The sequence below is a fragment of the Ursus maritimus genome, unplaced genomic scaffold, assembly GCF_017311325.1.
Source record: "Ursus maritimus isolate PB19 unplaced genomic scaffold, ASM1731132v1 scaffold_9, whole genome shotgun sequence".
NCBI lineage: Eukaryota > Metazoa > Chordata > Mammalia > Carnivora > Ursidae > Ursus > Ursus maritimus.
In genome coordinates, this window is record NW_024427107.1 from 26,870,896 (window position 1) to 26,933,395 (window position 62,500).

The 62,500-nt window shown below is 36.2% G+C and overlaps 1 long non-coding RNA gene across 2 annotated transcripts; it reads right to left on the bottom strand.

The window, feature by feature from the left end:
- Positions 1-13,928: 13,928 nt before the first annotated feature.
- On the bottom strand, positions 13,929-37,850 carry LOC103661358. 2 transcript variants are annotated; one of them, XR_568046.2, is made up of 3 exons: positions 37,592-37,850; positions 31,736-31,846; positions 13,929-15,950 (listed from the first exon to the last, which is right to left on the bottom strand). It is a non-coding gene; the product is annotated as an uncharacterized LOC103661358 (long non-coding RNA). The 2 variants fall into 2 exon arrangements; XR_568045.2 differs by having other exon boundaries at positions 13,929-16,618.
- Between the last annotated feature and the right edge of the window lie 24,650 nt (positions 37,851-62,500).

Sequence of the window (62,500 nt, forward strand, 5' to 3'; positions counted from 1 at the left end):
ATTTATGGATTTGGTCTGTTGCTTTCTGTGACACTTACGGTGATGAAAAATGACTGTTTCTAATTTGCACATGGAAAGCTGTGTGTGGTACCTGAATACTAGGACTATGACAATTAGTGTATTCATTTTCTAGGCCTGCCACAACAAATTAGCGCTAACTTGATAACTCAAAACAACAGAAATTTATTCTCTCCCAGTTCCGGAGGCCAGAAGTCCAAAATCAAGGTGTCAGCAGTGTCAGTTCCCTCTGGAAGTGCTGAAGGAGAATTTGTTTCTTCCCTCCCTCCTAGCTTCTGGTAACTGTTAGCAATCTTTGACATTCCTTGGTAGGCAGGTGCCTTGATCCAGTCTCTGCCTTCAGCTTCGCACGACCTTCTATTCTATCTCCAATTTTCTCCTCGTCTTTCATGGACACTTGCCATTTCATTTAAGAGCCACTCAGTTGGTCCAGGATAATCTCATTTTGAAATCCTTAATTTAATTACATCTGCAAAGTTTTTTTATTTTTGTTTTTTTTTTTTTTTTTTCCAAATAAGGCCACGTTCACAGGTACCAGGTGTTAGGACTTGAACATATCTTTTTTAAGAAGTCACCACTCAACCCCCTACAATTAGCATTAATATAGTGCCCAAAAATCTGATGCCAGCATAATCCTGTTACCAATCAGCTTGCTCGCATATCCATACTTAACAGATGGAAAAAAACAGTCAAATCTAAAATTTTTTTCAAGAATTTTTTCTTCCTGACTTCCAGTGCTTTCTTTTACCTTCAAAGAGTCCTCATTTTATAATAAGAAATAACTAAAAACATATTTACATACATGAGATTTTTTTAAAAATAGACAAAAATATCCTAATCATTCATATAGAACCTTACACATTTTGTTCTGTGCTATCGCCCAATTGTATGTAGTTTATCAAAGTTTGTAGAGACTTTTAGAACTCTAAATGAACTGTATCTCAGGTTTATTTCAATAATAAACTTTAGAACTAATCATTCAGGCTAGATCATCTACTTTTATTTATTTCTGTTTGGTTTATCTTTATATATATATATATATATATATATATATATATATATATATATTGGGGATCCTAATGTCAGTGCTCATATTATACCCAATTATATTATACTAAGTTCCTAGGAGACCCCAAAAAGGATTTCTGTAAACATAGTAATGAACAGGAAAATAAAAGGAAAGACTATCAAATATTCTTTGGTTCTAGCTGTGCTTTTAAATAAGGTTATATCGGTAGGTAAATATCCCAGCACGGTCGTCATATAAGAAAGGGTTACGATGTGATTTTGAGTTTTAAAGATCCATTCCTATATTTTTCCTTTTTTCCATTTTTTTCTGATACTACTTTTCAGCACTGTCACCATAATACAGAGCAAGAAAAGTATTAAATTCACTGTAGGAAACAAGCCTTCATTTTTTTTTTTTTTAAATAATGGGCTTATAACTATGCAGGACAAACCCTTCCTGACAGTGACAACTTTAAAGCATCTCTCTCTCCATCTTCAGCTGAAGGAAGTAAAAGCCATTGTTATTGATGTATGTGAAATTCTGGGAAAGAAGCAGAACTGGGGAAAACATGTATGCTCCCTAATCCCAGTTAGGGGACCAATTTGCAGTTTACCAATTTCCATACAGATGGTTGTATTCATTTCTCTGCTTTGATTATTTGCCCAGTTGCAAACCACCTTCCCTCCCCAAACACACACGTTGCTTGGATTTAGCTGATGATGAGGTCTGAATATTGCTGGAATGAAGAATAGAAGAGTGTTTGAATGTCATTATATTTGTCAGTGGGCTAGTCAGGAGGACTAAGTTAGCAATGATTCCTCCTCCTTGTCATCAAAAAACCCACTCTGAATACATTACCATGTGGCAGATTGGGATACAAAATTAGAGAAGAGAATATTATTAGTGACTGAAAAAAATCTATTCCAAAAGAAGCAGCCACATGTTTTCATCTGTTTTAAAATATTTTCTGATAGTACTGTGGTTACTATTTGCACTTAAGGGTTCTAGAAAATCTAGAAAATCCAGTGCAGGATGAGTTAGATTAAAGAAAAAGTAAAATAGTGGGTAAGGGAGAAAGAAGATCTAAATTCCAAACAGAATTCTCTCAGACTAAGTTTACGATGAGTCTCTCAGACTAAGTTTACGATGAGTCTCTCACAGTACATGCAGAATCCTACAGTTACACTTAACGAGCTTTTCAAAACACATAAGACACTTGCTCAGATTAAAAGTGAATTTCCTGGGATTTCTGTGGAGTGGATCTAGGGTTATTCTGTCATGACTCCAAAGTTTGGTCCCTGCAAAAATGTGGGCATGAGACGCTTGCTCCAGAGTGATTGTCTAATATATGTAATAGCTAATGGGCCAAAACCAGCCTCTCTTTCATAATATAATAAAAAAATAAAAACCTCAAAGCAGTCTTCTACATACTAAAATTTGTTTGAGTCAGTCCTTACATTATTCCGTTCTAAAAAAAAATTATTTTTTTTTCTTAAGGAAAAGTTCCCCTAACTTCTTTTCCACGCCCATTAAATCAAGTTTCTGCTTTTTTTTTCTTTTTTATTCATCCAATAAACTATTGCTTACAATTATAATGAAACAACATGGTTCTTTACTTGTCTTTTTCCGCTAGTGACTCAGAAGTTACTTTAGGATCAAGATTAGGTCCTGATGTATCACTTCAAATCCAGCACTTTGCTCTGAATATGGTATGTATGTTAAAATTAGATAGAAGATGATAGATAGATGATAGATAGATAGATAGATAGATAGATAGATAGATAGATAGATGATAGATAGATGATAGATAGATAGATAGATAGATAGATAGATAGATAATATGGTAGACGGAGGATGAGAGAGAGAGAGGAAGGTTTTGAAAGCCATTTTTTAAAAAGATAGTTGAAAAGCTAGAGAACATGCAGAAGAAAAGGACAGGGGGTCTTGAGTCCATATCCTAACAGTAAAACTGTGCAAGGGTGCTACAGAGTAAAATAATGAGTTTCCTATTGGATATTTTCAAACAGAAGCTTAATGACTCTCTATCTAAAAAGCTAGAGTCTGTAAATGTCTTGTTTGGGAAGAGGATGGAAGACTTTCAAGATCTTTTTAACTTTCTGGGGTGCTTGGATGACTCAGTTGAGCATCAGATTTTGGCTCAGGTCATAATCTCAGGGTCTTGAGATCAAGCCCCCCCAAGAGACCCATGCTCAGTGCAGAGTCTGGTGTCCCTCTCCCACTGGTCCCTCTCCCTCCCCTTGCTTTCACTGTCTCTCTCTCTAAATTAAATAATTCAAATCTTTTTAAAATAAAAAGTTTCTTCTAACTCTCTGAACTATGGACTCTGTATTCGTATGTCAATTATCTTGTCTATCCAAACTTTTGTTTGTTAACTTTCACTCTGAAGTAGGTGATTCAAAACAACTCATTTATTTGTTGATTTTAAGTTTTCTGTAATAAAAATTATAAGCTCTTGGAAAATTTTCAATAGTTTTGTGTGTCCAAAATATTAAAGGTAGAGATGAGGAATTCTGTTTTCATCGTGTTTAACACTTGAATTATGAAAATTAGGAAATTAGAGATGACTTCAAGGTAGTAGAAAAATAAGAGTTGTAGTGTGAAGCATTATCATGAAAAGATTGGGATTTGACATTTACCTATATAAACTAAATTGGAAGACAATGTCCCTTAAGACTTTTTTGGGGGAAGAAGTGATCAGCAATTCTTTTGTGTGGCAACCTTACTCAAGGCTCCTTATATTCAAATTCTTCCAGGATACAGGTAAGTGGAGGTGTCTTTAAGATTCACACATATAGGGCTGCCTGGGTGGCGCTGTTGGTTAAGGGGCCAACTCTTGGTTTTGGCTCATACTGTGATGTCAGTGTCTTGGGATCAAGCCCTGCCCTTGGACTCTGCACTGAATGCAGAGTCTGCTCGAGATTCTCTCTCCCTCTCCCATAATATAGTTACTTTACAATTATTTTATTTTCCATTATTTAAATGTTACATGATATTAATATAATATCATGTTGTGTTGGGTTTTAATGAGAAGCAAACTGAAACAACTGAAAAATACTTTCCTATATCCACAGACTTCTGGCCAACTGGTAAATCCCAGGTAAATTAGGGAGATCACTAATTTAATGAATCCATTTTGCAAAATTAGCAAATTCATCAACTTTTTATACTAAATCTAATTTACATGGAATGTCTTCATAAACTGTTTCAGAACTTTGGGGGGAAAATGGCATCAATCTGTGTCCCCTCAAAAAAAAAATGTGATCACATATTTCTTATGAACCCAGTGAGGGATAAAGGTTTAAATCAGTCTCTCCTTTGTGTCATTTTCCCAAAAGTAGCAGGTCTTATGTTTGATATGCTTTGAGCGGTCAGCACCCATTAATGGCTGCCTCCCATAATAAGCTTAGTCCCCCAAATCCCTGTGGTGTCTCAGAGTTAGTTCTATGAGGAGAAAGACATGAGAGTCAACAATAGTTGGGAAATCCTCTTCATGACTTAGAGTCTGCATTCTCTCCTAACTAGAGATAGGCCCCCAACGGAGACCCGCATGCTTCCCAAGGTAGAGCAAATTGGGACTTTTCCTGATGCTTAGATTCACAACGTCTTTGTCTGATGGAGTCACTTCTTCAGTGTGGCTAATTATATATATACTGTTTTCCATTCTTTTAAGACGAACAGCTAATCGCCTCTGAAAAGAGTACGTGTACAGACTAATTGATTTAAAATGCTGATATCCATCTATCTGTGCTACCCCACCAGGAAGGTAAAATCCAATGAATCGGGTTTTATGCATTTGTATAAAGGTCAGATGGTAAAAACAATGCTGAGAAATTATTAGGACAAATCTAGTTTTGTCAGGGCTGCATTTAATTGGGTAGCATTAATGGTATTATGTTTTTAAGCAAGGGCTAATGTGCAATTTTATTTTTAAAATTACCTAGAGACATATTGTTTCTGGACTATTAACTTTTTTTTCTCAGTATTTAGATCACAACTCCGAAAGGCTTAGCTATATTTTGACAGGTACTGACAAAGGGTGCCATGGAATTGTGACTCGATTGTCACCTTCAGAGTGTTCGAGCTGAAAAACTCAGGATGAGTGCTAGGTACTAATTAGAACTGTTATATTAGGAAAGCAAATACAATGGTGTCTAACATTAAACAAAGCACAGTTCTCATCAAAAATGGTTTCTTTTGTGTGGGGGTTAGTCTATAAAACCATTTTGCCTGTTAATGAAGCACAAACAATTATTGGCAGAGTAACTAGTTTCATGCAATTACAAAAATCACATAAAAGCCCTATTGTTTGTTGTCTTATGATATTTTAATGCTAATTTTGCACTTGATAATTTGGGATTTCATTTGTACCACAGTGCACAATTAGGTTTTTATATCTGTGGAGGTGAAGGCTAGTAATGGGAGAAATAACTCCTCCTGTAAAAAGTAAAAGAAATAGTCGTTTCCAGAATGAGACGATCAGACAGCCCGAACACATGGAGAAAGGCGATGAGGCGAATTTCCATCAAGTGAAAAGGCAACGTTTATGTAGCTGAGAGACGAGGGTAACCTAGACTCTTTCCTATAGAATTTGGAGGAGAGACAGAAAGAGACAGAGAGGGAAGGATGGCGGGAGAGAGGGGGAGGAGAAGATTGGGAAGAATAAAAGAGAACACTGAAAGAGTGGAAGATAAGGGCTGGGAAGGAGAGGAGGGTGAAGACATGGCTGTGATCCTGGCAGAGCCGCACGCACGGCATGGTAAACCAGTTACAGCTCTTCAACTAGCGGGGTTCTGTGGGATGGGTTTACAAGCAAAAGTCCATGGAGACAATTAGGTGCCAAAACTATTTAAGCAAAGAAATGCCACTATCAAAAAGTCAGTATGACCACTGGCTGAAATTTCAGCAAAACCTTGGAATAATGGCTTCATTGATGACCAACGTTTTGCTTCAGCATCAGGCGAAATGGCAGATTTGTGCCTCGCGAAACCAGGCTTTCATTTTCGCCTCAACACGTGCAAGAGAGCTCACTCCTCAGGCTTCCCCTTTAGATCACAATTTAATATTTTACTCCAGGAATGCAGAAAGTAACGTGACGAAACAGTTTTTCCCTAGGGGGAAAAATTGCTATGATGTATTTAATTTGTTTGTATTTTATTTTTTAAATGAATTTTTAAGAAACCATAAGCCATTTGGAATGACTTCAACCGGTGCTTACCTCCTGCAGTGTTTATGAGAACTCTGTTTTTTCTGGTTGCTGCTACTTCCTAGACAGTGCAACATCCAGCAGGTACGAGCTTCGATTTAATGCTGCCTTAGACATTGTCGAACAGAGCACACTGTTTGAAAGGTCAGAATTCATTTTTCTGTTAGGATTCTGGGTTTTGTTTTTATTTACTGCAATTTAAAGCATGCTAAATGTTTGTAGCTCTCCTTCCTACTAAAGAAAATATTGCAAATATCCTTAAAAGGAGTATGCTTACACTGTGAGAATAAGAGCTCCAAAATCCCAAGCATTTCACTTTCCACATAACTGGCTGAGTTTAACCTTCTTTCTTCCGGTTTTTTGCATCTCCGTTTTTTCACTCTTCTTTTTTTTTTTTTTGGTCTACTTTTTCAAGCATGCCTCAGAACATTAGCATTTTCCAGGGGCGAATTTTCCTATTGCTAATTTTACAGTTAATTTATATCCTTGTTCCTCATTGACTATGATTTTGCCTGTATATAGAAAATACATCCTATCATATGGAAATATTAACATACACTTGCAGCTATGTAGCATTTTAGAAATATTACACACTTTTAGGTAAATATCTGTTTCGTGGTTATCACAAATTGAAGGCGTTACTGTATATTCCTGAATCTCTAACCTTCCTTGCCCACTACTACTGTCTCGTTGAAGGAAGGAAGGAAGGAAGGAAGGAAGGAAGGAAGGAAGGAAGGAAGGAAGGAAAGGAGAGAGGGAAGGAGGGAGGGAGGGAGGGAGGAAGGAAGGAAGAGAAGAAGGAGAAGGAGGGAGGGAAAGGAAGTCTGGGAGTGTCTAAGTTGTTTCTACTACCTAAAGCAAAGAAAATCCTCAGGGTTTTTCTTTTAAATTTTGTTATCACTGTTTTTTACCTTTGTGCGAACATGATAATACATTTTCCTTAATGATGTGGAAGTCAATGACAAATATTTAGTGCATTAATCATGTACATTTTCAATGTAAAGAATTTTGAAACTCTCTAGACAAATAATGAAATCCGTTTTATGCACACATATTCGAGGCAAACGTTAGAATACATGTGTTTATTTAAATACACAACAACACTGCCTTCTGTTAATGTAAAAGGTCGTTTTTATATTACACAGTAATTGGTGACTAGCTATAGCATAATAATCTTAAGTTTATGTCCATGACTTACTTCTTCTGGTGTTTTACGGACCTGCAAAAAATAGATTTTAAAAATTTACCTCATGTCTATTCATTTTCGGGTTCAAGTCTATATCCCAAGCCTTGGTTCATAGATGTGAAGAAAACTTGCAGAGTATAAAATAATCATTCAGCAGCTCAGCAGTGTTACTAATGAGTCCAAAACAGGACTGAGTATGAGGGGTTAATAGTTTGGGAAATCAATAGACATTTTGGAGAATGCATACTTTAATGGGCATTCCCTACATTAATCACTCTTAAAAAGGATTAGATATACTAAGCATTTCAGCATCATTTTTTCTTGTCAATTTAAAGTAGGCGGTGCATTGTTTCCATAACATTTTCTAAGCCGTTAGACAGAGGTGGTCTAAGGAGTCCCCTGAAAGAATTCCTATTTATTAGTCATAAACCATAAAGTGATTGGTCTGTCTCACATTTTAGAAATGATAACATATCTGAAAGCAAAAATGCCACTTAATAAAAGGAATGCCTCCCATGCTTGTTTTCCCTCCAACTTTGGTCTCCTGCTCTTAACGTGGTTGTCAAATGTCCTCGACGGAAGCCACTGCCAGCCTGGCCAGGAAAGGGGGAGCCAGGAGTGCCTCAGGATCTCCGGAGTCCTGTGGCTAATCCTTCCCTTGCCCTGCTGCCCTGCCTGCCTGAATAGGGAGGGGGTCAGGAAACTTCTTTCAAACAATACCTCAGTCACTAAGTTTCCAGGGAAGGAAATGCCATGTATAAGCTACCATCTCTCCTTCCTTCTGGGGTCCCTCCACCTCTTTTTCCTTGCCAAGCGGCAGGGACACCTCCAATCTTGACCGGCCCAGATTCTGGGAAGAAATCTCCCTCTCCTTCACGGATGCCTTTTGGCTGCTCTCTGGATGCCTCCGTCCCACAGCTGGAATGACTAGCCCTACTGGTTTATTTATGATGCAATCAGCTGCTGTAAGAAGGTGAACAGTAACTGCTCTTCCATTGCATAAAAAAGCCTTTTTAGCCCAATGCTATAAACATTTAAAAGTCTCTCTTTTACCCTTTTAGAAAAAGCACAGCAGGAGGCAGATAGAGGTCACCGGGAGTCTCTAATTCATCTACATTTATAGTAGGTGTTGCAAGCTCTATTAGCAGAAAATGTATGACAGTCAGACCTAAGTTTAATGTTTTACTTAAAATATCTGCCTCTCCAGCTAATGCCAGAAGCTGTGCCCATGATTGGTGGCATGTAGACACTTACTAGCAAAAGCTTCCCCTTTGGCAGAAACTATCAGTTGGAAAACTGCTGTTCCGATAATATATTTGAGTATCATCCCAGAAAATCCTGCTTAAGAGAGATTTTTTTTCCCCCTGCGCAAGCCAGCGCTAACAGTACACAATGCTTCCTGCCAACACAGACATTGACGTGCACTAAAATATTGAATGGGAACCAGACGTATGTATATTATCTTGCAGTTCGCTGGTGGAAATTATTTTGAACCGGGAAAATAACTCTCTTCTCACTGTACCAGGGAGAGTGTCCTAAAAGAGCGTCAGCACCAGTCCACCAACCTAGCACCCCGAAAAAGCTTGTAGAGTGCTGCCCACTGACTGACTTCATCCTGTAATTATAATGGCTTCCTTAGTGGGCCCATTTCTTCTTTGCACACTGCCGTCTTGTGAGTACTAAATACATCATCAGTGAGGCTCGTTCTCATGTATCACACTAATACATCATTGGAATGACAACTGCTTCTGATGATCTATTAATGCAATACATCAGAGTGAGGTGTTTGAATGGGGTATTACTCAGAAGCCAGTGCCGTCTTCATAAAGCCAGGTCCAAAATCCAATTCCATTTAATTACACAGAACTCAGAGCACGCTAGCCGCAGACGAGTAATACCCAAATTCTAGCATCATCAAAGAAATTATTTGCATTCTCATTAAATTATCAACAAACTCTTTCCTTTCCTGGAAACAGAGCTGTCTGGTAAGTGGGTGATTCAGACTCCATGAGCTCACCATCCCCTACGACACGCGAGAGTCATTTTGCAATGGCCCATGAATGAAACAGATACTCTTTTCCCTATCCTCAGCACTTCACATTCTACGGTCGTTAAAAAGAGCATCAGATTTCCGCATCTAAACACAATTTCTTTGGTAAACATACACACTGCACTGAACACTCTTTGTAGTCACTAGACACCATCTAAACATTTGTACTTCTGAACATATTAGAAAAAAGAAGAGACGAGAAAAAAGCAGCTGAATTTGCTTTAGAGTCAGTTACACCGCACTCTATGTATGTGTCATTTGTCACAAAGCTATCATAAAGCACGCCCAATCCCTCTGTTCTTCATTTCTGTATAGAACACATCTATTGGTGTTTGGATAGCTTACCGTGAAACTTAAATCGTGTCATCTATTGCTCGTTGGTTGGTGTTATGAAGATTTTGAATTGTCTTTGAATAATCAAAGTTCAAACATCATAGCCAACCTTAATTAACATGAACTCTTTTTAGAAATTCACGTTTTTACCTGCATTTTTTAAATCCCTCGAGTGTTTTCCATTGTGCTTCACAACAAGGATCCAGCACAGTCTAAATGAGCCAGGTATCAAGATTTTGCAGCATTAACCTATGAGTGCTAGGTTATTTTGCTCTCGGTTAAAGTGAAGCCCACACGAAAGTGTGTCACAGATTGGTACCATAGTTTATGACACAATCGAAGCCCAATCGTACAACACCCGCCTTCCTTTGTAACAGATTTTTCAAATAGACTATTTTGTTTAAAAAGCTTTTATCTATCGTTAATGTCTTTGGAGAATTCATCTTGGGGTTTATGCTGAAGATAAATGCAGGCGTGTGAAGGTTTATGAAAAATGCCTCTGCGAGTGACATGCCGCCTGATATGAGCTACCACAGTCCGTTTCACATGTGGGCCGACCCACTACTTGCCTTGCATTCATTATGGTTTCTCGCCATGTATTTTTTCTTCCTGTTATTGAGATCTTTTGATATTATATGCTCTTAACTACAAAATGCTGGCAGTAAATCTGCAAAGAACGATCTATATCTACATATCTCTCTCTATATATATAATATCACATTTTATATTATATATAATGCTATCTACATAAAGTTAGAGTCACTTCGATATCAACTGCATTCCTGAATACCGATTGCACACCTCAAATATGCATTTCATTTTAACTCAGGACAAGAATAACAACAAATCGTCCTTAAAAACTACCTCAAAAAGAAAAGCTGCCTCGAACAGATGCTTCTTACTTTTGGAGCCAGAAAGTGTATGTGGGGGGGAGGGGAGGGTGACAGAAGGTACAAGAACAATGGTAAATAATGCATGTCTTCTGGAAATATAGATCAATCTAGTTTGAATCTGTGATAAAGCTTCCTGTCACCTAAAAAATGAATGCAGAAGGTTTTAAACATGTGACTCCTTTATTGAGTTTACAATTCCTCCAAAGTTACAGTTCTGCTTTCCATTTCTTTTTCTCTCCTTTCCTTTCAGTAAAGTTTTCTTAGTCTCACAATTTCCCTGATATATGTTTCTCATAATAGTACCCACAATTAACTTCCAGCTTTTGCTACGTAAGGAATTACCTCGAGAGTTGAAGGCACACAGTATGTGAATAATACATAGCTGTTAAAAAGAAGCATGCTCACGATTAGTTCAGTTATAGATCTTCTTGTTTTTCTTTCCTTTCAATGGTGCCCCACGCCACTTGCTAATATTTTCCACCTTTGCAGGTTTTGGGTTGTCTACCGTACAACTACTAATCTGTACCCACTTAGGCACACATGAAAAGCCCTGGGTTAATGCAGGGAAAGTGCCTTCTGTGCTCTGAGGCGACGTTGCAAGTAAGTTCACGGTGACAGAGATACCCCTGTGCAGTTTCAGGATGTCGCGAGCAAGGGGAAAGATGGCCGGACTCCATCACTCTGGATGGATGCACTCAGGGGCTGAATGAATTTGAAATATAACCAAGTCTGAATGGAAGAGTGGTCAGAAAGCCAAGAGCAATTACTTCAGCTTGCAAAATGTTTAAACGATTTACTTCACAGGACAAATGCAGAGTCTTTCTGTGCTGGGAACTCTTAAAACTACATTTGGACAAAATTTGGTGAGGCTCCTTCCACAAGCTGTTGGAAAAGGGGAAGGGAAATGGCTTGAGATGCCAGCAGCATTTAGTCAGATCTTTCTGAAACCCAAACCCCTATCCTGTCACCTTTGTTTCAGAAAGTCTGACTCGTTGGCGTTTTCCATCACCTTGGGTAGAAAGCTCAGGTAAGTGGCTTAATTTATAGATTGAGGGGACAAACTTATTTAAAAATTCTCAGTATGTTATCATGAATCATGTAGGCCTATTAAACTAATTGCTAAGTAAATTTAAGCAGTATTACAGTAGAATTCAGTAGAATTTATCATCAATCTGGAGAGATCTTTGGTGGTCTCATGCTGCCCCCCACAGATATGTCTCAGAACATTCATTATGCCATAATTACAAAGTCTCTTTGAAGAGGCTAAAAATCCCTAGACTCCTCTCATCAATTATTTTCACCTGTTAATTCATTTTGTGTGAGGTAATAACCTCGGCATAATAACAAATGTGCAAGTACTCCGATTTTGCAATTAAAAGCAGCAGGGCTTCTATTTTGATCATACAGACTGTGACATCCATCATAGAAAACAATTTGGGCCTAGCAGGATGACAGATGCCGTACTGATGGCTCTACTAACTAACTGCCTGTCCTAGGGAAAAAAAAAAAAATGGTCGGGCCTCAGCCTGCAGCTGCAAGCTATCTGATAGCTTCTGACCAGTCAGCGGGAGAAAGCCTGCAGTGACTAAATTACTGAAAGGTAATTTTACTTCACAAAATGAGGATTTCTGAGCCATAAACGTATGCATTCCAGTGGCTGCTGTAATTTGGAAACAAATAGCCCTTTTCATTTGAAAATGACTGGAATCACTGCCAGTGTTCAGGACGTTTTGTTTCTCAGGCTTTTACATGAAAAAATACAATGTAATACTCATTATTTCTGCCCCCTTTCACATCTTATTAGACACAGAAGGCAAGGTGGTTATCTCTGCTCTCTTAGGCTAATCCACACAAGGAATTTCCCCCCCAACCTCCGGACAGGTGCCTAAATAATGGAAGAGAGCTCCTTTTTGTCGTTTGCTCTGCACCAAGTCCCAGGGAGCTCTGTCTGAGAACGGGATCCCACTACCCCAGCTCATCAGAAAGACACCCACACCTAATGCAGGTGGAAGCCGCTTACCCGCACATCCTAGCTGCGGAAAAGGGAATTGGATACTAATAGATGCAGACGAAAGGTTTCTGCCTTATTTTTTCAATTCGTCGTATTTCAAAAGATTTCATAAAACACAATGTGCCTTCTCTTTTCACTTCAAAATTAAAGTATTTGGCATCTTACCCTACGCTTCATTAGAATGACTGTCTTTTGAAACATATGCTCTCATACTATTGCCAATTTCGAAGAGAAAAAATCGTACAAATGTGCAAATAAGTTTTGGCTAATTGAAAACATAAATATTTTCATTATTACCTTCAAAAGGAAAAGATCTAAATAGAAATTGAGAGGCTGTGTGCATCTGTTTCTCTTGCAAAACTGAATTCAGGGAATAGATTATGGACCACAGGCCACTCAGTATAATAAAAGCAGATACGAAATGCAAACAAAAACCATATTATCGGAAATTGTTATGTTTTTAGGATTATGTGTTCAGATTTCTTGAGTGAAGCAGGACAACAAAGGATGAGGCAAAGACGAAAGGTTAAGCACAGTATGAACTTTCTCAGCTGTTGGGCACTTTAAGAAGATAGCGCCGATTATGATGTTAACAGACAATAATGCCTACATTTTACACTTTGCTCCCACATTCCTTGCAGACAAACAGCAAAGAACACAGTGTTTCTCGGGGAAAATCTACAGTTTCTTAGTCCATCGTGTCGATCTCATAAACCCTGTCGTCAAGAAGGACAAACAGATGATTGAGGCAGGGATGTTCTCCTGGAGAAACACAGAGCAGGAAGGGAAGGGCTTCTTTTTTCAGCGCTCCAATCAGGTTCCTTCCTAAACCTTTGAAGGTAATCCAGGGTTGGACATGGGTCTCCTTTGACTTTTAGTAGGGTGATCCTTTCACATTTGCTACTAATAAATCCTTTACACTTGTGCAGAATACCTCTGCATAAGGGCAAAAGCCTCTGTGAGCAGCCTGGTAAGTTTCATACACAAGTTCTTTTCATCAGGTAGCACAGTGAAAAATCAAATGAAAGAGACGCATTAGAACAACGAAATTGCAATTACCCATCCGAGATCTCCTTTAATGGGATGCCAGGAGGACTTGCCCTTTATGCACGCGCTCTGACTGTAACTAATGCTCAGTAGCCATCAACAAATTATGACTCGTGACACTTTTGCTGCCGCAGTATTAAGCCCAAAGTCCAATGGAGAAAATATATGGTTTTTATTACAAAATTGTTCTTGTTTACAATTCTAATATCCTCTTCATTATCTACTTTTCCAGACATTTTAGGCAGTTCTGAAGACCTGGGGCAGCACTAGTCCTGTCATAAAGAGAAATTAATGTTGTTAAAGTTGGCCTAGCTGCCCTCTGGGACAGCAGAAGATGTGGAAATACAAGGCTCTGTTTTTAAAATGAAAATGATTAAAGGCACAGACACCTTGCTCTTGGAGCAGCCACTAAAACTTTTAATAAAATACGTGGGCACATACACACAAAAGCTGCTTTTCTTTCTCTTTCTTTAAGTCATCATCTTCCCTCTCTCTCTCTCAAATCCAACTTTGTTCTGTAGAAACAGCTTGCTTTAAAGACTAATAAGCGTAGGAATGACCTCATCATTATAAAGAACACATTTGTTTCATTGGGCAGTAGCTTACTCAGTAATGACCAGGCGCAGAGAGACCAGGAGAGCTTTCTCCAGATAGTCAGGAAGCTAATTAGGAGCACTCTTCAATGGGTCATCTTTACGACGACGACCGACAGGCTCAATCTGGCCTCTCGAAAACACATTCAGAACAGCCTGGAATTCACCACTGCCGGAGGTGTGCGCCCCTGCATGCCTCTTCCCAGATTTCAAGAAGGGGGTCTCCTCGGCAGGGGGGGGGGGAGGTGGAGGGAAGCAAGGAAGAAACAGCAAGCCAGTGGAGGTTATGAGAAATCATTTTAGAGGGAGCCTACGAAAAGTATCTTGAACAAAATGGCTCATATATCAGGAGAAAAATGGCAGGAAATAACTCAAAGGAAGAGAGCATAACCTTTGCCATCCAAGGGCCAAAGAACGGCAGTCTAGACTTCACCTCCCTGATCCTCCCAACCTTAGTCATTTTGTCAGGTTAAGTGAATGCTCTCCATATAGAGCTGAAGAGTGAAGTAACACCTCCATTCCACTAATGTTTTAATTGTAGTGTTTTATTTCAAGAAGTGTTGTTTTTCCACTATTTTTCTTTTCTTCTTTCTTTCTTTCTTTCTTTCTTTCTTTCTTTCTCTTTCTTTCCTTCTTCTTCCTTCCTAACTTCCTTCTTTCTTTCTTTTTGGTTTCTGATTTCTTTCTGACTTCTTTTTAATTTGCTCTACTTGGCAGCATTCAGCTCAGACACAAATTCTATTATTATAGACATGAGAGGAATAAAAGTGTCACCATATTCTTTAATTGTTTCCATTGTCTCATTGTTTGCTTGTTTGCTATTCACAAGAGTCCGTGTAGCTTCCTTACAAATACAAAATTACTGGAGGATAGTCAAAGGTCACTAATGGTTGTCATCTGCATGCGCACCTCTCTCCTTTAGATAATTTCATCAAACGTTTGTTCTGTAAACAGACTTAGCAGACTGGAGTCACTCCTTCCCATATTTTGAAGTAGACTCATATAGAAGCCATGTGAAACCACAAATCAAGACCATTTCAACAGCTTAGGAAGAATTGGTCACAACGCCATTACGTTATGCAGCTTGAGTATCCGGAAGACGGCCATACTGTCATGAAATGCTTCCCCGGCTGTTGCTTCAGTCTGCGTCCACTTCCTCCCCTGAGTTTAGGTTTTGTTTTCTCTCTTGATTCCTTGTTCTGGGGCTGTATTACACACAGATGGAGAAAGCATTTGCCCACACACAGTAATTTGAGGGGTGCCAGGCACTGCACACTGCTGCAATAGCCACGCTTCCTCTCCTGGGGCCTGATACAAAGTGTCTGAAATTCCACAATTAGATGTCCTGTCCTTTAGACTTTGAAGGTTTTCTAACCTTCAGGAGTCACCTAATTAAATTCTAATACCCTTAAGTATAAACACCTTAAGTGAAACAGCTAATACCTTGTTGGAGATTAGTTGGCAAGTAGCAAAGAAGTTTAGCTTTGGGATTATCGTAGCAATAACATTAACGTGATTGAGACCCTACTCTGTACCAGTCGCTAACTTCTTCCCATGGTTGAACTGATTTCAGCGCCACAGCAGCCCTTTGTAAGAGAGATAATCAAGGCACAGAGAGGGTAAGTCACACAGCTGCTAAGGACTGAACCACCAATCACACCCATGCACTCTGGCCCCAGATTTGACATTTACAACGAAACGATTCAACTCCACAATTCAACTCAAATCCATAATTAAAAAGGAGGGGGCGATGCCATTTGAAGGAAAGAACACTTAAAAGAGATGCTTGAACATCATGTTGCTTTCTTCAACCTCTGCTAAAGGCGCATAGCGTGACTACAACACCTCTTCAATGGTGAGCACATATCAACGATCACTATCTATTCCTGCTGCCAGGCATTTCTCCAGCAACTCATACAGCATTTTGCTTATTTGACTCTACTGTAGCCTTTTCCTGAGAAGTTATGTATCTACTCTCATTAAAATGCAAACACATGTTTGGAAGGGGGTTGGCCAAGGATGAAAAAGGCATCTGCTGCTGAGTCTGTGGTTTCCTCCCATGAAATATTTGTCTCCTTCACCCCAAGCTGTAGTTGAGGTCTAAACTTTCATATGCCTGTGCTCAATTATCAGGTAAATTGCATGAACCAAAAGGTGGAAAGCAGTGCATATTCTAACTGGATGTAGTGTTCTCATTTTTCACATTGAAAAATAATTTACAAAATACATCTTCAATCGAGCATCTTCATCTTACCTAAGTTAGAAAAAAAAAGAAAGAAAACAATTACTTTTCACTGATACCAATCGATAGAAGTTCATCATTATGTGTAATCAGAATTGAATGCAGATATTCCTAGTAAAACCTGTCAACTTGCTGAATTATTCATTTTATACACATATATACATATATCTATGAGTATATATATATATCTATACAATCTTATTTTGTGCCAATGAGCAAATATATAAAATTCCATGCACATGAATACTTAAGCATTGGGTCAGAATCACAAGTGGAATGCTGTATTTGGTAAAGCCAGAGCAGTGGGGGAAAGACATCTATGGATTAAAGTCCTGGCACTGCTTCATACTAGCTTTCTGACCATGGTAAATGTTCCTTCATCTCTCTGCTCTTTTAGTTTCTTTTTTTTTTTTTTTTAACTACAGCCATCATGCCATTTATTGGATTCCCAGAACTTATAAAATATTGTAACTGGAAATTTGTACTCTTTGACCGACATCTCCCCATTTCCCTCATGCCTCAGCCCATGAAAACCAAAGTCTGTTTGCATGAGTTGGCTTTTTTAAGATTCCACGTATAATCTATTTTCTCCCAGGAAAATAGAATTTTGTCAAAAAGAATAAAATAATTTCTACTTCATAAGATTATTGTGAAGAATAAATGAGATGTAGATTGGCTTATTTTTGAAATACAAGGTAAGTACTTGTCATATGGTGGAAATACAATAAATATTTTTGATGTCTTTGTTTTTTTTCCCATTGATTTTGCCCAGTACAGGTAATTACATTAAATTCGTAATTTCATTTATTCTTTATCTCAGATAAGTTTGTTTTCTATATTTAAGATCAGTATTTTTTTTATGTCATCTTATTTTTGGGAAACCAAATAATTAAGTATACATTTTATATATTTTCCTTTGTTTCCATATCACTCACCTTAGCCATCTTATGAGTTTCTTTTGTTTTCTTGTGTTTTGAGGGAGAGCTTTTAAACTTCACCTTTGTACCACCAACTCAAATTTCTACAAGATTGATCAAGGAAAGGGGTGCCTGAGTGGCTCAGTTCATTGAGTGTCCAACTTTTGATATCAACACAGGTCTTGACCTCAGGGTCGTGAGTTTGAGCCCAGCGTTGGACTCCATGCTGGGCATAGAGACCACTTAAAGAAAAAAATATATATAGATAGATAGATAGATAGATAGATAGATAGATAGATCGATCAAGGGGAAAAGAATGAAGATCCCAACTAGAAAAATGAGGAATGAAAGTGGAGACATTACTACTGACTTTATGGAAATAAACAGAGTATAAGGAAAGAAATACTATGGGGGCGCCTGGGTAGCGCAGTCATTAAGTGTCTGCCTTCGGCTCAGGGCGTGATCCCGGCGATCTGGGATCGAGCCCCACATCAGGCTCCTCCGCTGGGAGCCTGCTTCTTCCTCTCCCACTCCCCCTGCTTGTGTTCCCTCTCTCGCTGGCTGTCTCTCTGTCAAATAAATAAATAAAATCTTAAAAAAAAAAAAGGAAAGAAATACTATGAATAACTGTATGTTAACATATTAGATCATCTACATGAAGTGACAAATTCCTAAAAAGATACAACTACTGAAACTGGCCCAAGAAGAAATTTAAAAAAAAATCTAAATAGACCTATAACAAATAAACAGAATAGTAATCAAAAAAAAAAAAAAAAAAATCCAACAGCAAAAATTCCAAAACCAGATGTCTTTCACTGGTAAATCCCACCATATGGTTCAAACTAATTAACACATATACTTCACATCTTCTTTAAAAAAAATAAAGAGGAAATATTTTTCAACTCATTTTGTGAATCCAATATTACCCCGGTAATATTGACAAATTTATCACAAGAAAACTGGAAACTACTATTCCTTACGAACACATATACAGAAATCCTCAACAATATACTACCAAACTGAATCTAGCAATATATAAAAAGGATTTATACACCATAATCAAGTGGAATTTATACTAAGAATGCAAGATTTATTCAATGTATGAAAATCAATCCATACACCATGTTGCTAGAAAAAGGGCAAAACCCCAAATGATCAAATCATCATAATAGATGAAGAAAAAAATTAAACAGAATTCAACACCCCTTCATGATAGAAAAAAAATTCAGCAAACTAGGAATAGATGTGCATGTCTTCAAGTTGATAAGGGGCATCTACAAAAAATAGTCCTATAACACCAAACTTAATGGTGAAAGACTGAAAACACTTCCCATAAGATTAGAACAAAATAAAGGTTTTTTGCTTTCATCACTTCTATTCAGTATTGTACTGAAGGTTCTAGCCAGGACAATTGGGTAAGAAGAAATAAAAGACATCTAGACTGAAAATGGCACTTGCAAATGGCATGCTTGTGTAATATGGAGAATTCTGAGTAATCCAATACTAAAAATACCGCACACACACACACACACACACACACACACACAAACTGCTAGTAGAATTAATAAACAAATTCAGCAAGTGTGTGAGATACAACATCAATATAGGAAATCATAAGAAATTATTACAAAAATTTAAAGGTGTTTTCATTTACTGATACAATTTTTTAAAGTCCTTTTTAGAGACATAATAAAATATTTATAGATAAAAAAGAAATATAGTTCTATTTTTATACATTAACAACAAACAACCTAAAAATGAAATTAAGAAAACAATTTTATTTATAATAGCACCAAAAAATAAAATTCCTATAAGTAAATGTATCAAAAGAAACATAAGACTTGCACACTGAAAAAAAAAATCATCATAACAAATTAAGATCTAAATAAATGGAAATACATAGATTGGAAGAAGGCAATTGTTAAGAAGGCAATACTCCATAAATTGATATACACATTCAACACAATTCCTATCAAAATTTCTGTTGCCTTTTCTGCAGAAATTGACAAGCTGGTCCTTACATTCTTATGGAAACCAAAGAGACCCAGAATAACCAAACAACCTTGCAAAACAAGAAGAAAATTGGAGGACTCTTTCTTTCTGATTTCAGATTTTACCAAAAAGCAACAATAACCAATAACTGTGTAATCCTGGCATAAGGACAAAAATATAGATCAATGGAATATAATTAAGAGTTCAGATATAAACTCATACATCTAAGGACACTTGATCTTCTATAAGATGCCAAGATAACATGATGGGGAAAGAACTGTACTTTCAGCAGACAGTGGTGGGCCACCTGAATATCCACATGCAAAAGAAGAGGGAACTGTGTAGTGTTAGTTCTTAGCTTTGTCTGTTTTGCTTCCATAAGAAATTATTATCAAACTTCATTTATGAGGAGGACATTCCAAACATAAACAAAAGTGAAAACATTTTCATTCTCTCTGCATTGCACAGTGGTTCCATGGGAGGAAGGAGAACTGTAGAGCACATCTATCATATAGCAAAGTTTCAGGGTGACCCTAGGCATGTGGCCATTCGGCACACAGAACCACCTGCAATAACTACTTTGGCAAAATTATCCACCAAGCTGCCATTCTTCCTTCTTTCATAATTGATATAACTGTGATTTCCTGGGGCATCCAGAAACATATTTTTAATCTGTCTTGCAGCTGGGTGTAGTCATGAGATCCAGTTCTGGCCAATAAGATATCAGTGGAAGTCACATGAGAACTTCACAATAAATGTGACTTCTTTACCCTTATTCCTGACTGGACAGCAGAAGTAAAGACCAGAGCTTCATCAGCCTTGTGACGACAAAATCACCAATAAGGGAAAGGCTAAGGGAATCCTAGATCTCATCCCTCACATTCATGAGTCCCTGACCCAAGGTCAACAGGCAAATGATTTTCTGTTATGTAGGAAAAACCAAACCCCAATATCATTATCCTATTATACTGGGGTCTCCTTTACCTGCAGCTAAATTTAATTTCTAACGGATATACCTGATGAAATCTAACTGGTAAATGCCATTATTTCTGCTTTCCATTACAAGTTGTTCTTTTTCCTAGTATTAATCGAATGATTTTTCCCATACACTACATTTTAAAAATTCCGATGTAAGATTTATTTTCACATTATTATGATGTGGCAACTTGATTTTTTAAATAAGAGGTAATGGAAAGTTGCCATACTGTTTCATAAGAGAAATAGAAATTAATAAAGGGAAAGTTCATAACAATGTTACTGAAATAAATTATACTGGTTGGTTTAGTACATAATTAAATAAAAAGTGAAATAAGCAGAGTGATTCAAACTTCCTTGATAGCAGAAGTAATGTCTACACATAAAAATGGTCAAAGGAAATCAAAATATATAACACCAACGTAATAGGGCCTCACTGATTCGACAAGAGTGCTCATATTCAGAAGGAAAACACTACGGGATAGGAATCAAATTTCTTCACTTAAGCATCCGACTCAGTCCTCATTATCCTAAGGGCTGATTTTCCAAGGGGCTAAAATATTTATTTAAATTGGTGTGGTCTATATATATGTCACTTTGAAGAACCAACCGGTAGCCCTAAGCATCTATTCAATCATCAAGTATTTATCAAGTTCCTACCGTATGTTAGAGATTCCCTCGATTGGAGCCAGGTATAAGAGGTGATTAATATACACTTGATATCCTGGCCTTACTGGGATTATACTGCAGGGTGATATGATTAAGGAACTAGAAATATACAATAAAAATTAAAAGTGCCATGAAGTAAAAACCAAAACGTTTCTACTATAGAAAAAAAAAATCAGGAGCACCTGGGTGGCTCAGTAGGTTAAGCGTTTGACTCGGGTTCGGGTCATGATCCCAGGGTCCTGGGAGCAAGCCACACGGTGGGTTCCCAGCTCAGTGAGGGGCCTGCTTATCCCCCTACCCCTGCTGTTCCTCCTGCTTATGCTTTCTCACTTTCTCTGTCAAATAAATAAATAAAATCTTTTAAAAAAATTTAAAAAAATCACTGGGGGCAATTTCCTTAGCTATAATGATCAGATAAAGTATCTCTGAGAAGGGGCATTTAAACTGACACTCGACCGCTTAGAACAATGGGAATGCGATGATGCAGCGAATTAGACAAGAACTGGGGAAGGGTAGATATTGAGGGACATTGAGGTGGCGTTTCCGAGAAGAGACAGAAAAAAAGGCAGTGCTTCCTTGAGCAAAAAGGAAAGTGATGGGAAATGTAGTCATCAGGGTCCTGTCATGGGAGATCTTATGTGCCATGGAAAGGGTTATTCTAGTTAGGCAGGAAGCTATTTATATCAATTAAGGATGCCTTTCATTAAAAGGAACAGAAAAACCTCGATATATCAATGGCCTCAATATATCAATGGTTGAATATATCAACCATTTCTATTTATGTCAACAGAAGTCTGGGGGTCAGTTTGTTACAGGATTAATTCGGTGGTTCAAAGACACCATCAGGGGTCTCGCTCTGTCCAGTCTTCCATCTGGCATCTCTGGAGAGTAGGCGTTATGTCTTTACCCTTCTTGCCTCAAGGTCACAGTAGATAAACAGTTGTCCTCATTAAGATAAGCAGTTGTCATCTTGTTAGTGGATCCTACCAGGAAGGAACGGGCCTAGATCAAAAGGTCTTCTCCCTTATCTTTTTCTTCTGTAAATAGCACATTCCCCAATCCCGCGCAGTTCGTTGTTCCAGAGTGAAATTTAGGTTTAAGTTTAGGTTAGGGCCAGTGCTGCTATAAGAGCCAAGTACAGGGATAGCTGTAGAATGGTCAAAGTTTTCCATCAAACTTTTCTCTGTGTGAAACCCAGAAGACCTTATGGATTAGGGTAACTTCAGGAAAAACTACAAGGAAGCTGCTAAAAGCCAGGAGAACAGATCAAAAAATATGTTCACAATAATTGCTCATTCTTTATAAGTTTGCTGAAATTTCAGTGATATCTCCTAATCTTTTGTTAATGGAAATATAGTAGGAAACCCAGTGAATTCTTTCCTTGATCTTTCTCTTCCATTTTTAATCTCAGTTCTACTTAGATATGAATTACATAATTCAGAATATCGTCTGGAGTTTATTAAAATTCTTTGTGATTACTGAGGCCAAAATATTGCTCCAAAATCTTTAGAACCTCTTATAATATTTCTGGCACTTTGTTTTTAACAAATAGCAATATTTTTTTTGAAAACCAACAATTTATCCTAAAGCATCAAGTTCATCAAACTCTAATTTCTCTAAAATTTTGATTAATTTTTAATCTGTGAAAATCTCTGTGCTTTAAAGAAACAGGATTCATTTGACCTGAACTCATTTTCCTGTCTAATAGGGCATCCCTATTAAAGAAACTTTGAATTATCTACTCTCAATTTTTGGTAGATGGAATTACAGCCTTATAGTTTTCAAAAATGCAATTCCAGATATGGCCTTTTAATGTCAAAACCACCGTTTCAGAATATTCAGTGTTCTCCATGAGGATTCTTATATAGCTGGGTTATAATTCCTAGGTATATTAAAGTATATCAAAAGAAGGCTTCCTTCCATGTCATTTTTTCCTTTCTTTTTTAAATATGCAAGAGTAGTTTAGTTTACACCCTATATTCCAGGATTTCCTGAATAAATCAGAGTTGCATCTGGAATGATACTTGGAATACATGATTCAGGGGCAGGTCTACCCCCTCATTATTCAAATCATTAGAAATGGCTCATATGATGTCATCAGCTGTCAAGAGAACTTAGTATAAAGAGACCTTCCATCCGCAGACATCTATTTGGCCTCCTTTTAATTGCAGTGTCAACTCATTTGCAATATATTGTAGAGGGACAATAGACATTTAAACCTGGAATCTAGCATTCTGAAGGGTGGGCTCCTGGCCAAGATGCATTGGAAAAGGAAGATTGTAAGCTTAAAGAATAGATAAATATGAGCTTCAACCAAACCTATTGTCCAAAGAGAAACAAGAGTTTGCCATCAGGAATAAAATATTTCTGTTGAGACTTTGTAAAGGGTAAGGGCAAAGAACAGGAAAATTTTAATCTTCCTGTGGTTTTCACGAAGTATAACCTCACGTAAGCCAACCTGGCTAAGCAGAGTGAATTGTCTCATGACTTTGAAATGTCAATAACTCTTTATAAACAATGCATATGGTTTAATATCTGTCTAATTCCTCAGCCCGAGAGCTGCTACCATTTCTGAAATGAAATATAAGAATGAATAATATCTCGTAACCCTGAAAAATCAAGGTATTCTAAGAAACATAGGGATACGGGATAAAAATTGTTCATTTCTCCTTGTGCTGGCTGGATTTGGAGTTGATTTCCATTAGCCTGGCTTTGATAGAATCCATGTGGATGCGGATGCTTAATAGATTCTGTTTGGTGGTGGGGGTGGTTATTTCTGCAGCTGGTTTTGTGCTGAAGCCAAAAGAGTATAAAATCCTTTTAACTAGACTCCCAGCCCCCATGTGTGATAAACATAGTAGGCTGCCTCACTAGCACCAGCAACACGTAAAGTTCAGTTTCCGTCTGCAGGGAGATAAGAGGATCTTAACGGGTGGCTCTGAGCGCTGCATTTCCTATTTCACGCTCAGTGCATACGACTTAGGTTAACTCTCTTCATATGTCATGGATTCTTTAACAAGCCCACACTGCCCTTCCCAAGACACAACACTTTCCATTTCCACCAAATGTGCAAAGGTAATTGCCTTAAACCATACTGAATGTTTAAAAGCAGTAATCAAAGGTGTGAATATTTAACTGGTTTTATCTAAATGATTAATTTCTGGTGTCTCTATGTAAATAGTACAATGCTCCAGCAGTCTCAGGCAACAGAATATTTGCTCTTCAGTTCTGAAATTCAAGATACAGTTGTCAGTTGTATCACTTGACATGTATTGATGGCCCAGATATGAACTAGTGTCCTATGATATAAGTGGAATTCCAAGGCCTTTATTTAAATTATGCAAGATGTTCTCCCTGCCAGGGATTCGTTTGTCATGCACACCAAAGGATCCCTGTCTTTTTTAAAGCCTCTAACAAGTAAAGGGGATGCCTTCTATTGATCAAAATTATAGAGGAAATATAGTTCACCCCATGTCATTAGGTGCTATAACCGCAGAATAGCATATCTTGCTCCTGAAATTATCATCTCTGCACTTAATACTTTATGGACAGAGAATTTCCTTTTCATAAACAATTGCATTTATTAAGTATGATTAACATATATAAACTTGATTTAAAAACCAAACAGTGCAGTTGGATATACAATAATATAAAGTTCTAACTCCTCTTCTTTGACTTGGAGAGCCACTTCCTGGAAGTTACATGTGAGCATTTCCTTGTGTATCTCTCATGTATCTTCACACATACATGCACGCTCCACACATATATAAAAACAGCATTATATACATTCACACACTCACATGGGTACACAGGCACTGCCTTTTTGCACTTAATAATATATCAGCATTTACAATCACACAATCTGTACAATATATATCATTATTTTTGGTGCCTGCTTGGTATCCTATTATATGAAGTTATCATATTTTAAGTAAACACTCTTTATTAATTAATTGCATTTATAATATGAAGAATTCTACCGTGGGCATTTGTGACATGTATCTTTGTGCTCATGGGTAAATATATCCATAGCATAAATTTCTAAAAATGTACTCTAAAAATTGAAATGATGGGTCAGGAATACCAGAATATACAGAAGACTTTTGTTTTCTACAGGTTATTTCCTTTGTATTCCAAATTTGTAATAGACTGCCATCTAAACTTTGGAAACCATTGAGTCAGTTTGAATAAAAGGACAAAAAGAAATAACACTAGCATAAGTAAAAAAATGCAGAAGTACTTTTTTTTATTAAGTCCCATATTATCACAATTAAACTTAACTCAGCCCATAAGCCATGAGATAAAAATAAGGCATCATTCATAAGCACATTATGCCTTAACTTATTATTTCTTGAGACATAAAAGACAGCAAGTTTTATTCTTATCTTTAAATTTAAGATTTAGGGGTGCTTGGGTGGCTCAGTCAGTTAATTCAGCTCAGGTCATGATCCTGGGGTCCTGGGATAGAGCCCCGTGTCAGGCTCCCTGATGAGCAGGGATCCTGCTTCTCCTTCTGCCCCTACACCCATTAATGCGTGCTCTCTCTCTCTCTAATAAATAAATACAATCTTTTAAATAATTAAATAAATCCAGAATTTATATTTTCTTGGATATTGATGGAGTAATAGTTTTTCAAGCCTGAGTTCTTTATACTTCTCTGCCCTGAGTTCTTAGCCTAATTCAAAACTAAAACTCTACAGTAACAAAGTGTTTGCAATCCCCAACAACATCCATAGAGTGATTCTGTGCCTAAATTACAGCCTTTTTTTTGAGTGTGTGATCTTCCAGGAAGTGAGATTGAGAACAGGTTAACTATACCTAGTATTTATCAAGCCCTGAATCATTCATTCCAGGCCACAAAGACTGCTTTTGTGTGCAAAAGAAAAATTGCACTGGAGCAGTTAAGCAGGCAAGGAAGACTTTATTTAGACAAGATTATTGTAATAGAGGAGACAGTCTATTGCAATAGGAGAGAAAAATTGAACTCAACTCTCTGAAACATAAGGTCAGAGGATATTTATTTATTTATTTATTTAAAGATTCATGTATTTATTTGAGCGAGAGAGAGAGTGTGCAAGTGGAGGGGAGGGGTAGAGGGGGAGGGAGAGGGGAAGCCGACTCCTCACTGAGCCTGGGGTTCCTAGGGTGGGGGCTTGATCCCCAACCAGGAGATCATGACCTGAGCCTAAACCCAGAGTGGCCTCTTAACCAACTGAGCCACTCAGGCAGCCCAAGGTCGGAGGACATTCAAACGCTAGAGTGAGCTAATGGAGAAGTGCCGGAGGAACGCAGTGGGTAGGCTTGTCAATGCTCACTAACTGTTGCCCTTGCCCCCACTGCCTCAAAAATATTTTTCTTGATGCTTATATTTCAAAAGGATGAGTCCCAGGTCCTTGAGAAAGACAATCCTGGGATTGTCTGGAAATTTACACCTCTATCAAGGGTAGAATGTACCTACAAGGAACGAGGCCTTGACAAAGTATACTCCGAATTTTTCAAAGTTCTGTAATTGGAAAGAATAGATTTCTAGAGAGAAAGGACTTCAAAGCAAATTAGATGTATTTATCATTTAACTTAGGTCAGTGCAGAAAATATGTTGTGCTTTTCATCAGGATTATATATTGATAAAAAGTTACTTTCCTATGATTTAGCATAAACCCATAAACAATCTTATAAAGAAAGGAATCTGATTTTTGTGAAACTATATTACTAAACATACACTGGTGCCAGATTTCCCCTATGTTTAATGTAATTGTAACTTTGAAAAATAATTAATAGTTTGGGATTTCTGAAGCTTGACTTTTTTAAAAAATCCTGAATAATTTAGTCCATTCCCAGCAAAAATTAAATTTCTAAGGAAAAGAAGACAGTATTTAAAGCTTTCATTATGGGAAACAAAATGCTCTATGGAAATGTCTGTCTTGCTACAAATAAATGATCTAATGTATCACTGGTTAGAACTGGATGATAGCATTTCATCAAAACCTTCAAACTCTTCCCAAATCCAGCTGCCCAAACAGGTTCACAAAAATCCATTTTATTAATAATCTCCTACTGCCTCTGAGAACTTTGAGATCAGGAAGGTTGGGCCATGTAATGTCATAGAAAATAAAAACATGCATTTGCCAAGAGTGTAGGAAGGAAATAAACACCCTCTGCAATGGTTCTTAATGCCTATGCCACTCTTCTCTTGTTTTACTGTGTAATTTTACATTTTATAAAGTAATTCACCCTATTATTACTCTTGCAGATTGGCTTTGAAGTGTCCAGTCTTTCACTGGAATCTGACAATATGACTGATAATAGATGCTTGAAGTGTTTGGGGAAAAATAACCAATTTGCCAATTGTCTATGAGGATAGTAGTGTATAAGGATGCTTGGTCATATTCACCCTTTTTCCCCAAGATGGATACAACTGTTTGGGAGAATTTAGCAGCATAGCTAAGCCATTCTGTGTTTTGTTATTACATGAAAATGTAGGCATTATATGTAGAGGCTATAAATTGTGCACACAGGGTAGATCGCCTTGTGTGAAACAGGTTAACCCAGCTAAACAAAACCAAAACTTAAAGCAAAAGTCTCTAATATAATGGATTTGGCATATACATAGTTTTCAATTTGCTTATTCAACGTAGCTTTATTAAAATATTCATCAAGTCATCAAGAGCAAATACTAGCCATGTGAATTGTGAATGGCCATGTCCGTTAATATAAAAGAAAAATACATTTGCAATGAGAACCCATGGCTTCAAAAACTCTTGGTCATATTAATGGTAATCCTCTTATTTCCCTCATTGGTTTTAGGAAAGGGTGTGTTTAATATACATCAGAACTGTGTCCGTTGAAATGTAATATTAACTGATTGAGAAACTAACATACACATTAGCCTCAAAGGTGACTTGTATGAACTTACGACTTCATATTTGAATAACATGAAAAATCCTTTTTAATCTCATTAATAATTTTCAAATCAAGCTTTTTTTACTTTAACTACATAGCACCCGAGTTTCTTTGTGAAAATACAGGTTCTGATCATTCAAAAACTGTGTGCGGAATGTGTGCAGTTTTCATTGAAAAGCCACTTAGTTCTTTGAAGGTTTTATTTTTTTTTTTAAGATTTATTTATTTATTTGACAGAGAGAGAGACAGCCAGCGAGAGAGGGAACACAAGCAGGGGAAGTGGGAGAGGAAGAAGCAGGCTCTCTGCAGAGCAAGGAATCTGATGTGGGGCTCGATCCCAGGACCCTGAGATCAGGCCCTGAACCAAAGGCAGATGCTTAATGACTGAGCCACCCAGGCGCCCCTCTTTGAAGGTTTTAAACTACCTGCCTTAAATGCAGGGATGTAATACTTTGTACCCACTTGTCTTTTAATTCATTGCAGGTTTTTGTAGTTTTATTTCTAATTTCATTTTATTCATAATTTCCATGGTTAATGTTTAGTCTTAAGTCTTAATCAACCCCTAAACTATGACAAATCTCATTACATCTGGTGATAGCATTTATAAGAATAATAACAATAATGATAATAATAATTTTACTAAGGTCTACATCATGCTGCCTCTGATTTGCATGCTATTTTATTTTCTATTTTGGGATTAGTAGTGTGGTTTTCTACCTCTGCTACTTCATGATCGTTATATCTAATTAAAATGACCCTTTTTAAAACTCAGATTCACACCTAATGCTTGTAAAATTACAAATCAGTCATAAAATATGGGATGTTTTGTCCTTCATAATATGATAAATGTTATGGAAGAATTCCCAAATATTTAGTGTTATAATTTTTAGTCAGATATCAGGTTTCATATTTGGACTTTTTTTATTTTTATTTTTTGGTTATTTTTAAATTCAAGTTACAGAAAAGAGAATGGAATTGATATTCCTTAAAGACCTTTTGAATTCCATTCATTTATATATTCCACAAATAATTATTAAGTACATATTATGTGCCAGTCAGTGAACTAAGAACTAGACATAGAGATGAATAAGAAATAAATAAGTTAGCCATTTTAACAATGTGATAAATTATATAGTTAGATACGGAGCAAAGTACTGTGAAATCACAGTGTGAAGATCGTTGTAAGTACCATATAAATATCAACTGTCTACTTTATCATCAAGACATTTTCTAGTGAAGGATCTTAATTGATCTTCTCAATCCTCAACTGACAACAGATATCTCTGTGTGAGTTTTGAGTTCATTAACAGAGACAAACATGTCAGTAGATAATTAACAAAGTTTAACCTTTATTACTAAAAAAAAAAAAAAAAAGCTAAATTTGAGGACATATTCTAAGGGTGCAGTGACAATGGTCCTTTTAATCCTGAGCCCCAGAATTAAACTGATGTGCTGACTTAGTCTAGGAAAAAGAAAGCCTGCCAGATTATGTGGTGGTCTTATCTATAAAAACTTATGGCATGGATGAGCTCCCAGAAAAAAGTGGGAGAAAATAACTGATCCACACATGCCAATTCCTCTCCCAAACTCATCAATCAGGTCATTTATTCACCTCCTTGCAAGGACTAGCAAGGCAGCTGAAGACCAGGAAGTATTAGAGAATAGCCTTCCTCATGGAAACTGTAAGAGTTGGGAAAACAATGTACCCTACTAAAAACAAGACAACAACAAGCCCAAAATGGAGTCACTTATGCTAAGTCACTAAATTGAGACTTAATTAGTTTTGGCTCTGCCGGAAATGGAATCTTAAACCAGTCAACCAGGAATCCCCTGATCAGCACTAGTCGGGTCATCTGCCTGATAGACCCCTGATGTCCCCTAAAGGAAAGTGACCTTGCCATAACCAATCCCCTTTTTTTTTCTAGTATAGCTTCCTTGCTCCCACTCCCTTCTGCCTATAAAAGTCTTTCATTTTGTACAGCTTCTCAGAGCTTCCTTCTATCTGCTCTATGGGATGCTGCCTGATTCATGAATTATTGAATAAAGCCAAAAAGATCTTTAAAATTTACTCAGGCTAGATTTTTGTTTCTTAACAACCCCGAGCATGCATGTTGAAAATCCTAAAATGGTAGTATAATTACTTTAATCTGGAAAGTCCAGTACATCTCTACCAGCCTTTAAACATTGCCAGATAGAAGCACAGTCCCATTACTGTCTTAAGTGCCCCCTCTATTTCAGCAGAGAAGTGTTCTCTCCACTTTGCTCCCACCAAATCTGCACTATCACATGCTTACAAATCCCTCAGCAACCTTCTACTGTCTTCATGTATAAGTAAAAATTGGAGAAAGCATGTTTTCTGCTCGAGTAAATGAAAATTAACCCATCTTTTCTCAAAAGAGGAGAATTTGAAGCTTTTCCTGACAGCTAAAATTTTTTCTTCTTGCTGAGCACTGTTAAACTCTTCTCCAACAAAAATAACCATCCATAATTTCGTTATCTGTGCTACTGTTTATAAAATAATAAAGTGGGGACTTAAATAAACAAAGATAAATAAAAAGCAGATGTTGGACAAAAGCCTTACATAATTCTTCAGAGCATAGAGATTTTCAGGGGCAAAGGCTGTGGCAATTCAGAAATAAAGGTTTTTGTTTTGTTCTGTATTGAAAGATAAAGACGGATTAAAGAAAAGAGGAAAAGAAAAAAGAAAAGGAGACCAGTACACACTTAACACAGTGGCTGGTGAGCATGACCCTTGTATATTGGATCATTTTTTTAAGTGACCTAGGGAAACTTCGAAGCCTTCAAGGCTACCCAACAACCATAGCCCCCAAACAAGATGTCCACCCCCTCTCCTCGCACCTTCATACCTTTTCCTGTTTCCTGTCAATGTCAGATCCATGTGTTTTTTCTTCTTTCTCTTGCAATGCCACTTTCTTTTTCTCCAGTTGTCCCTACTGTTGTCACGCCCAGGTCTTGCTGATCCTCAAAATCCTTTGTCATTTACCAAGTATGGTGTCCTCCTGTTCATGTCTCTTTTTGAAATCTCCCTCAACTTCTATGACGCCACGCTCTTTGGGTTCTCGTAAGTGTTCCCTTTCTCTTTCTTTCACTAGTCCAGGCAAGCATTTCTGAATGCCTGCTAAACATCTTCACTTCTATAAATACCTACAACTGAACGAACTTTGGGAGGCAGTGGCCAATGCTTATTCACCCACCATTCCTATTTCCAAATGGAAAAACATCCATTAGCATGATACAGTCCCCGGAAAGAAAAAATATCTTAATTAATTGGTGACTTTGATATAAATTGTGTGCCTTCAGCTCTTATTTCTCTGTGGGAGCTGGCTGCCAGCGGAGAGCACGTGTTCGGATGAGCAGCTCAATATTAAGTTTTACAGGGGAGGACGTTACGCTATGAGAGCTTCGCATAAAGTGGTCTGGGAACACATACCTAAAATAAATAATCATGCCTAGTAAAAAGTGGAAGTTATGGACCACTAAAAAGAACTAGTAAATTTTGAGGACTAAATAGATATATTCTAATACCAGGACGGAGTCTCAAATCTTAAATATAAGAAACACCATACAATAGCAAGAATATTCGGCAGAAGAAATGATGTTCGTAAAAGATAAGTTCTGTGAGGTGAAGGGGATGTTAGAGGTTTGGAAAAGATACCTGGAGATTTGGGGATGAGCCGTAGATGAGGTCAGTCAGGAAGACTAGAGACAGATTTTATGAAAGTCTTCGTACTCCTGGTTAGGGAATTTAGACGTGAATGTGTAGGCACTGTGAAAACAGGAGAGGCATTTGTATCCATTATGTAACAAAATTCATTCTGAATTTTAAAACAATAGCTATTACATCAGTATGGAAGATTAATTGGAAGCATCACTGCTACATACCGGTGTCTAAAACAGCAATTGATTCACTGCTGGGCTTGCAAAACACAATTGCTGAGTGAATCAATTATGTAAATGGAGAGAGGAGGCCAAGATGGCATTCAGAACGATTTAAGTGGTGGTAATACAAAGAGAGGAGAAGAGGACTGGCAAAGACCATTGGAAGAATAATAGAGTCCTTTCCATAAGAAAGGAAGGACTAACACAATTTAGCATTTGCTACTTGTTAGAAACTATTTTGACATGTTCCTTCACTTGGTCTTCACAATAATCCTGTGAGGTGACAGAGACTCAGGGATTCAATTTGCTGAAGTCACATTGCAGGGAAAAGGCAAAGAACAATTTAAATGGTATTTTGACTTTAAATCATATACTATTCACTTCAGCATGATTTCAACAGTGTCAGTGCAGCTTTGTCCTTTAAAGAAAGTTCCCAATGTCTCTGAAGCTTGCTAAAATATTCTTAAGAAAAATATCTCAACAGATGAGCAGTTTGCAGAGTGTGTTTCCTTACCTGTTAGACATTCAAGAAGTCAACACAGCTCAGCTAAAATCATGATCTCCCCCCACGGCCCTTCTCCATAGTACGTTCTGCATACACTATGCAACAGTTTCCACGCCACTGCCCAAGTGATACTCCCAGGAGTAAGGTCAGTCTCTCTAATTACACCCTCTGCATTCAATTAAATACCACGTTATGCCAACATTTTCCTAAAAATTTCTCAATCTACTTTCTTTTTTCCTTCCGTCCAACTAGAGTCCTGGTTCAGACTCATCACCTGTCATATGTATTACTGTCAATCCTTATACTCGTCTTCAGCCTTGCTCTACTCCAACACATTTTCTGTCCCACAAGTGTAAAAAATGTATCTAACTTATTTAAATATTATTTCCTTCAGATATTTTCAAAATAAGTGGAATATTACATTGACTTTTTATGGTATGTGTTATTCTTATGGAAAAAAGTGCTCGTCAATTTCCTTTAAATGCAAACAAATAGATGTAAACAAATGTTCATTAGAATCCTTTATTTAAATCTACCTAAAGCCATATATCAATTTCTGTTTGTTTTCTTTTTTAGTTACCTAATCCCTCTACAATCTTATCTTTACTTATTTCTGAAAGTGAAAGAAATAAAAATCTCCATTATGCAATGAAGTCTGCAATATTTGACCATCATCCCCAAAAGAACTGTGGTCGAAACTACCAATTTTCTTGGACACTTAAGTGATGCTATGTGTCAAATGGAGGAATTCGGAGGAGGAAACTAGAGTGGGAAGGAGAGAGAAGTCGTTTACAAAGATGTTTACAAATAACATTTCTTGGGTGCCTGGGTGGCTCAGTCGGTTGAGTGCTTGATTTCCACTCAGGTCATGATCTCAGGGCCTTGAGATCAAGCCCCACCCAGGGCTCTGCGCTAAGCATGGAGCCTGCTTAAGATTCTCTCTCTCTCTCTCTCTCCCTCCGTCCCTCCCTATTCTCTCTCTCTCTCTCAGAAAAAAAATTTAAAAATTTTAAAAAATAAAATAAAAATAACATTTCTGGTCAAAGTATTTTGATCCCAATTCTGCTTTGTCAGAAGTTATACTTTTTTCATGAGAACTCAACAGGTCTTAAAGAAGTAATTATTTCTATTTCTTCTAAATTGAATATGTAAGATTTAAGGTAACTAAAAAATCCGTTTATTAAAGGAAATATTTTTAGAGGAAAACTTCAAGATACACAATCACTTAAAATTTTAATTTTAGGGGCGCCTGGGTGGCACAGCGGTTAAGCGTTTGCCTTTGGCTCAGGGCGTGATCCCAGCGTTGTGGGATCGAGCCCCACATCAGGCTCCTCTGCTATGAGCCTGCTTCTTCCTCTCCCACTTCCCCTGCTTGTGTTCCCTCTCTCGCTGGCTGTCTCTATCTCTGTCAAATAAATAAATAAAAAATCTTAAAAAAAAAATTTAATTTTACTTTATCAAATCATAATATTTGAGTCTGATTAAAGTATAACCACATTTTTTATGGCATTCAAAAGATATTTACCAGAAAATTTGACCTTTGTGGTAACTCGTTCACAAAATATGGAAAATTAAATAAAAATATTAAAAAATAAAAAATATTTTATAACTCAAATTGCATAATTTATGACTGCAACGATAAATGCAATTCCACAAAGTTTATTATGCTGAGTATATATTGCCATTTATTTTTTTTCCAAATGTAAAAGTAATTGCAAGCACAGAATAGTTAAGCTATGTATGGATATAGAAATGGTAACATTTTGTTTTCATGTGAAAGTTTCCAACCCCATTTTAGGCCAGAGTTCTGTAGAGTACCAACATTATTGCCTCTTTCTTTGGGTTTCCATAAACTCCGACATTTTTGCCACACAAGTTCCAAGTCACAATTTCTTCTTGTTGTGAACATCCACAATTCCTTGGGTCTGCGTGGCTCTATTACATGGTGAGAGACTGGAGAACACCGGCTTTCTCTCTGGGATAAATTACACAGTACCAATAATGGCAACTAAAAAGTTTACAAAAACTTCAAATAAAGAAAATATACAAAATGGTTATAAAAAGAGTTGCCTTTAGTGACACAATAATATTATGGAAAGCAAAGAGGTTCATTTTATTGGATTTAGTAAGAAGCACTTGATGTAGAGAACTTCATGGTGCTTATCACGAATAGGACATATTTATGGGAGAAGAGCACTGAGCCTATCACTGCAAAGCTGGCTGAATTTCAGAAAAATAATAGAATGACTCACTTGGGATTTCCAGAACATATTCCTTCCTGCATTTTCATACCTCTCATTTCCTTACAAGGGTGCTTATAAAGAAACATTCTCTCAACTGTAGTTATTTCTTTCTTTGTGACAAGAAAATCAAATCTTAGTCTAGAGAACCAATGCTTATCACCTGTAGAAAGAATTTTTTTCTTGTAGGCAGACACATAATTAGGAAATTGACTAATACATTCTGCTTATTTACTAAATACTCATGAGCTTTGTTCCAATAGCACAGTGTACATACTAAGAAATGTATGAAACACAATAGTGCAAATCTGTTCATATTGTCTAATATTGGTATTCAGGCAAACCTGAGTCTTTTAAGTATTATGACCTATAATTCAAAAATGACGGGAACCTTTTTAACATAAGCGTATCTCTACTAGAAAGTCATACATGGAAATAATTAATACAAAGCCATGAGATTTTGTTTTCTATTGCATTATCAAGAAACAAATATAAAATCCTCTGCTTAAATATAATTTTGAGTGTCATATAAAGGTTTCACATTAGTGGATGGAGGAAAAACATATATGGACAAATACTATAAATGAATAAATCTCTGAATGACTATGAACATCCAGACACAAAATAGTGATTAAAATAAGCATGAAGACTGGAAAAACATTGAGGAAAAGCCCATCAAAAAAGGTCCTGATTATAGTCTTAATTCATATAGTGTCTTCTTTTAATAGAGATAACTTAACAATTGTATAATTAAGGTTTTGTTTTATAACTTTTTAACATTTTCCTATATGCATCAGCCAGTATCGCGAACTGTAAAACAAGTTCCTCATCTTGCATCCTATCTCAGTGTGGTGCTTGTGATCATCGAACTCATTGACAAAAATGAGGATTCAAACATAACTTATGTCGGAGTGAAAGTTTGATTTAAAATGGCTTATGTTCTTGTATTCCCCTTTGCTTACCAGAACATCTAAACAATTACTTAACTGAAGGAATGTTCTATTGTTTTGAAATGAAGTATAGCTTCTTGTACTTTCATTATCCTTCTAATATTTAGAAAATGCTTTTTATCACAAGAGTCTATATAACTGATTTCACAGACATTACGTCCCTCATACCCACAGCACCTTGGGAGATACTGGAGATTTATTTCTACCTAGTTAGTTATATTGGGTCAAGAAACATTCACTGCCATGGTGAAGATCAACTAGTCACTATTATAACAACAACCACAGAAGCAATCTTGATTTATTTATAGAGCTATAGTAGAGATAACTTTTAATAGACTAAATATTTTTATTGCATGTAATTTAAGATGAGTAATTTAATGATTGTATGAGTATGATTTGATGAATCAGCTAAGAAACCTAGAAAAGAGAATGAAACTTCAACTGTAATATTTTAAAAAAGGAATGTGATCCCATTATATGTTGAGTCCCCTGTTAATTGTTCAGGCTTTTGGTCCATTTTTGGCTGCATGTGGACTCAAAATGGTAATATACATATATACATATATATAATTCTGATGATGAGTTCTTTGGTCAGACTCTTGCCTAGTTCTTATTTAGAAGCCAGTTTTCTCAACAGCCATGATGTTCAGTGCACAGAAGATACCTAGCCGAACTATTGCTAATAATTACTGGTATCTATACAGAGCTTTGCAGTTTGCAAAATGCGTGTGCACAATTATTTCACGTGTCCCTCATGTCTACCATGTGACATAGAGATTCATCATCATCTACATTTGGAAATGAGGTAGTTGAAGACAATGCCGTAGCCTTCCCCAGCTCACTCTGTTTTGGTTGGGGCTTTGAGCCACGATCTTTGGATTATAGTCTAGTACTTCCTGCTTTAACAGGTTGCCACTGCTAATGGTACTTAATGGTCAACCATTCAAACACATGACCGTCTGAGTTTAGAATGCTATAGCTTTAAATATAAACTAAAACAAACAAACAAAATCAAGCTATAGTACATACAATGGACATATAGTACATCAACTTTGTGAAACATTTCTAAAAGCTTAATGTCTCTCAGTTTTTATATTCTGGTGCTTTTAAGAAATAAAAATTTCACAGTAGGTCATGAAAAAAATAGATCCAAATATACATAAAAAAGAAACATAGACTGTAAAAATATTTGAAAGATAATGAAGAGGATTTGTTATCTGTATTGATTGAAATAAACATGGAGAAATCTCTTAATAGAGTTAGAATTAATTTCCTTTACTTCAACAGTGATATAGTGATCTCTGCCCCATATCTCTTTGTTTGGATCGGTTTGGGTTTTATTTTTCTTGTCATCTTTATTCAAGTATTTCACATCAGTTATATTACAAATTACAGTAAATGTTGAAAATTCCAGAATTCAAAAATTAAATACTTTACTTCAAAATAATGTAAGATAATGTCAATATAAATCATCAGTTTAACACAATTCTAAACTAAACTACAAACCCAAAATAGACAATAGTCAATGGAGTCTACTTAATCTACAAAGTAGGCATTCGTGACTAAAACCAAAGAAGACTCCCAAAGTCTAAATAACAGAAAACGCATAATACAAAAGATGTAGGTACAAGACCAAATCCAAGCTCTAAATATGATTAAAAATAATTATAACATAATAATATTGAAGATACCTATCGAATAGCAACATAGCTGAACAACTTAATCAAAAAATGGGAAGATAACACTACCCCACTCGATAAAAATAAAATTCTGTAAGACTGCAAATACCTTGATATGAGAAAAATCAAATCATGAAAGGACTTTAAAAAAAAAATCACAGCTGAGATTCCAGCTCTAAAGCACAACTGCACAGCCATTGGTTTCAACCCCGATAAGTAGTGAGACATCCAGGTAGAAGAAAGCAATAACTATCCTACCGTCCAAACCTGTTGTCGCCTCCTTCGAAGATGTCACATTCATAATTTTCCTTGTGTTCTTAAGAAATGAGGAAGCATCAGATAGAACAAATCCAGGTCTTCATTCTATAAACAACCACGCAATAAAGAAAAGTTTTCCCTCATTGTTCTTGCCACTTCTCTTACTTGTGGTCCTTTTATTCTGTTTACTACATCACTCCTCCTGGTTAAAATTCATGTACCCTACTGCGGGCGTGAGCAAACAGAACTGAGAGCATGCCGCCTGAGCAAGGGCTGCTACAAGATTTCGTCAGTTTTCCTCCCTCTTTGGCACTTGGTTTGAAGAGGGAAGGATGACACAGCTATTAGGAACTAAGTTACTTAACACACTGACCAGGCTGAGTACGATCCTTCCAAAGAGAAAGAACTACATTATTCCTCTGTGAAACAGATTAGACTTTAAGAAAGAATCATGGATAAGGTGACCATATTCTCTCTTATTTAAATAAATATTCAGGTCCAAAGCCATTTACAGACCCAAGTGTATTCTTCCTTACCTCCTGCCCCTACCTCTACCCACTACCTACCTTAGGAAATATGGACGGCTTCTTCCTTACCTCCTGCCCCTACCCCTACCCACCCCCACCTTAGGAAATATGGCCGGCTTCTTGGAGTTTGATGTTTCAAAACCTTCATTTACAGACAATATGCCTCATATTCTGACTTATTTGTTCTCTTTGATATGGATTATATATATGGCCTTAGAATTCATGGACAATATCATTATTTTCCTTATGTTGAAGAAGTTGCTTTTATTTTCTTTCAGTTCAGGAGTTAAAAAATATTTTTGTTATTTCCTCTCATATTCTCCATGAACACTATAAAAGGTAAAACAAGGGTCCCTGGGTGGCCCAGCTGGTTAAGTGTCTGACTCCTGGTTTCAGCTCAGGTCCTGATCGCAGGGGCGTGAGATCAAGCCCTGCGTGAGGCTCCGCTCTGAGTGGAGAGTCTGCCTGAGATTCTCTCTCTCTCTCCCTTTGCCCCTCCCACTCGTGCGCTCTCTCCCTTTCTCTCTAAAATAAATAAATCTTTAAAAAAGGAAAAATAATTGATATTGTTTTGTGGTGATATTTACCACCAGTTGTGAAGCTTTGTACTACCTGGAGCATTTCATATGCAACACTTTATCCTATAAATAACACTGTAAGTCTGGTATTATTATTTTCACTTGGCAGACAAAAAAATTAAAGCTCACAGAAGTTAAGAACTTTTCAGATATCACAGCATTAATGAGGGATAAAGAGCCAAAATTGAAGCTGTGTTTGTTGTGGTGTTTTTAACATTAAAACATTTTTTACTCTGACTAGACAGTTCATATAACAGGTATTATGCTTAAGTATTCCCTATACTTAATTGGAAAGTAGTTATGATTATTTTCAATCCCATCAAACTTTTTTTTAAAAAATCTCTTTTGATATTTGATAATTTTTAGAAATTTTGTAAAATTTTCTTACAAAAATTTAAGTCCCCCATTGAAAAAAAGAGACTGGGATATAGCATATTTCTGAACCACCTTCTTTATTTTGTAAGCAAAGTAATAGACACTGAGACTTGCAACAAAATCACATGCTTGGCTTTATCTGTGGTATTCCCAGAACGACAGTATAATGAAATGTCCCCACATTGTAATAGTGGGCTTATAAACATGTCCGTATGTGTATATACTTATAATATTTTTTTGTGCCAAAGGGACTTTCATGTTTGCCAATAGTCCTCAGAAATATGAAATTAAAAAATCATACACAATAATTTGAAACATAAATGAACTTTAAATTCATGTTGACTCTACCATAAATAGCTCTCAAAACATGCACTTCAATATATGCATGTGAATATGTTTCACAAAGAGCACCCACATTAATGTAAAAGAAAAGAACTTCTGGGATTCAGTAAGTTTATTCTTTTGTTATGAAGAAAGAATCTACATCCTAAGGTTTCATATGCTCAATGTATTGTTTAAACATTTTTAACCCAGTAATTGATTAAATGTGCAGGTCAATCCAGTTGGAATGATTGGACAAAAGGGCATAAAGAGTGTGTTCAGATCTTATGAGAAGATTTCACAGTTTGTCTTTCCAACATGCCTTAGTCAACGTAGACTGCTATAATAAGAATACTGTATGGATTAAACAACAAATATTTATTTCTCATAGTTCTAAAGGCTGGAGCATCAAAGATCAGCCTTCTTACTTTAGCCTCACATGACAGATTAACTCTCTTGTGCCTCTTTTTACAAGGGCACTAATCCCACCCATGAAGGCTCCCACATCACGACCTAATTACTTCCCATAGCCCACCTCCAAATACCATCGCACTGGGGATGAGAGTCTCAGTATATGAATTTTGGGGGAGGAAGCATAAACATCCAGTACATAGCACAACCTACTCACAAATTTTAATTTTACTTTAAAGAATATAAGTAATTTTGAATAGTAAAATGTTGCTGGCCTTTGGGGAAGAATTCTTTATAAATTAAATACATATATTAAATATATATTATATATAAATTAAAAGTATTAAATTATTAATATTAATATATGACATATATCAATAATATTGATATTATATTGATTGTGTGATTATTATAATTATATTTCTATTATAATGATTATATATTATATATTTGATATCAATATAAAAAATACAAATATTAAATAATACAAATATAAAATTAATAGTAATATAATGACATGTTGATATGTCAATAATATTAAAGATAAATTATTTAATATTATTAATATATATTAAATATAAATATACATATCCTTTAGTCATGACTGAATAAAAAAAGTAATAATTTAAATTATCACACTTTTTTCTTAAATGTGTTCTTGTCTAACCATTCATGTACATCTCTGTGGAACACAGAAATTTAAGATGGCACTCATTACTTTTATCCCATGATGCTATTCTTTTGACAATGTGTCAAAAGGTAAATTATTCAACTTGGCTTAATCCAAACACATGAGACCTCTAAAAGCATAGCATTTTCTCCAGGTGGTAGTAGAAGGGGAAGTCAGGGGAATTTCAATTGCAAGAAGGACTCAATGCATTGCTGTAGCCTTGAAGACGAAGGGCCATGTAGAAAGAATGTGGGTGGCAAGAATATTGATGGTATCTCTGAGCAGAGCATGCTCCTGACAGCAAAGGAAACAGAACTGCAGACCGGTAGCCACAAGTAAGTGGATTCTGCCAACATTCTGAATGAGCCTGGAAGTAGATTCTTCCCTAAGCCTCTAGCTAAAAGCCTACTCAAGCTGACACCTTGATTGGAGCTTTGTAAGACACTAAGCAGAATTCTGTTGAGCTTGCTTGGACTTCTCACCTACAGAGCTGTGAGCTAATAAATGGGTATTGTTTGAATCTGCGAAGTTTTGGTAATTTACCTCTATAGCAATAAAGAAGTAAAACATTAAGATTTGCTTAAAAAATATTATCTCCTTTTAAGTCCAGAAACTTTTACATCTCATTCAAGCTATAATCCCAATATTGCTAAAAAACTAGCAACATGATCTACTTGTCTGAGACGTGAAAAAACCAAAGCATTCTTTATTTCATATTGAAAACCATTAGTGAGCTCTCACCATGTGCCAGGCACTAGACTAGACAATGGTTTTACAAAGACGTGTGTAAGAGTCACTACCATAAGGACCTTATGGTAGACAGAAAAGTAAAAACACAAGTTGCTATATAAAACGATGAATGCAAAACGTGGAACACTTCAAAATATGGAGATAGCCCCAAGAAGGACACACTTCTTTAATGGCTGGGGACATAGGAAGAGATGCTTCTGAAATTATTTATCATTGAAGTGTTTCTTTTTTCATTATCTGACGTATATAACTAAAGATTTCCATTTCTTTTACTTCTGTCTCTTTGAATAAACATTTTATGATGACTATGTCCCCAACAGTCTTCCAGACAAAGTTAATTTACTATATAACATATTGACTTTTATTTTTAAACATTTATTCTATCAGAATAATCCACGCAAAATATTTGTAGTCAAGAACAGGGTTTATGTATCTTTTTGTTCTATAAATGCCTAGCACACGTATTCAACTGAATTCAGAAAGGTGCTCAGTAAATTTTGAGAGCAGAATTTTGAATCAGACCAGAGATATTTGCCACATGAAATCAAAATGAAAAGGAATTTCAACATTTACACATTGAGAAGAATAACATTAAAGAAAAAAATTTAACAAACCATTACTTTTTAAAAAGAGGGTTGGTGCAAATATTAATATGTAGAATCCTGCTTATATTAAGGCAGCTAATTATATGCTCCAGATAACAGGCATATCACTCACCATAAATAAAATATGTAGAGTGTTTTTATTCTCTCCCCAAAAGGATCTTTTTATGTAATTGCTTGGTATATCATTAAGACCATTTCTGTATAACAGGAAACAAAAAAGGTTCAGACCATTTATACTTTAGAGATTTCTCTGTGGTATGTCACAAGTTACTGACACAGAGATTGCTTGTAAATATTAACCAAAAAGGAATCCTTTGTGAAATTAATAGCTTTTTTTATTCTATACATGTCAGAAGAGCCTGTTATTTTACTGTCAGCCTACTTGGTATATTTAACAATTAGTTTATACTCAAAAATCCATAAGGACAAAAAACAGAAGGGTTGCCAATTTCCAGAATGGCCAAAAGATCACTCATAGCCCCAGGCTAATGAGTTATAGTTTATTTCTTTGACCTCTGCTTGAAATGACTGTAAGATCATTTGAAGTAAAGTTTGAGCATTGCTATCATCCCTTCTGATTTCACATTTCTAATTAGGCCAAATGTAGTCTTATCAAGATATTATAAAAGAATATTAAAATATTCTAAAACAAGAAGATTTCAGGATAACAGTACACTAACATGATAGAAATAAGGAATTAAAGAAAGTGCCTCACTCAAATGACTCAATTCATACATAAAGAAAACTATAAAGAATAAAACCAAATAAAGAAAGTGGTAATAACCCTATGATGGTCAGGTAATACAAATCAGTCCAAAGTCTCTTTCAAATAAAGTTAATATAATTCAAAAAAGAGAAGAAAGGAAGGAAGGAAGGAAGGAAGGAAGGATATAATATGAAATCATCTATTATTGGTTACTGTTTAGTGAGAAACTACAAAGTTCATTTTCTTAATAAGTTTTTAAAAACTAGAAAATTGGCAGATAGAAAAGGATTCAACTGGATTGGATAATATTTCATAGAGATTATTTCTATCAATATGTTATTATTATTATTAAATAATTTTTAAAGTAAATACATACAACTATAAAATAAAAATATTTCAACATTTTAGCTCATTAATAAGTGAAGAAATAAGACGTTAAAGCACGTGCAAAATAAATCTGAATACATGCACCCAATCAAGTAAGCTGACATTAATTTACAGATAGATACACAATTGCTTAATAGCCAATGAGCAATGAAATGCAATGTCTGGAATCATCTCTTAGGGCAGGGAGGATGGGATCAAAGCATTTTTGCATTTCTACCAGAAAAAATTCACTTGCATCTTTATGAACAGGAACATTCTGTATCACCATCAGCCCTGCACAAGTTAACTTCTACCTCTGAAAATTTCAAAACAGACCAGTTAAAAATAATGAAAGAACAGTCTCTATAAAATCAGATAACCCCAAGGGTCTGCTGAATATCAATTATTCCATTGTAAAAATAACCTGTAAGCTTTTTATCTATTTTAAAGATTTCACATTTTCCCCACCACTATGTCCTTCTCATGCCCAGAAATGTATCCTTTCATTTTAAGAAAATATTTATCGATTATTTACATTAGGTTAGTGCTGGTATAAGTTTTTGATAATGCAAAGTTGAGTGAACTATGGATCCATCCATCAAGGATATTTTGGTAAAGATTGATAGAGTCAAGTGAATTATCACTTTCAATCCCATGAGGTCATAAATGATAGAGGAATGAATGAAGCCCAGTATGTCATGTTGCCATAGTAATTAAAGTAAGCATATAAATAATCTGAGATTTGAGAAAAATATTCCTGCAAGAAACAATATTTGAGCTCAACCCTAAAGAACACATAAGATAACTAATTAGGTTTGTACTTCCCACAATTTTGGAGGCCAAAAGTCTGAGATCAAGGTGTCAGCAGAGTTGATTTCTTCTGGGTCTCTCTCTTGGGCTTGTAGACGAACATCTTCTCCCTCTGTCTTCACAAGGTCTTTCCTTTCTGTCCTAACCTCCTCTTATTATGAGGACACCAATTACAATGGATTAGGTCCCACACAGATGATCTTATTTTATTTTAATTACCTCTTTAAAGGCACATTCTGAGCTACCAAGGTACTCAGTTTCAGGACTCTAACATATAAATTTGGGGAAGGGGGAAAGGAGACACAGTTCAGCCCATAATAGTGTGTAATCTAAAAATTCATAAATGAAGACATTTACTAAAGAGGAGATATTAGAATGTTGTTATCACAGAGAAAATGGCTCATAGGATGGTTGAATTTACAAAGGCACACCATGCAGTGAAAAAATAATTTTAGTGAGATACTATTTTGACATATCACCCAACTTACTTTATTTTTTATGTATGCATGTACAAAGGTATGTATATACTTACTTTCCTCCTATAATCTTTTAACCATTAAGAATAAGATCCATGGGGCCACCTGGGTGGCTCAGTCTTTAAGCGTCTGCCTTCGGCTCAGGGTGTGATCCCAGAGTCCTGGAATCGAGCCCCACATCAGGCTCCTCGGCTGGGAGCCTGCTTTTTCCTCTCCCACCCCCCTTCCCCCGCCTGTGTTCCTTCTCTCACTGGCTCTCTCTCTCTGTCAAATAAATACACAAAATCTAAAAAAAAAAAAAAAAAAAAGAATAAGATCCATGGCTGATATCCATTATCTCAGGAAAGGGAGTACCAAAATTATTTAGAACAGTGAAGGTCATTGCTTCATTTCTAAGTTCTTAGTTTCAAAAGAAACTTTTACAACTATATTCTTAAAAGTATATAACAACTACACAATTGTCTCAAAACTTGACTTTACAGACAAGAATGAGAAAACACTTGTAGTCTGTTGGGATAAAGGAGGGAGTTGGGGGTGCATTCTGAAGAGGAAGAGGGAAGATTAAGAAATCAATGTGTGCTGGAAAGAGATGGGTGATAGAACAGCCTAAGTGAGGAAGCGCAGCTTTCTTTTTTATGTTCAGTTAGCCAGCATATAGTACATCATAAGTGTGGTGTTCAAAGACTCATTAGTTGTGTATAACACCCAGCGCTCATCTCAGCACGTGCCCTTCTTAATACCCATCACCTGGTTAGCCCACCCCCCACCCCCCTCCCTTTTTTAACCCTCAGTTTGTTTCCTGGAGTCCAGAGTCTGTCATGGTTTGTCTCCCTCTCCGATTTCTTCCCAATCAGTTTTCCCTCCTTTCCCCTGTGGTCCTCCACTCTATTCTTGATGTTCCACATATGAGTGAAACCATATGATAATTGTCTTTCTCTGCTTGACTTATTTCACTTAGCGTAATCCCCTCCAGGTCCATCCGTGTCAATGCAAATGATGGGTATTCATCCTTTCTGATGGCTGAGTAATATTCTATTGTATATATGGACCACATCTTCTTTATCCATTCGTCTGTTGAAGGGTATCTCGGTTCCTTCCACAGTTTGGCTATTGTGGACACTGGCTGCTATGAACATTGGGGTGCATGTCCCCTTTCTTTTCACTACATCTGTATCTTTGGTGTAAATACCTAGATGCAGTCGCTGGATCATAGGGTAGCTCTATTTTTAACGTCTTGAGGAAACTCCATACTGTTTTCCAGAGTGGCTGCACCAGCTTGCATTCCCGCCAACAGTGTAAGAGGCTTCCCCTTTCTCCACAACCTCGCCAGCACATGTTGTTCCCTGTCTTGTTAATTTTGGCCATTCTAACTGGAAGCATAGCTTTTTGCTTCTGAGAATAAGGTGGTGTTCTTGAGATGGCAGAATAGAATTAGTTGAGAGAAAGCCTAGTCTAGTCAAGATGGGTTTAGGAAGCACCTCAGGTCCCCTGCTTCTATGCAGTATTTAGAACACAGTTCTCTTGATTCTTTGACTTCATGACCACTTCATACTTTTACAAATTATTGAGAAACCCACAGAGTTATAATATTTACTCTATTAAAAATTTAAAATCTACTACTTACTATACTAGAAATTCAAACAAAATTGTAACGTTAACGTGAAACACCAATAATTTTCAAAAAATAATAAGTAAGAGATTTTTTGATTTACATTTTTCTAAATTTCCTTATTTTCTGGCATAATAGAAGACAGCCAGTTTCCCATATCTGCTTCTTCAGTCAACAACGTATCTTTTATGATATGTTAATACCATTCAAGAATACCCAGCCACATCCAGACATTTATATGGAAATGACTGGGGTATGTAAATTACTTTTTTTAGATAATTATGAATATCTTTCTAAGGTACTATGCCAGCACGCTACAAGTGGTAGTTTCCCACCGTCCACTATTACATCAAAATCCATTGGTCTATCTTGTACTTTGATTGATGATTTTACCCATGCATTTGAAACTAGTCATTTACAACATACTGGTTCACTGCGGTAAGAATAAAACTACTATTGCAAATTGGTACCGCTGCCTTGATTTGTGCTGAGAGATTTTATTCTGGATTGCTTTTACACCATCAAAAACATCGATCTAGGAAACCCAAGGAGTCCCACGTGCCACAGGAGAGATACAGAAACAGTGACAAGAAACCTGCATTTTAGAAGAGAAGGTGGGAAAAACTGGGGCTTCATGACTCGAGACTGGGCGGCAGCCGTGTGTGCCAGCCTCGTGTCCAAAAGTTCAGGTGGATCTCATCATCTTTTAATGGATACCGGTGAAGACATTTCAGGGGTCAGACTAGTTAAGAATAACCTCAGAATAAATCAGCATAAGAACTAGACATCTCTTCCTTATACCAAGATGATATTTAAACTCACTAAAAATTTCAGTATCTGTCAGACAAAAGGGAAGGAGAAGCTTGAAGGTAAGAATCAATGTGTGCCTGAGCAGCAATTCATCCTGGGCTGAGATAAGGAGAGCTGGAAGAGATGGCTGTAAGTCTGGAAGAAATAGAGTCATTTTCAGTGTGCAGCCCAGGCTTTGATGTTTTTTGGTTTGTTCGCTGTTTGTTTGCTTGCTGTTTTTTGTGTTCTCCTCAGGGTATAAATGGTGGTTGAAGAGCAGGATGAAATCAGTTCTCAAAGTAGAAACAAAGTGTGTCTTTTAAATATTTATAATAAATATAGGCACTCGTCCTTACATATTTAACATAAGAAAAATAAAAGAAAAAGTACGATATACCCATGGACTGCCTTAACTAAACTTTTGTTGAATAGGTTATGAACTATATATGAATATATAAAAATAGGCACCCCTGCCTACAGAAACTGCTCAAAAAAAGAAAAAGGCCAAATCTACAAGATGAAATTCTGATATGAAATATCTATGTTTTACAGACTACAAATAAAACACTTCTTTATATTTCTATAAAAAACAATGACCATCCTCCATGCTTTTTCTGACAGTTGTGTTTCCACTTCAATAATTAAGTAACTAGGGGCTAGGAAACAAGTGCGTTGATTAAAAGATTTGTTCATATAATGATTTTTTCTAATGAAAATTTTTAAAATATAAAAAACAAATTATTTTATCTTCAATTAAAGCTTCTCTGCAATTTGCTTCTCAGCTATCTACAACAAACATGCTTTTTATATTAAAAAACTTGTAAGAAAATTTATTCCCTACTTAATCAGATTCCTTTTAATGTGAGAAACCCCATTCTTTTCCAACACTAAAAACTAAGTGCCTAAAGGGAATGTTCTGTGCATGCACTACCCTTTAAACACACACGCTTATATCTGTATCTACTTCTATGTCAATATCTGTGTCTATTTAAGCTTAGGCTATAAGAAAAGCTCAAATTAAAATGCTAATAAGTATTAATTCAATTTATTTTTTACTGTGGTTCACTACAACTTTTTTTAATGTTCCTAATTTATACCGTAGGTGTACAAAATAGAATGAGAAGTAGCAGATCCCATTATTCTTTTAATTGATTTTGGAATCATCTTCAGAATACATATATATATGATTACTGTCTTTTAACATGAATGTTAAATTTTAATAAGGCTCAACATGTACTGAATAAATGATCTGGAATTCAGTAAACTCTTTGTCGAAAGGGTATTATGCGTCAGAAATGCTAGCCATTCAGAAGCTTCTATAAGAAAGTTACCTTTAAAAATACAAATCAAATAGATAGGTGAAAAACATGTAATACGCTGAGTGTTATGAAACACTGATAAGTTTGTAGAATGTTGACGAATCTCTAACTAGAAAGTAATATTCTCAGTACATGACCTCTAAGAAGATTAGACAATCTGAGACTAGTTACAGAAAAGATGAAGTTAGAAGTAAGAGATGTAGGATTTAAAATGTGAAGCTCTGAATATACAATACCAAGAAGTAAATCATTTCAGGGTTTGAAACAGCATGTACCACAAGCATTGGGTTTAGAATCATTATTCAGCCAGCATAGTGAAGGATGGCGTGGAGAGAATGGAAGCTACAGGAAGGAAAATAAGTTAGAAAGTTATGGATAAAATGCAGATATGAAGCAAAGAAACACACAGAGTTAGTGGGAACTAAAGGAGGAAGATATATTCAAGAGATATTTGGAAGAAGAATTAATATGACTTCATGGTTATCGTATTCACCAATTTTAAGAAGCACGAATTTATATTTTAAAATTTCTGAAATCTTAAAATGGATGTTGTCTTATAATCACTGAGGCACAGGTGGGTTTCATGACTCAATTACACGAAGGTGTGATCTTCAAAAGCATAATGTCATGACTCACATGCAAGTTTAAAATGAATACACTGCTAAGATTTATTAAATTCATTAACTGATGAAGAAACCAAAGCAAGATACAAAAGCAGTTCAGAGGGGTATGTGAAGAAAAAACATATATATGTAAGCAATCTAGAATGCTGAAATAAATTTGCTAATAGATGCAAATTTGGTTTGTGTCTTATAAAGCAATAAAATGTAATGAGTAGGTTCATCTTTTCAATTAGGCAGAAATTGTATCTCTATCAGACAGAATGCATTTTTACTTATATGGATAAAAATCACTTGTTTTGGTGATGGGTAGTAAGGAGGGCACATACTGCATGGTGCACTGGGTGTTATACGCAACTAATGAATCATCGAACCTTGCATCAGAAACCAGGGCTGTACTGTATGGTGACTAACATAATGTAATAAAAAAACATTAAAAAAAATCACTTGTTTTTTATCCTTTTTTAACTACTAAACATCTACTTCAGTAAAGTTGTATGATACCCTAAATACCAGAAAGAAAAACACACGAGTGCACCTCCCTATAGTTAGATAATGGAGAGTCTACCACACAATTCTCAGCACTGCACTAGAAAGGATACTTAGTCCGCTCTGTTGGCATTTCCAAGTCTGGACAGTTTTTAAACAGTTGACATTGCCTAATCATACCCAACTATAAAAATTATCAACACTAAAACTTGTGATGAATAGGTGTAGGGGTCTTGAAATGAGATTTCAGAGACCAAAGTATTCACGTAATCCCTAGGAATCAAATGGTTGCTTGGAAGGTTGGTAGGTCAGGTATGTTAGGACTGCTTCTGAGCTTCAGTTCCTAACTGAAAAGCTGGTTCAAGAATTCAACAGCACCACCAATCCACAGGAACTGAAAAGCTGGTTCAAGAATTCAACAGCACCCCCAATCCACAGCACATAAGTGACATCAATAGACTACTTCATCGACAACAGCACATGACACATTCTTCTGAAGCTCACGTGGGACATTCCCCAAGATAGACCACATTCTGGGCCATAAAATGCACTTCAACAAGTCTTAAAAAAAAATAGAAATCAGGGATTCCTGGGTGGCTCAGTTTGTTAAGTGTCTGCCTTCGGCTCAGGTCTGCTCCCATGGTCCTGGGATGGAGCCCTGTGTGTCGGGCTCCCTGCTCAGTGCAGAACCTGCTTCTCCCTCTCCCCCCTGCTCATGTTCTCTCTCCCTATCTCTGTTGCTATCTCTGTGTGTCTCTCTCAAATAAATAAATAAAATGGAAATCATACAATGGAATAAAACTAGAAATCAGTAAGAAAAAGATAGCTGGAAAATCCTTAAATACTTAGAAATATGAAAACTTTTAAATGCCACATGGCTCAAAGGAGAACTCTCAAGAGAAATTAATAAATACTCTGAACTACATGAAAATATAACTTACCAAAATTTATAGGATACAGCAAAGCAGTTCACAAAGAGAAATTCATGGTATTGAATGCATATATTAGAAAAAAAAGAGACCTAAAATCACCAAAGAAGATATACAGAGGGCAAATAAACATATGAAAATATTTTCAGCATCAAATGTCATCAAGGAATTGCAAATTAAAATGACAATGAGATTCCACTACACATGCAGTAGAATTTCTAGGCCAAAATCCAAAACACTAGAACACCAAATGCGGGCAAGGATGTGGAGCAATAGGAACTCTCATTCATTGCTGGGAGAAATGCAAAATGGTACAGCCACTTGGTAAGACAATTTGATAGTTTCTTATAAAACTAAACATACTTTTACCATATTATCCACCAATCACACTCTTTGGTATTTACCTGAAGAGCTGAAATCAATGAGTTGAAAAATTATGTTCACACAAAAACCTGCACACAGATGTTTATAGCAACTTTATTCATAATTGTCAAAATGAGAAAGCAACGAAGGTGTCCTACAGGAGGCGAATGGATAGATAAACTGTGAAACATCCAGACAATAGAATATTATTCCGTGCTAAAAAGAAATGGAGCTATCAAGGTATGAGAACACATAAAGGAAACTAAAATGCATGTTATTAACTGAAAGAAGCCAATTTGAAAATGCTACATAAGTACAATTCTAACTATATGACATTTTGCAAAAGGCGATCATGGAGACAGTAAAAAAGATCAGTGAGCACCACAAGTTAGTAGGGAGAGAGGAGTAACAGGTAGAGCACAGAAGACTTTTAGGGCAGTGAAAACACTCTGTATGATACCATAATGACGGAAATATGTAGCTACATTGGTCAATAGCCATAGAAAGCACAACACCAATATCGAACTTTAATGTTAACTATGAACTTTGGAGAATAATGATGCATCAAAATGGGTTCACAGATGGTTTTAAATGTACGACTGTGGCGTGGAATATCAATAGTGGGAGAGCTTGTGTACGTGTGGAGCCTGGGAACCCTCTGAACTCGCCACTTCGGTTTGGTGTGAACACAAAGCTTCTCTAAAAAGTGAAGTTTATTATTTTTTAAAAAGCTGGCTTAAAAGCCCAGCACCAATGACCCAACTGAGTGTTAAAACACAGACATTAACAATCTCAATTCCAAAGCAGATCAAAAAAGTAGTACTTTGAGGGTTAAATAGTTTCAGAAGTAGCTTAAACAAATTATTTTCCCCATAGTTTGTTTTTAATGTAAGTGCAAAAATAATTGATAAAATCAATGCCTACTTCACTATGAAAAAATTGAGTATAAAAATACTCTAAGTAAGAAGAAAGCATTGCATTATTGCTAATTGTAGGGGTTTTTTTGGTGCAATATAAAATAAAAAACATCCTTTACTCACTAGCATCTTAGAAATAGATACAATATGGTAGTGTAAGAAATAGTGGTTGCTGGATAGGGATTTGTCTACTCATGGTGTCATCAACTATTTTTATGACTATAGAGAAAGGAATTTATGGGAAAAGTATGTAAATTCCACTGGTCAGTAAAATATACGATGGAGATATCAGGTCAATCAATAATTAGAACTATGTCCATGGACTTCAGGAGAAGTAAAAGACTAAAGATAGTTTTAGGAGGTATCAGTGTGCATGTAGAAAGATGGTTTAGAAAAAGAAGGTAATGAGAAATGAAGAGTACCAAGGGTGAGATTTTTATTAGCTGAGACATAGAAAATTAAGAAAAAGAAAACTATTTACCATTTAATTGATTAGTAGCTAGGATTGTCATATCATATCCACATCCCAACCAAAACCAGTCTTTGTGAGTGTTAAGCCAGCAGGCAATGAAATACTCTAATTGGCTGTTGGACTTAGATGATTTTTTTTCAAACCATAATGATATATTCATTAAACTCACTATGCCAATCAATATATCAGTTTAAAAGGTGAAAACACACTGTAAAATTTGATTCTTTTATTCATTCTTTGTACTGTATACCCAGAGTATATATTTTATATATTTTATGCATAATGCCTCTTTTTGAAATCATTCTGATACTGCCCCTAAGACAATGCATATATTTCTGTATCAACCCTTGTCATGATGCATTATAATTTCCTGTTTGTCAGTTTTTTCCCCCTTAGAATCCTTGATTCTCAATCGTTCTAACAGTGTCTCACTTACTGTTACACCATTAGAAATGTAGCACAGTGCTGGCATATAGCAGGTGCTCAATAAGTCCTTAAAAAATAATAATGAATGAACTATTTCTTAGGACTACACTTAGATACATAAGCACCATTGCATAGGTTAGAGGAAGGAACAGAACTTTGACACTACTTACAAGTTGTGTGACCTACAGAAAGTCACATTTTCTTTCCCAATTTCCCCATCAATAAACCAGAGATGATAATATCACCTATCTTGCAAGGTCGTTAAAAGGATTGAATTACGTTTTATATGGAAATAGAGTGCCTAGTCCTGGCACATAGTTATGCGATAGATGGTAACTATTATTATTGTTATAATTAATATGTCCCTTTTGCAAGGACCAAATTTTAACCACAGAGCTCTCTGTGGATTCCATGTCCTCTTTTTATTTGACATTAAGTAACACTTATAAAGAGTTGATGATGTGAAAAAAAAATGTGATCTCTGTCTGCAAAGGACATCACTGATTAAAAAGTTCTTAACCATTCTCAGGCATGGTCTACCTACTCAGCAGTAGTAATGAAGAAGTCATTTGGTAATAAAAGTGCAGCCATTCTCATACAACTCCATATCCTCATTCATATTCCACATTCTCGAACAACAACCATGCTGTTCCTACATAAATCCTAGGCCACAGATAGAACTTTAATCCAATACGGGTCCAAGGTTCCGACGTCCTCTGTTTCTTCCAGGAAACACTTCCAGCTGATTCCCAAACTTGAGTTCCAAACAGTTTACCACATTTTTGCTTCAGTCTTGCTTCCTGTTTAATGTTTGAATTCTAATCTTGAGGCTTCCAAATTCATGTAGGAAATTGGACAAGAAATCTTCCTTTGGCTAAGTCCCTAAACGACCTCTAGGGGATTCCCAGAGATAAAGAAATGTGGTGCTCACTTACCTGCTATATTGACACCAATACCCATGCAGTTCTTTGGTACAAAGATGGAGGCATGAGGTCAAAACCAGGAAGGAAATGAAAGCTGTGTGACTAGCAGTGTATGGGAAAAATACTAAGTCTTACATTACTAAGTCATACATAACTATGTGAAGTGCTAAGAGAGTACTATAGGAGATAAATAATTCGTGTAGAGCTAGGTGTAGAACTAGAGATGGTTAAGTACAGATCAAAACTCCAAGAAGAGATTGGAAAACAATACATAATCTTCTGAAGTAATACTGAGAATCTGTGAGCTATTTTTATTATATTTTAAAAATTCAACAATATTCAGCCACAATAAAAGATGCAGCATTCATTTTTCTTAATGGTCTTAAATTAGTTAATTCTGAAAAAAACTTATTGAGAGATCTTAGCTAAATACCACATAAAATATACAAGGTCAAATTTTCCAATTTTAAATAAAAGGTTTACTTAGAATGATCTTCCCATAAGTTTGGCATTTATTCATAGTCATTAGCACTAGACACAGATATTAAGCAGAGTTCTCATGAGAATTTTAATTCTATCGAAAAGGATCTCTTTCAAGTTTTTACCTCTTTGGGCATTACTGAAAGTGTTGTTCTATTCCAACTGTCTATAAAGTAATAGGAACTCATACTTTGTCCTTGATACTTTCTTTGCTCTGCAACTGACATTTCTTTCTTTTATTTACTCGATGATTTCTTGGAGGAACAGTTCCATCTGCTTAGCCTTACTTATCTAAAAAGATCTAAAATATGTAAGAGTGAAGGTCAAGAAAGAGACCACAGATCAAAAATTCAATAAAAGGCCAAAATTTACAAAACCCCAAAAATAATGAAACTAAACTAAACTGGAAATCAGAGGTCAGGTGAAAGGCTAAACATAGCCTTCCCTCAATTCCCATCTAAAGAGCAAAGGAAGATACTGTGCGCATTCCTTGAAGTTGAGACAGCAAGATCTCTAAGAAAAAAAAAATGCCCTCATTTGATAAAGCAAGATTCCTGAAAAATCCGTTGATGTCTACTTTGTTGCTAATTCAGAATACGAAGAACACATAAGTAACAAGTTCATGGACGTTGCTTCCGCGTTTCAAGGAAGACTAACTTAGCTCCCAGAGCTTCAAAAATTGTCGTTGACCTACCGCTGTTCTGCATTCCTCCAAAAAGAAAATCGGTCTCCAAGGCACTCTTAACAGAAAAGTCTTGGATATGATACACATTTCTCTCTCACAAGACAGAGCAAACTCTTGCTGGCACAGCAGCCTCACTGTTGTGTCTTCATCTGTATACTGGGAATAGTAATACGTGTCACATAGGATTAATGGGTATAATATCCATAAAACACTTTGAACTTCTCAGATAGTGGACCCTATAAATATGACATATTAGTATTACTCTGATAATATGTAAAGATACAGTTACTATATACCCCAAAATTGATCTTTTTCACTGATCCGTGGATTATGGCTGTATTTAATTACTATAAAATGCATAGACTGTCTTTTTGGAATAAAAGCTGAAAAGACTTTTTTTTTTTTTTTTGGTTCAGGTGTTAGCAGAATTTTTTTTTTTTTTATTCCGAGCCAAGTACAAAACATTATAGAAAAAAAACACCCCACTAAAACGGACTAAATCTTCATGGGTTCACCACATATTAGGCATATAACCTACGGGATACAGTTGTAGAAACCTAAAACCTCCTCTTCCAAAAATTTCTACTATTTTTTTTAATAAAAAGATAGCCCAGTGGCTCGCCCTGACTTTCTTCTATCAAGAACTCCTGCTATTTTTCCCTTATGCATTTATACTTTGAAATGTTTCATCTACCAGATGAAAACTGATTACATAATAATGTCATTATATTTTTTATTAATATGTGCTGGCTGGTTCCTTATCAGTCAGGGCTAATCAACATGCTTTTAAGTGGAATTGTATTACAACAATAACAACAACTGCAGAAACAAAAGAAAATCATATCCTTATCCATGTATCCCAAAAGAAAATCATATCCTTATCCATGTATCCCATTTCTCACTCATAGAAAAATGAAAATATCTTTATTAGCTAAAATATCCCTAAGCCTAGATGACACCAGTTTCGAAATTAATGCTTACAAAAGCTATATTTGAAGTCAAGACAACAGTTCTCATAAAGCAACCATTTCTTGAGACCCTGTAGGACACACAGGGCTTTAGTAGCTGACACTGTTTTAAGTGAATTAAATGTTATCAATGCTTTTAATCTTCACAAAAGCCCCTGAGATGAACTATTATTATTCCCATTTTCATAGGTGAGGAAACCGGGACACCCAAAGGTGAAATCATTCAAGTCACAAAATTAAAAAGAAAAAGTCAAAATTATCTGTATTCAGAAAGAATCCCAGAAAACAGGCTTTACAGTATGCACTATTATCCACTGCACAAAAGCCATCTTGCAGACAGATGTGCAAAACCAAGGTAAGATATAGTTAAATACAAGTTTAATTAGTGGTTGTCTCATAGTTGCAATTTCAAATATGCAAGAAGTATTCTGATACACGTCAGAATCTTGGATCTACATAAACATGGAAGAGCATCAAAGAAGGAATAAGTAAAACATTTTCTACATGATAATTTAAAAAGTAACTCAGGTTAAAAAAACAATATGAATGGCTCCCACAGATAGACACCGAATAGTATTTATTAAATATTCAAGTTGACTGAGCTTCCATTTTCTCTTTGTGTATCTCCCAGTGAGGAGGAAGATGCATAAATTCTTGAGGAACTTCAATGCCTCCCTTCAGTGTCTCACTCCCCAACTTTTTCTCCAAACTATACCCAGTAATTATCGATAATAACTCAACCACTGCCCTCTTCCACCTACAAGGACTGCACTGTCAGTAATTGCAAACTCACCTTGAGAATATTTCAAGATCAGTCAAAAGGCATATTTATTATTCTGGCCAGGTGAGGACCATCTTTTTAGAAAGCACTTGAACTATGATGCTATTGGAAAACTGTGCTCTTTATACTTTCACTTACTTAGGAGTTACCACTCACTACATGGCAGCCACAGTAGAAAGAGCTATGAAGGCGGTGGAAAGGAGATAAATAGGATACACCCCTTATCTCAAGTATTTATGAGCGGTAACAAAAAGTATAAAAAGAATGCAAATGCGTGTTTTCGGGTTTTTTTTTTTTTTCTTTTCTTCAACTTGTCCTTCGGTCAAGCTTGAGTCCAATGGCTCACCCACAGCAGCAACAAGTAACACCAATAAAGGCTGGCTGCAGTATTTCTAGCCAATGAATCAGAAATCAAAGCAGCTATTTAAAAATACTCTATTTTTTAAATTAATTTATTTATTTGAGAGATAGAGAGCATGCGTGGGGGGGGCGGTGCAGAGAGAGAAGGAGAAGAGCAGACTCCCAGCTGAGCACGGAGCCTGACATGGAGCTCAATCCCAGGACCCTGAGATCATGACCTGAGCTGAAACCAAGAGTCCAATGCTTAACTGACTGAGCTACCCAGGCGCCCCTAAAAGTATTTTAATATAAACTCAATTTTCAACTCTAGGTATCAGAATATTTGGGGAGGGAGTCCAGCTTGGAAAGTCTCATGGTTTTCTTTCCTTCCCTCCCTCTCTCTTCCTTCCTTCCTTCCTTCCTTCTTTCCTCCCTCGCTTCCTTCCTCCTTCCTTCCTTCCTTCCTTCCTTCCTTCCTTCCTTCCTTCCTTCCTTCCTTCCTTCCTTCCTTTCCTCTTTCAGGTTTGCTTTCTCTCTGCTCCCTCCATCCCTTTCTCCCTCTTTCTCCTTCCTTCATCCCCTCCATCCTTTCTTCTAATTTTTTATTTCTTGGAAAAGATTAGATTTACCACTGGAAATGTCTGAATAGCTACCATTCTTTAAATAAAATAAAGTAATAATTCTATATATTGCAAATGTCATGTCTCCAATGTTCAAGTAACAGAATTTAGTTCTCACTTTTGTAATACAAGTACAGATAAGAAAAAGTAAGATACATTGGTTATTTTTCAAAGTAAAAGGGAAATGTAAATTAAATATGAAAATCTAGAAACGTTTTCCTTTTAATTTCTTGCACACCTGATCAAAATCATCAAGGGAAGCAATTCATTGTCTTTTATACAAACACCAAAACTCCTACTATCCTGTTAAAAACATATATTAACTAATTGTTATAAAATCTGTTTGAGTCTTGGAATTTGAAATGTAATATTTCACATATTGAAATTATTTTAGAAATAAAATCCTACAGGCTTTTAAGTTCATAGTATACTGATTGCAATGCTACTGGACATACAACAGCTGTATGAAAAAGAATAATAAACATCTTAACAGGAACTGCATGCATAACCCTATTTTGCCATCATTACTTGCCGAACACGCCATATTATAAGGCAAGTATCATGACCATCTTTCAGAAATGCGGAAAAGTTTGCTATTCTCTCCTACATTCTGCGGGTTTTTATAGGCCGGTTCCTTTTGTCTCCTCTGTGAAATATCTTAAGAGGTACCATGGTATTCTGACGCTAGCAGTAATTTATTATCCCTGTTAATCTTGTAAAATTGCCCTTTGCATGTAATAATTTGTTATTCTTTTATTAGACCTTCTTCTGCATACTGTGTTTATCATAAAGATGTCACCATTGTGATGCCTAGCAACCGTTACAAGGTTCTGGAGGTGTTTGCATATATTTTCCTGGGGGAGAGATCTGCGTGGTCCCTGCATGGGAGAGCTGTCAGTGGATTCTGATGTATGAGGATAAAAGGAGCCCCTGCTGCAGACTCCAATAAGCTCAAGTCACGGCCTGAAAGCAGAGACTTGGGCATCACTATACCGTGTTAGAAAATGTGTCAATTATCACATGGACCGCCTAAGGGTATTGCCTGGGTCTAGGTCATAAACCCATCAAGACTGAAGGGGGAAAAAATTGATGAAGAAGTAAGTTGAGTTAATTGATAGCAAGGAAGCCTGTATATGGAATGTTCATTGTAACTTGAGAACCCCCAATTTTTGTCTGAGAAGCTTTCCTGTGGATGATCCCAGGAGTAAAACTAAAGCTGTCTATCATCTCCGACATAAAGTATGTATAACTGGCATTTTAGGCATTTCCTAAAAGCCAGTAGGTAGTTGTCAAACTAGTCAAGAAGCCATAAAAATAAAAATAAAATCATGCTAATAATGTTATAGTTGTTTTGCTATTATTGTGATTCTTAATATACGGTGCCCCTGTTATATGCGAATACAGTGGGGACCACTTAAATATGTAGCCTAGGGCTTAAGTCATGAAAGCTTTATGCACCATTTATGTCGGTTTCTGTGCAGTTTACTCAGAGAAAGGGGAAAATACATATTTTCATACATTTACGGCGGTTTCGAAGCTGCTTGAATTACCCCTTTTTTAAACTTCCTTGTGTTTCCTTGAATTACTGATAATATTTAAGGCATTTGTATCAGATGAGTTCCTTTAAGAAATCACTATTCACTAGGCATGGGAATAATCATAGAGAGAAAAATCAGCTCTCTACATAAGGTGCCAAAACTACCAGTCAATGAGGCAGTTTTGCTAAAAACTTAAAGTTTATTAAACAACAACAAAAAAAATTGTTTTCCAAATAATATCAAGTAGGCACTTTGTTCAAAATATTTAGGAAGCCAGCCACACATGGATCCTGAGGTATCCAGGATTACTGACTCAGACTTTTCAAAATCACATCACTTTCAAAATACACTGTTAGGACAGGGGCACAGAGGCCAGAAAATTATCCGTCCTTTTATTGGTGTCAGAAAGATTCTTCTATACAAAATTTTCAGTTTTATGAAGAACATATAAAAAGGCATGGTCTTTCTCACTTAAAATATAATTGGAAAAACATTTTTCATGGCAGTAATATTAATAGTGAGGACAATTATAAGCAATATTTCTCAGTATAAATTTATCTTCTGGTACCGGATATTTTCTTTAAAGGTAAAACGAAATTTTGAAGCCATATCGGAAAAAAATACAAACAAAAACCAAAAAAAGCTTCATTAAAATATTTAACTAAAACTTTTCGTCTCTTCAACTAAAACATGCTCTTCCTACTAGCCAGTACTCCAATGAAGCAGACAGACGTTTTATTAAGCCTTGTCTATCATCTATTCTAATTTTGCATAAATTGGCACAATTCTTCTATGTGTGTGAGGACAGCAATGCAATCTTCCAGAGAGATATTTAAAGCTTTTTTTTTTTTTTAATTTAGACACTATATGGAAAGTAGGAAGAAGACAGTTTCTGGAATCTGTAGACTTACCTTTGTTACATGCTACCTAGATAGTTGCTAAAGTTATAGAAGCCTCAGGTTACATGTCTAAAAAAAAGTGTCTAATATGGCAATACTTGTTCATCCTGCTGCCTAGTACTATGAAAACCAAATGGAATAATTGCTGTTAAAATGTTTCAGACACTAACGTGCCACAAAATATTAGTCTTAATTATTCACATTAGGCTTAAGTTATTTTAGCCTATTGGTATTACCTATTACTATTATTTTCAAAATACACTCAATTATTAATTGCCAAAGACTTCTGCAATAGGGCCAAAACTTTCTTTTGATAGCTTAATAAAACAAAAGAAGGGCTATTCCAGATACATATCAGGTTATCAATTTGCAGTTTTTTTCTTCCTTCCTTTGTCATAATTATAGGAATTTGTTTTGAAATGGGATGGATTGTAAGGCTATTCCCCAAATATATAAAAATTCCAAATTTTGGCCTGGAACTACCAAACATGGGTTTGGAGACAATTCAGGTTCAGTACCTTCAGAGGGAGTCCACGTAAAGGCAGTAAAGGCAGAGTTGGGGGGGGGGGGCAGTAGTAATTTAAACAGAAACGGTTTCAAAGATTATATTATACCATATTCTATTAGAAAATAATAGCCGGAATGGTCCCTGGGCACTAAAATTTAATTGGACCTGCTGTAATAATGTGGGGTGTGTGCAAAATACACTTTGAAACTGACCTGAGTGCTTGCTGTGGTTTTCAATGAAGAGTTCCCTTTATCTTATTGCAACAAATTTATCTTCTAGGGATATCACAGGAAAGAAATAGGCAACTCTTCAAACAAGATAAATGGAAACTTTGTAATGAAAACTCCTGTATCTCAGGTTTATAACAATACCCACTCATTTGTACATGTGACATAATAGCTCATGAAGAAGGACTGCCTGGAGAAGAACCACGTTCTCTTAGATAATAAATAAAGAATGTGCTGATACCCAGACTGGAAGCAACCCTCTTGGCCAGAGCAGAATTGCTTCCGAACTAGCTCTATACTAATTGACAGAATGCAAATAATTCAGTTAGTAGGGAATACAACCCAGTTAATTCATGAAAATTACATTCAGCTCAAGTGATATAGAATAAAGCCACCGTTNCTCTTTCCCATACACAAAATCTGAGCGTAAGCAGCTCAGGGCTCTTATGTGTTCCAAGATTAAAAAGAATCTGGATATTGTGTCAGCAACATGTAGCTTTTATCTCATTGTCCAAGAAGACTTTTCAAGCTCCAACATTCCAATTCCAAATTCACATTCCAACTGGAAGAAAGTTGGAATGATAAGAAAATGTGCATTATTTAGGATCAAAATCTAAGCCACTGATAAATCCCAAACACATGAAGAATAAAGATTTCTGTTTTCCCCACATCCATCATTCCAGGTGAGTTTAGCTGGCTGCTCATCACTTCCGTGGCCACCAAAGGACACAGAGCCCTTCTACCTTTTTACCCTCATCATTCCTAGTGTTCGTTTATACAGCTGAAACTGGAACATGGACATGTGCACCATGGAGCTCACGTGGAGGGGAAAAAGTAGAACACGTGAGCCATTTTTCAAGTCTGAGAACTAGAAATGACACATATTAATCATTTGACTCATCTTTTATTGGCAAGAATATCATAACGGGCACATTTGGAAGTGATTAAGGCTGGGTAAGCCATGATCAGCGTGGGCATCTACCTCACGGCTACAAATATATTATTATGCAAAAATAAAAAACAAATTTTAGTTTTTATTTAGAAGTATGCTCCACAAATGAGCTATACATTCCTTTTAAAGCCACATATGATGGATACATACAACTTTCATTTACAGGAACATAGTCAAATGGCCCTGGCTACTTACGAGGGAGATCGGGATTCACAGCCTTTCTGGCAGGCACCGGTGAGCCCTGTGAAACAAAACAGCACATTCTAGTAATGATAAGGAATAGGAAAAGTGAGTCTCTTTTACATTATGCAACCAAAGTAAATGTACTAAGCAAAGGATAGTATCATTTTAATTTAGAGCATAATAAACAAGGACAAACATTCTTGTGTCGAAAGGTAAATGAGTGTGAAACAACAGAGCCAGAGTGTGCTTGTGAGCACAGACATGTGCAAACTGAAACAGATTAGATAAATTTTAATACCAGCTCAAATTGTCTTGATTACTAAAGTCATGATCCTTTAAAGTGATAGTAACTACTTTGTTAATACATTCTTAATATGCTAATTCTTTTGCCTATCTAAGCTTGTGGATTCCTCTAGAGAATTATCATCCTTACTGTACCTGGGTACATGTCCATAGAAAAAATACCTAGTAGTTTTTGGGGTGCCTGGGTGGCTCAGTGGGTTAAGCGTCTGACTCTTAATTTCGGCTCAGGTCATGATCCCAGTGTCGTGAGATCAAGCCCCACATTGGACTCCACACTGGGCATGAAACCTGCTTGAGATTCTCTCTCTCCCTTTCCTTCTACCCCTAAGCTACACCCCCTCACACTCTCTCACTCTCTCTCTCTTAATAATAATAATAATAATAATAATAATAATAAACTAGTATGTTTGGGAGAATTCTCAGAACTATTTTACCTATTTATTAATTTAACCACCTAATATTTATTGATGCTTAATTAGTGCTAAACACAGCTTGGGCATTCAGGATTCAATAATAGAAAAGGGAAAAAGCCATAGTCCTAAAGCTTGTATTATAATAAGGAAAGGGGGCTATAAAGAAATACTAAGGAACACATTATTTGAAGTGTAGGGCTTTAAAAAAAGGGGGGGGACATAGAGGGATGGGATGAGATAGTCATTACCATAGTTAGTATATGAGGAAAAGCAACTTTGATAAGGATGACATTTGGAAAGAGATCCAAAGAAATGATGTAGAGAAGGGTAAGTGAGTTGTAGCAGAGTCAGAGACGTGGCCTGGGACAAAATCGTGAAGATCTTTTAGGCCATACTGAGGATGTCACATTTTATTCTGAGATGGGAAGCCCTAAGATGACACCGAGCATAAAAGTTATTGATTTTTCTTTTGTTGCAATAGGATTACTCTGGCTGCACAGTGACTAGTTAGAAGAATATTACAATAGTCCAGATGAGGAACGATGATGTTGGACTTGAGATG